Consider the following 65,028-nt stretch of genomic DNA (forward strand, 5'->3'; position numbering starts at 1 on the left):
AAGGAGTTATGTACAAAAGTCCAAAGGAAAGAGTATAGTACTTTAAGGGACCCACAGGTGGTTCAGCGCTTCAAGGGGCTAAATGAGGCAGGGAATGTAGATAAGCCATATGGTGGCAGCCTTGCTAACCCACAGAGCCCACTTTTCAGAGTACAGAACCACCAAAGGTTATTACAGAATTCACCTAGTTGGAGTTTGTGTAAGTATTGCTGGTTTGTTCAAGAGACTGATTTTTTTTTTTCCCTCTGTAACCCTGGGATCTGGCACAGTACCCAATCCAGGGAATATCAAAGCTTTCTCTTCAGTTAAGCAGTATGTGTCATCCAATTCTCAAGTCAGACCAAAGTAGGGAAGGCAGCTTATCAATGCTTCTCAATGGGACTGGGGGGACACATCCTATTTGTCAAATTTGGGAGGAGGTGCTACCAGCATCTAGTAGGCAGAGGCTAGAGAAATGCTAAAAACATCCTGAAATGCACAAGAGAGCCTCCACAACAAAAAATTAACCGGCCCCAAATGTCAAAAGTTCCAAAACCAAGTAACTCTGTGCTTAGCATAACTGCATAGAGTAAAGAAAACACTAAATTCAACCCTAAACTCTTCCAAAAACAGACCAAAGGAGGATAAAATTATGGGGAAAGTTCTGTTCAGACTCCTCCGGACACACATCCCATCAGAGGAAAATACAACTCATGCTGAAGGAACCTAGGGAAAAAAAAAAGTGACAGGGCTCAAATGAAGGGAGAAGAAAGAAGCAGATCTATATGTAAATATTCAGTGTAGGAAGAAAAAAAACAATACACAGGGAAGAATATGGAATGTTCCCACCAAATTAACAGGCCCAGTCAATGCCATTTATTATACATGTTGAACAGTCTCTGAGACCCAAGGGCTCCCATATTAAGGTTTTTTTTTTCCTTTTTCTTTTTTGCATCAAACAGGTTCTTCCAAGAGCCTGCTCACAAGGAAGAAAAAAAAAGAGTAATCCTCAACAAAATGAAACAAAGAGGAAAAGCTAACAGTCTACATATGAAAAAGAAAGGTTAAAAAACTCACCAGACAAAAACCACACCAAACACTCGTCCCATTTAATTTCCTGTTACATGCACTGAGGGAGCCACGAACATAAGACCCCAAGGCAGCAATGTTCTGAGGTTCTAGCTCTGGCTCCCTCTATGTGACAAATTCATGCACACACGCCCGCACATACCACTGACCCAGGCAGAAATACACATGCATGCACAGGTGGTGAAGAACCACAGGGGGTTGGGGGGGAAAGAGGGCTGTTCAAAAATGTGCTATCAACTGGACACTGGGACCCAGAAAACCATTCTGCTGCAGGCTAAGCAAGAGTCAAAATTAAAACAGAGAGAAAACACAGGATAAATGTAGGATGCTCAGAGAAGAAATTGGACAGATGAAGAGGGAAAGATACAGGGGGAGTTTTGGGAAAGCAGCCTCAGAAGAGGTTTTTCTTTATTGGGAACTCAGGCAGAGGTCCTGTGACTCCAGTGACATACTGAGGGAATACGCCATAGCATTACCTTTGCATCCTGTGCTCCCTCCCAAAGTAGAGGGAAACCACAGACACCCACCCTCTAGCCCTCCCCATTGTGGCTCTTAAGGACTTTCCCAAGTACCCCCCAAAAAATGACACCCCCCCCACACACACACAAAGTTAGCAAAGAGCCAAGCACGGAAAGCCTCAGTAACTCTTCTTGGTGGAACCAAAGCCAGAGAAGCCCATCACAGCTGCCATCTCATCATCCTCCTCAAATGTCAAGTCCTCCTCAGCCCTCCTTTTCTTCTCCTTCTGTTTCTCTTTCTTGTAGGCTTTGGCCTTTTCCTCCTAGGGGGGAAATCACTCAGAATCAGTTCAGACTCCTGAGTCAAACATTGCAAGAGACAAGTGAGTGTCAAGACTCCTTTCTATCTTTAGGAGAAAATAGTTAAAGGCAAGTAAAATTTCAAGAGCAGAGGAAAAGCCACAGTAAAGATTTTAAGGAACAAAAAAGAGCAGTTTTAGCCTGTGAAGAGCACTTCTCAATCCTACATCCCAGTTCATCTCTAGTTCTTAAAAAAGTTATGGAAGGAAAACCACATAATAGCAACTATCACTCTGGGGCACAAAGTATATGCCAGTAATTGATCTAAACACTTTCTGTAGATTATAAGCTAAGATCTCTGATGGGAAAACTGAGGCAGGGAGAGGTTAAATAACTCGCCCAAAAGTCATAGCCAGTAAGTGAAGGAAACAGAATTCTGACCCAGGCAGCCTGGTTCTATGAGCCTCTTGGGGATTAGGTATATTTAATCCCTGCTGTAGTTTAAAAAAAAAAAAAAAAGTAGGCCCAGACAGTCCAGGAAAAAAAAAAGGATAGGTTTATAGCCATATCCTTCAGATTTCAAGAGTCCCAAACAAAGGTAATAAATGTTTCCCCCAATATAGTGAAATTCAGGATACATCTATCCTTCTGAGGGTGGGAGTGGAACAAAGAAGAGCGCCTCCTCACGATTCATAATATAAAATTCAAAGCCGGTGGACAAAAGAGGGAAGGCTAGCAAAGCCTTACCTCTTCTCTGAGCTCTTTCATTCTTTCCTCAAAATCGTAATCTTTCTGTTTCTCTTCCATCTTCTTCTTGTTGACTTCAAAACGTTTCTTCACCTGATCCAAGGTGGAACGTTCCACACGCATAGACATGCCCAGATTTCGCTGATCTGGGTGGGAACAACAGAGAAAAAGGTAATGGCATTACAATAACCTCAGCCCCTCAGAAAGTCTCTGACATTTAAAAAAGTCTCATAAAATGCACATCAAAAATAATTATGACTGGGAAAAAACTCCCTTGGTTTTACTTATTCTCAGAAGCAACAGCTACAGACAGCAAGATCCAAGTGACTTTCAACTGCCCTTTCTGAGCAAATGCACACTAGTCAGGACAGCTAAGCCTTGGAGAAGAGCACTGTCTGGGCTTATTGAGAGCCTAGAACAGTGTCTCATTTCAGGGCCTCCAAAAACATTAGATAATGAAGTAAAGCATGCCCTGTACTGAAGCCACTGGAGAAATTCTCGGGCATTAAAGAAAGATCCAGTTGAAACCACCCTTTCTCCTACCCCACCTCCAAAATCCAGTCCCAGCTCCAGTCACAAACTACCTCCAAGCCTTACGTTTCTTTCCATTAATGTGATCCAGGAAGTTGATAGAGTCCTTCACCACACAGTCACAGACATTACAGTAATACCTAGCAAACAAAAGAAACAGCATTTGTGTCAAATCTAGCTATAAGAGCTTAACGTTTTCAACCAACAAACTCATATATTTAGGTAAATTTCCTTTTTACAAGAAGAAGACACTTCTCATTTTCATAAAGTATTACCTCTTAGAAGCGTATGGTAGCCAGCCTCTAAGACGGGCCCCACAACGATCCCTAAATTCCTGGTATTTGTACCCTGGGATGTCCCCTCCCAATTTGTACTAGGGTTCATCAGTAACCAAACGAATACATCATGGTGCCTAGCAGCTCAGTTAAGTGTCTACCTTCGGCTCAGGTCATGACCTCAGGGTCCTGGGACTGAGCCCTGTGTCTGGCTCCCTGCTCAGCAGGGAGTTTGCTTCTCCCTCTGCCTGCTCCTGCTCTCTCTCTCAAATAAATAAGTAAAATATTAAAAGTTCAAAAGTGATGCTATAGCACTTCCAAGATTAGGTTACGTTAAAAAAAAAAAAAAAAAGTGGCTTCAGTATTAGTCTATGTCTTATTCTGGGGAAGCAATTACTTTATTGTGAACAGCACTGTGGAGAGGCCTCCAAAGCACTGTCACATGAAAGAGCTTTGTATCAAATCAATCAGGCACACTTATGCCTCAAATGAATGCAGACCTAGCAGATACCTTCAATGAAGCCTTGTGAAAACCTAAGCCAGAATTAGAGTTAAGTCTTTCCCAGATTACTTCCCACAGAAATTGTGAGCTATCTGCTGTTTTATGCTGCTTAATTTTGGGTGAACTTGTTATTTTACACAGCAATAGATAACTAATACAGAGAGAAATGACATGAGTGGGTTTCCTAGGCAACCCAAAGACATGTCACTCACTGCTATTTTTGCCCTCCTGCTAGAAAACCTAAATGAACAGAAAAATAGTGGTGGGCAAAAGACTAAAGTTCTTGCAGGACACTTCTTCCTATGGGTTATAGTCTTGTTCTAGGAGGAAGGTGTACAATCAAGCAATCCATAAAAACCACAATACTTTGCACCAGTCTGGAACCTCAACTCCCTTTATTCACCATCAACAGCTCCTAGGCTCCACTCTAGCTCTACCTAATCTCTCCCCTAGAAATGTCTTCAATAGTCCTTTCCTTCATTTTTTCCTTTTAAGATATGAAATAGTAGTTACAGCGCTAATATGAAGAGGCCTACAGAGTGGTCCCTGCTTAGAGACACTAGTATGTTTGTTGAGGCTTTGGTGGGGGAGAAAGAAAAATCTAATGGTAGAATTATAGGTAACATGGTTGTTTTCCTGCGGCCAGAAAACCTCCTCAACACTTGCTAAAACCAACACAGACAGTTTATTTGACCTATTTTTGGCTCCTGAGAAAGATGAAATGTCACTCACCCTCCCATCTCAGATTGCGGCGTGGTCTTGGTAATGACAATTGTCTTGCCAAGCTTGGATTCCAGGTCCACCTTATAGTCTCTATGTCGGAGAAGCTCCCGTTTGACTGGCTGCACTGGTTTTCCTAAAATTATTATAATAGAGAAAGAAGTCCCTTTAATATTACAGTTCCTTAAGCAGAAAGGGAAAAAAAATGCATGCAACCCAAAATACAGATGTCTACTCTCATTTCTTTCTTGAGCCTGAACCAAGGGAACAGTGAGAACCTCTAGCAGCAGCTAGTGAAAATCTCAACAAAGGAAAAATGAAAATCCCTAAGCTCTCCAGACTTTTTAATCACTTTAAAACCAACAAGTCTAAGGGCACCTGGATGGCTCAGTGGGTTAAGCCTCTGCCTTAGGCTCAGGTCATCATCTCAGGGTCCTGGGATCTAGTCCCTGCCGTGCAGGGAGCCTGCTTCCACCCCCCCTTCCCACTCTGCCTGCCTCTCTGCCTACTTGTGATATCTGTTAGTCAGATAAATAAAATCTTAAAAAAAAATTAAAAAATAAAAACCAACAAGTCTAAAACCAAAGTTTATTTATTGATTAACTGAACTGAAGGGGGTTCTTAATTTTCACAAAAAGCAAATTTTTAAAAGAAAAGCAAGGAGGGGCACCTGGGTGGCTCAGCTGGTTAAGCATCTGCCTTCAGTTCATTTCAGGTCATGATCCCAGAGTTCTAGGATCAAGTCCCGCATCGGGCTCCCTGCTCAGCGGGAAGTCTTATTCTCCCTCTGCCCCTCACCCTGCTTGTGCTCTCACTCTCAAATAAATAAAATCTTAAAAGAAAAAAAAAAAGACTAAAAAAATTAAATAAAAGCAAGGATAGGCAGTAATACTTCCAGATAGATGTCCCAAGCACAACACAAAAGTAATCTTTGGAAGACTGGGGAAAATTTTTTAAAGGGGACCAACATTCAGGAAATACCTGTCACATACTTGGCACTACTGTACAAATTATATCAAAACTAAAAGGATTAGTGTGTGCAAGGTGGTGTAGAAGTGAAGTGAAAGAAGAATGCATATGTTTGAATACAGACGAAAAAAACAGTATTTCTTTTTGTATAGTGGAATCTCTACCTAGGAAAGAAGAACCAACTCCCTGACACTGTACAAAACATAGGGAACAGTACCACTAACCACCAGCTGAAATAATCACACGGTCCTTGGTGAGTACCCTTGCTCTTCTCAGGTTATAGGGAGGGGAAGGTCCTGATTATTATGTTCTTCTTCCCCTTAAGTGATTTCAAGTGAAATAGTATCTTCAGTAGCAGTAATGCACAGCTGCGAAACAGTCATTTCTCTACTAAGGATTCTACTCTCCTCTCCATACTTGAGGAAAGGAGGAAATGAGCTAAGCAAAAGGACGACAAAGAAAGCAGAGGAAACAGAGGTGGAAAACACCTCAACACTGCTTCAGTCCATTTCCTCGCTCTCATTTTCTACATTAAAGAAATCCAGAACCAGGGAGGCAACACTGTGCCAGAAGATACACAGGGTATGAGGACATCGCATTTCAACTTCCCACCCGTTCTCCAGCTATGGCTTCGCTTCTACGATACCCATGGCCCTTGATGGAGCAGGCACCCACCATCCTTCTTTTCTCTCTCTTCCGTGAGCCTCTTTTCGGCGAGTTTCTCATATTCATCTTTGTCCCACTTTCGGCGAAAGTCCAAGTTTTTTGTCTGTAAGGAGAAAAGCGCTCAAGATTCGCTGCTAATCATATCCGACCCCTAGAGAAACGGAGGGAACCGCGTCCACGCTGGCAAGGCGTCCCCGGGACCTGTAGAGAGCGAAGACTCTCCGGACCACACCAGGAGGCTGAGGCGGCCTCAAGACCCTAACCCAAAAGACCGCCGGGAGTCCACAGACCCTGCGCCAGGACCCCACGGGGAAGTTCTTGAACCCAGGACACTGGACCGCAAGAAGGTGTTGAGAAGCCAGTCGGGTCAGGATATTCCGCGCTGAGACGCCACCCTCTGCCCCCCAGCCAAAGCCTCTTCACACACAACACCTACCCCGCTACCCGACGCCATCTTCACTGCGAAGTGAATGGGAAGCCGGAAAATGACGTAAAAAGCGGCCCTGAGCCGTAAAGCAAGCTTGCCCTCCAATAAAGTTAGAGTCTCGCGTTCTAAACGAGCTAAGGACTGGAGGGCTTCTAAAACAAGCTTGTCGGCCCCGCCTCTGCACCGAGGACGTGGCGCATGCGCATGGAGAATGTGAAGCAACACGGAAGTAAGGGCGCCTACAAATGTTTTCGCCTTGGCTTTCAAAACAAGCATCATCAAAAGACTGATTCAGTTCATCTTGTCCATTTTACAATGAACGACACGGTTCATATCGGTGCCCTTTGACCTAGTCTAATCAATTTTGCGTGCGTTTTCCAAGAGTTTCGAAATTTTCTTTAGGGTCTAATGGGTTATCAGGAGCCTGCAGCTGCCCCATTTACCCGTATGCACTAAAGATATGGCCCCGACACAGTGTTTTTAAAAGTTGCAGCCTCCCCAGCGCATATACAGAAAGCATTGTTTGCACACTGTCTCTTTATTTTTGAAGCAATGTTATCACCCTTCGGTTAACTCATCTTTCCTTCTGGGAGGAACTTTATAGTCACTCAATCTATAGGGCACAATTTAGTCAACATGATTGGACTTGGAAAGGCCAGTCATCAGCCTACAGTCATCAGCCGTAGGGTGAAGAACTCTGGCAGACAGTTCACTATATGTTGATTTAGACATGACTGTGTCTCCAAGTTGGGGAGGAAGGGACAGTGGGGAGCACTGGGGAACTGTGACTGCTCCCTTCACTTAATACAGAAGCAGCACACCTGGAGGTTGCTCCTAGCTCTCAGAATTCTCCAGTGTACACTCCAGCATTTTCTACAGCCAATGCAAAACAATCTCCTGATAACAAATCATCCAAACTACTACATTTAATATTTTATTTAATGTATTATTCAATCACTTCTAGAACAGCCACCTACCTAGGAGAACACAGAATATAGTCAAGCAATAATTCTGGCACAGGAAATGATTTCCAAAATCTCAAAAGATTAGACCATTTTGTCAGTCACCTATTGAATTCAACATTCAAGATTACTATAAAGACAGCCTCACTCTATTAAGAGTGTGGACTAGACAGATTACATGTCAAAATGAACACTACTATACCCTTAGGACAGCATTTTTGTCCTCAAACAAAGGAGAAAGCAGCCATTTGCCCCTTCCTTGCTCAGGTTGTGGACAAATTTCCCCAAATTTGGTCAGAGGCCATAGTGGAAGATTAAGTACCTGACTTCTGATCTCAATGGTCTTGGCCTGAGGCAACTTTCCTAGAGCCTTGCTCAAAGCAACCATCTCAGCACCTCTTGGTAGCATTCAATGGCACTTCAAATCTGCCATCTGTCTCTGCAGTTAAAGCATGCCTCTTTCACATACCAGCCATCTGCACCCATGCAGAATAGCTGCTCACACTAGCCCAGGAATCCTCAGGGCCTCCTACAGTTCTGTACCCAGAAAGGATGGAGGAGGCAAAGGAACTTGTCACTCATCCTGGCCAGCAGTTGTGAAGTCCATCAGGAACTCAGTCCTAGAAGAAACACCTTCTAGAAAGAGCAGCAGATGGCAAGCAGGCAAGGATTAAGACTCAGACAGTCTCTTCTGAATTTCAGCCACAAGATTTTCCCGTTTAATGGCCACCTGTAATGTAAGAGAACCTTCATGTGACAAACTACAGAGTGTAATACTAGCTTCTTAGTCACTGCATTTCCAAATTCATTTTATCCTGCATCTGTTCCCACTACTTATTTAACCAGTAGGAAGAAGCATGGGCTTCAAGCTGAACTAGAGAATGTATGCACTTAAGACTAAAGAGATTCAGGGGTGCCTGGATGGCTCAGTGGGTTAAAGCTTCTGCCTTCGGCTCAGGTCGTGATCTCAGGTCCTGGGATCGAGCCCCGCATCAGGCTCTCTGCTCAGTGGGGAGCTGCTTCCCCCTCTCTCTCTCCGCCTGCCTCTGCCTACTTGTGATTTCTCTCTCCATCAAAATATAAATAAAATATAAAAAAAAAAATTTCATCTGTCCTTCTGCCCACCTACCTAACCCTACTGGCTAAAGGACTGCCTGCGTGGCTCTTCATTCTTCTCTATCACTAGAGATAGAGAAGATATTTCCTCAGCCATAAGATACATATTTCTTTTTTTTTTTTTTTTTAAAGATTTTATTTATTTATTTGACAGAGAGAAATCACAAGTAGATGGAGAGGCAGGCAGAGAGAGAGAAGCAGGCTTCCTGCTGAGCAGAGAGCCCGATGCGGGCCTCGATCCCAGGACCCTGAGATCATGACCTGAGCCGAAGGCAGCGGCTAAACCCACTGAGCCACCCAGGCGCCCAAGATACATATTTCTTAAAGAATCTAAGATTCCTTCTGTTCCCCCACTCACCTCCTCCCTGCTGGCCACTGAACGAAGTTTGATTACGCCTTCTTTAAGTTCTTGCTCACCAATAATGACCACCAATGGAATGCCCATGTGCTCACAGTAATGCAGTTGAGTTAGTAGTTTCGGGTTGTTCTTATACAGCAGCTCTGCCTGGAAAGGGTGAAGACAGAATAAGAGGCTTAAAAGTGACCACACTCCTCAAGCATTTACAAAGAAGTAAGGAGCTAGCTCTCCTACCAGAAGACACTTTAGTGAAGAGTAGGAAGGTTTTGAGTTCCGCCTTAGGCATTAGGTAGAAATGGCCACCTGAATGGCCACACATACCTAGATGACTTGGATATCAGTTCTACTATACCTTGATCCCAGCATCCCAAAGCTCTGAAATTAGCTTCAACCGTTCATGAAGAAAGTTCTTCTGTGGTGTAGCCACAAACACTTGGGTCTCTGTAGTCCGTATCTTCTGACCAGAAGTCTGATTAAAGAGAGAGAAGAAAGTAAAACTAATAAATAACTTCCTGTGCATAAGTAATTTAAAAAAAAAAAAAACATAAAGAATCACCAGAAAACAGTCCAACTGTATATCCACAAACATGAGTTTTTAGTCTCCACCTCCACCCCACCCCTACCTAGGACCTACCTTTATCCTCTGTTCCAAAATGGCGAAGATTCGCTCCACTCCAATACTGAGCCCCACACACGGCACTTTGTGGCCCTTGGGGTCAAACATGCCCACCAACCCATCATAGCGTCCACCAGCAGCCACACTGCCCACATTGAGGGACTCCTCAGCCTGAGCTGGGGTCTGTAGTAGCACTGCTTCGTAGATCACTCCAGTATAGTAGTCCAGTCCCCGAGCTAGGCTTAGGTCAAAAGAGATCTGTGGGAACAAGACTATAGTAAGACTAAGAACCCCAAAGTTCACCAGGAAGTCCTCTCCCACTTCCCCTTACCTTCTCAGCAATTCCAAATAAAGTCAGGTATTCAAATAGCAGCTTCAAGTCCCCCAAGCCCTCTAGGGCCTGCTTGTTCTGGGATAGTCTAGAATCCTGCAACATTTCCTCTATTAAGGATACCCCACCTGGGGAGACATATGGAGAGAAATAAGGTCTGTGCTTTCACCCAGATGTGTTTTACCCAAATTTATTCTTAATATGCTCCAGCTAATCCTCACTTTCTTATTTAAAAAAAAAAAAAAAAATCCTGGGGCGCATGGGTGGCTCAGTGGGTTAAAGCCTCTGCCTTTGGCTCAGGTCATGATCTCAGGGTCCTGGGATCGAGCCCCACATCGGGCTCTCTGCTCAGCGAGGAGCCTGCTTCCCCCTCTCGCTCTGCCTGCCTCCCTGCCTACTTGTGATCTCTCTGTCAAATAAATAAACAAAATTTTAAAAATAGAGTCATTAAAAAAAAAAAGTCCTATCTCTTATGACCAGACTCTTCTCCTCTGCCTTTGCCATCTGAAGACATAAAGTGTTTATTACACTAAGTAAAAGGGAAATTAAATTCAGGCCAGACTCTGGCACTTAGCTTATATTTGGAAAGGAGCTGTTTCAGGGGCACCTAGGTGGCTCAGTGGGTTAAGCCTCTGCCTTCGGGTCAGGTCATGATCTCAGGGTCCTGGGATCGAGCCCCACATTGGGCTCTGTGCTCAGCAGACAGTCTACTTCCCCCACTCTCTCTGCCTGCCTCTCTGCCTACCTCTCTGCCTACTTGTGATTTCTCTCTCCACCAAATAAATAAATAAAATCTTAAAAAAAAAAAAAAGAAAGAAAGAAAGAAAGAAAGGAGCTATTTTAGAGATAGAAGTTGTACATACCTCCCCCTCAGTTCGATCAATAGCTCTGAAAATGCTGGTTCTTACCATGACATTGAACATAGTCACCAATTCTATCAGCCACTTCAGGAGCCAGGCCTTTCCTTGCCACCATCTCATGTCTTACATCATTCCACGATATCTGCACAAATACCCAAACATTAGCCCACTTCCAAGATCCTTCTTCATCTAACTGGAAATGTCACGACTAGCTAACATATACTCAACAAAGTCGGAGACAACTTAGAAAATGCAGTCAGTCAACAAAGCTTTTGCACAACAAAGTTCAGGTCTTGCTTCAGAATATCTCCTTACCTTCCCCAGAGAAAGCTCATTTCCAGTTACTGTCTCCTTATTTTTTTCTAGGGGTACAGATTTGAGGGCAGGGCAGAGATTCTGATATGGTCTACTGAAGCATGACTTTTTAGTTACCTTGTCTAGTTTGTCTATTGAGGAGCAGATGGCATGGAACTTGCTTTCAGGAACACCACAGACAGCCAACATCCCATCCAAAATCCGCCGATCATTGACCTGTGAACTCAGTGGAAATAACCCCAGTCCCTTGTCCATGCCCTTTCCCTCAAAACAAGAGCAGTCCCTGTTAGCCTGTCTCATAAAAAGGACAGAAAATAATTTCCACAGCATCACTATATAGACGAAATACAACAGCTGTACTGAGAAAGTCCCAGGTCTACAGGCTTAAGGGCTGGAGTCACCTGTGTTTTAGGAGGGCACCCAGATCAAATCCAGACTTCTCCCCTCAGTCCTCAGCCCTAGTCTCACCTTAATGAGAAAGTCCCCCAACTGCAACCCACTTAGGATTTCACACATAATCTTTAAGCACTCTGCATCGGGGATCATAGGGTCAAACTGACCAGCAATGTCAAAATCCTGCAGCAAAGAAAAAGGGGAAAAACAAAATCTTCACTGAGCAGCCAATTCCCAGGTTGCAGATCCCCAAACTTGTATCAATGCTGGTCACTTACACACTGGCAGAACTCCCTGTAGCGACCTTGGACTATGGTTGGGCTCTCTCGCCGCCACACCTTTCCAACATGGTAGCGTTTCATCCTCTTCACTTTATTCATAGCGAGATAACGAGCAAAAGGAACCTCACATAAAGAGGTTAAGGAGAAAGCATACTGCCTCCAAAGCTTGGGCCCAGTGTACAGACATTTGGGAGAACTGGGCCATTACCAACTGGATCTCATCCACTAGGATGAAAACAAGGACCTTCTGTCTTGTTTCCCACTATCCCCAAGGTCTAGCAGTACTTGACATTCAATATATATAAATGAATGAAGGAACCCCATCAAGCAAAAGTGCAAGTTCAGTAAAAAAGCAGAGGAAATTGGCCTGCTGCCCACTCTATGAGATAAAAATGACCCAAGAACTCCAAGCATGGGCTATTCCTTCCCATTCAGATCAATTCTCAACCATTTCAAAATAGTCAAGTTTCAGAACCTGGATTTGCCTGCAACTTCTATGTCAATTTTTTTTTCTCTTCTTCTCTTTCTTTCTTTTTCTTAATGCCAACTTTTCTTAAAGTATAGGTTGAGAACCACCCACCTCTTCATGACCCCAGTGCCTGTTTAAAATGCAGATTGTTAGGGGCTCCTGGGTGGCTCAGTGGGTTAAAGCCTCTGCCTTCGGCTCAGGTCATGATCCCAGGGTCCTGGGATTGAGCCCCGCATCGGGCTCTCTGCTCAGCAGGGAGCCTGCTTTCTCCTCTCTCTGCCTGCCTCTCTGCCTACTTGTCATCTCTGTCTGTCAAATAAATAAATAAAATCTTTTTTTAAATGAATAAATAGAATGCAGATTATTAGATTGCTGAACCCCAATCCAGGTACAGAATTAATATCTGGGGATAAGGTCCAGAAATCTCTATTTCTGCAATCTTCCTCAAGGGAGTCTGATACACAATAAAAGTTAAATGAATGTTTCAGGCCAGGCTCTGCTGGAAGAATTGCCTTCTGGGAAAAACTGGAAGTAAAGGCTGATGCAAACAGACCTACGGGATCTCAGAGGCACTGCTGTCCCTTTTGTCAAAGAAAACCCTCTGGGTTTGGAAAGAGATGTCAGTCTCCTAACACTCAGAAGGATACAGTAAGGTCATAGCGCAGGGACAACAGCTCTCCACCTTGATCCTTCAGATCATAGATTAGCCCAGAGTCCTCTCCATACTTCTCAGTGAGCATTTCCTGCAGGGATCAAACAAAAACCACCAGAGTTCAAAGGAGGACTCCTGAACACAGGCTAAAAGCTCTTTGGGAAACTGAAGGCAAGAAAAGAAATGGAGTTCCAGAACTCTCTTTTCTCTTCTTACCTTAAGTTCAAATGCTGGAGTATCTAATCTCTTTGCTCCATGACGTTTAAAGCAGCCAACCACCATATCAAGAATTTTCTCCCTTATAACCATCTGCTGGGGACTAAGATCTCTGGTGCCCTAGAAACCAAAAGTAGTCATGGTGAAAACACAGACAAAAAACAAGATCATTTAAGACAAAAGGTTAAACAACACCTGTAATTGAAAGTCAGTAGTTGAAATCTCTTTGAGTTCAGCTGACTGAGCCTCATCAGTATCTCTAGAATAGTGACTTTTTAAAACCTAATCTTAAAAGACATTAAGATGGATTAGGAAGAGACAAGCAGAGCAGAGGGCAGTCCTCCAAGGCACTCTAATAGGACAGGGTGGGGCAAAGGGCATTACCTTTGGTGTCTTAATAATAAAATTTGATTTTTCTTGATGTGCTTTCAGTTGGGACGTTAGCACTGCCTCTGAAACCTGGCAGAAAATAGAATGTGAGATGTGAGCCACAAGACTGGCCAGACTTGGGACATCTCTCGCCCTATCACCAGACCTGAAAAGACCTCTGGTCTTGAGCAACAGACAACCTGAACACTGTTTTATCCATTTCAGTCTCCGCCTCCCTCCAAAACATGCATCATATTTGCACTATATATTTAATACACATAACATCTTTATCATATTTGGAGGGTTTTTTAAAAGATTTTTTAAATTTATTTATTTGACAGACAGAGATCACAAGTAGGCAGAGATGCAGGCAGAGAGAGAGAGAGGAAAGCAGGCTCCCTGCCAAGCAGAGAGCCTGATGTGGGGCTTAATCCCACGATCTTGAGGTCATGACCTGAGCCGAAGGCAGAGGCTTAACCCACTGAGCCACCCAGGTGCCCCAATATTTGGAGTTTTTAAACGTATACCCTGTATTTGGGCTTTTTAAACGTCTGGAAAAGCTTAAGCACCCAAGAACAATGAAGGCACAGAACAACCTACCACTAATGCCACCAACCATCTAGGAGTAGGGATTAGTATGATCTCCAATTCTTAATTCCAACTCAAAGAGCAAACACATGAACATGAATTTTTAATACAGAAGCAATGGTCATTAGGCTTAGAGACATGGAAAAAGTAACCTCAAGACAGAAGGGAACGCACAACATGCCTGGTTGAGGAGAGAATAGGAATGGCTATCCAAACTGATCTAAAAAAATCAGACTGGTAGGATGCTCTAACTGAAATTTAGTAACAAAAGATCTGAACACTGCTGTTCAGGATAGCACAAAGGATCTGCTAGGGTCTTTACCAAAGTAAAACTGAATTGGTAATTTTGTTTATAGGAGCAGGCTGTATGTCCTTCCAGAAATATAGAGAGTGTGGTAGTTCCTTATTTTGGCTGATTGTCTCCTCCAAAGGATGGCAGTTCAAGTCCACAGACCTTCCTCTGCAATTCCAAAATCCCCAAATTTCTAAAAACCGCAAAGTGGTTTGTTTTGGCGTTTCTTTTTCGGAGGGTGGGGGGTGAGCTTATCTTGAGGTGAACTCAGTCTACCTGTGATCTTCAGTCATCTCACTTAATGGGACTATTTATATACTTTGCTTAAGAATGTGTTTGACCCCAAGAGGTTCACCTTAGGGATTGTTGGACCTATGTTAAAAATGCTCCCTCACTATGTATCCGTAGATAAGTCATTTAACCTTGCAGACTGTTTCCTCAACTGTAAAATGGAAATAATCCCAACTTCTCAAGATTGCTATGAGGATTAAATGACAAAGCATCTAAAATGCTTAGTTCAGTACCGTTAAACTACTCAAAAAAACCCGACTGTACTACTGGACTGCCCGCTGCGAGTCCATGCTTTCAGACCTGGATATCCTGCCGCAACTGACCACTCAGTCTGGCTCACCTGACTATGAAAATGTACCTCCCTGATGCACACAAGACCGGACGGTCGCAGGAGCTGGCTAAACAGTGAAGCCCAGGCCCTCCTGTGCCGGAGTCCGAACGAGGGCATCGTGTAACAGGAGGCCGCCTTTTCGAGACAGGAGCTAAAGGACCTGGGAACGAGGCAGGTCGGACCCCACCCCAGTGAGGGTGCAGACCGCTGTAGAGGTTAGCCGTGGCACCGGCGAAAAAGCGATCACTTCCGCATCTTCCAAAGACTGAAAGGCAGCTCTAGACCTCACGGGTTCCGTTTCAGCTTCAACACTTCCGGTAGTAGCCGGAAGTGGTTGTTGCGTTCGGCGGAGGCTCTCTAGGCATACGGGCCAGTGACTCGATAGCCGGAAGCTGTCCGTGCTCAGGCTGCGGCAACAAAAGCTGATCTAGACAGCGTTCAGTGCCGGTTGGCCGCAGTATGGCAGAACGTGCAGCACAGGAGGAGCTAGTGCGACTTCAGGGAGAGCGCGTGCGGGGCCTAAAGCAGCAGAAGGCCAGCGCTGAGCAGGTGCGACCCAGGTGGCAGGGGAGAGGCCAAAATTAGGGCCAGGGAGGACTTAGAGTTGGGTGGTCTGCATAGAAGAGAGATGTGGGAAAGGAGACCGGGCGGGGAAGGGAGAAGCCGAGCCTGGTTGAGGAGGTGGGCGGGGTAGGACCCGAGAGAAGCAAAGCTGGGCTTGGGGAGAGAAATGTGCCTCAAATTCTGATGAGGGTGGGATACTGAATGAATGGCCGAGAGTGGAAGGAGTGGCAGACATGATAGCTCAGCACCTACTTTACGTCCACAGATCGAGGAGGAGGTGGCAAAACTACTGAAACTGAAGGCGCAGCTGGGCCCTGATGAAGGGAAACAGAAGTTTGTGCTCAAAACCCCCAAGGTAAATATAATTCCTTTAAGGAGAAAGCCCCTAATCCCACTCCCAAGGGTGGATGCCCCTGCTTCCTTGAACAGTTCTTCTGGGATCTGGGCTGAATTGGAATCTGAGTCATTCTGGGATAGCAGTGATGGCAGAAACTAGACCAGCTGGGTGCTTAGGGGAGTATGCCAGCTACTGCTACTCCTTCTTTCATTAAGTAAATATTTACTGAGTGTTTCCTAAGTGCCTAGCACCATAATATGTGAGTATGCCAGGATGAACAATATAACCTGCCCTCATGGAGCTTACATTCTACTGAAGGAAGCAGACTTAGGACAGATAATTCCACTCTTGAATATGTAATTATAGATTGTGATAAATGATATAAAGAAATGATAAGCATTCTCTGGGACAAATAAGAACTAGAGCGTCTGAAAAAGCCTCACAGAAGTGATATACTAACTGACTAAGATGAATGGGAGGTAGCCAGGGGGAGAGCATGAGGAAGATAGGTTCGGGTACAGTATGGAAATCCTGAAGGAGAAAAGAATGCTGGTAGTTTCCAGGAATTAGAAAAAGACTTGGATTAGTAGAACCAAATATACAGGAGTAGAGTGGAGTGGAAATCCGTTGGAGATTACTATATATATATATATATATATATATATAAAAAATTGTATTTCTTGGTGACTTTTATACACATAGTTTATTTACCCTGAGAGGCTGAGACTGGTGTCTGGAACTGAACAGATAATTCAATAAATGTGTGTGAAATTGGACTTCAAAGGAGAGGGGTCTTCCTTGTGTTAAGGTGTCACCTTTTTAGGTTCATTCTTTGGGCTCCTAAATTAATTGAGCTATTCCTTTCTACACACAACTAATTTCAAAGGTGAAAGAAACAATGTAAAATTACAAAGCAAATATTATCAATAGTTTTTCAAACTCTTCACTGAAAAATTAATGGGGAATTTGTGACAGATCAGGCTGGCCTCACTAAACCCAATGATCAATCTTAACATCACTAAAAGTAGGACATCCAGACATTATGTTTCTCCTGATGTGATGCAATAAGAAGTACACAGCACCACCTGTGAAATATTCTTGCCGGGGTGCCTGGGTGGCTCAGTGGGTTAAAGCCTCTGCTTTCGGCTCAGGTCATGATCCCAGGGTCCTGGGATCGAGCCCCACATCGGGCTCCCTGCTCAGCAGGGAGCCTGCTTCCCTTCCCCTCTCTCTGCCTACTTGTGATCTCTGTCTGTCAAATAAATAAATAAAGTCTTTAAAAAAAAAAAAAGAAAAGAAAAAGAAAGAAATATTCTTGCCAAGAAAAATTGAACCTGAATCTAATCAGGCCTTTTGACCTACCAGTTTACCAGAAATATGGGAGATGGAGGAATGTATTAAATGACACATTGTATACACTGTTAATGAAATCCAGAATATGAAAAGTTCTTTAGGACAAATTACTCAATTTCCTCAAAATAAATGACATTTTTTTAAAAAGGAAAGGAAACTGTTGTGGATTAAACAGACAAGAGACAAACAAATACAGTGCATGGGCTTCATTTAGAATCTAATTCAAACAGTCAACCCTAAAAAAGTATTCTTGAGGCAACTGGGGAAAATTAAACACGGCTTGGGTATTAGATGATATGAAAGGGCTGCTGTTTGTTTTGTTGTTTGTAATAAAAGTATTTTAGTGTTTTGGCTTTTTTTAAACCTCGTGCTTTAGCAAATGACAAATATTTAGGGACAAACTGATAGGATGTCTGGATTTACTCTAAAATACGCCCGGAAAGGGGCACCTGGGTGACTCAGTCAGTTAAGCTGCTGCCTTCCCCCGAGGTCATGATCCCAGGATCCTGGAATCGAGTCCCGCATCAGGCTCCTTGCTCAACAGGGAGCCTGCTTCTCTCTCTGCCTCTGGGCACCACTCTGCCTGCTTGTGCTCACTCTCTCTGATAAATAAATAACCAAACAAATAAATAAATAAGTTCTTAAAAAAATAAAATAATTCAGAAAAAAAAGTTGGACCTTAGATAACATAAAAATAACAGACACTGATAGTTATCGAAACTGGGTAATACATAACATGGTGGTGTATGATACTCTTCTCTATAATGTGTGTTTGAAAATTTCTATACTATTTTATTTATTAAGTTATTTATTTATTTATTTGACAGACAGAGCCCAATGCGGGGCTTGATCCCAGGACGCTGGGATCATGACCTGAGCTGAAGGCAGAGGCTTAACCCACTGAGCCACCCAGGCGCCCCTATACTATTTTAAAAGAAAGTGAGATTATACTGGAGAGTTAGTATCCACTTTAGTTTGTTGAAATGTGTCTCTTGATGTGTGATTTATATTAACAGAAAACCCAGTATCATGGGGTAGGACTCTTCCAAGAGGTTTTTATGGTCAAAATTATTTTTATGATTATGCTGACATGTATTTGCCTTTGTGGTCACATTTGTTAATGAAAATGCAAAAGCACTGGTGAGTAGAACTGCTGGTGTCTTAGCATGAAACATGACAGCAGCCCTACACTATTCGAGTAGCCATCATGTTCTTTATTTTCCTGCATTCATAATTTTTTTAAAAAATTAGTTTTGCTTATGAATGTCCTTGATAACAGTAAAATTGCTCATTTTATTGAATCTCAACCCTTGAGTACTCTCTTTTTTAGTATTCTGTGTGATGAAATGGTAAGAATATAGAAAGCACTTCTGCTACATTCCAGAGCAGGAAAAACACTTGTGCTATTGCATGAGTTGAAGCTGCCTACCTACTGTTTTCACAGAACATCTTTTTTTTTTTTTTTTTTAAGATTTTATTTATTTATTTGACAGACAGAGATCACAAGTAGGCAGAGAGGCAGGCAGAGAGAGAGGAGGAAGCAGGCTCCCTGCCAAGCAGAGAGCCCAGTGCTAGGCTCGATCCCAGGACCCTGAGATCTTGACCTGAGCCAAAGGCAGAGGCTTTAACCCACTGAGCCACCCAGGCGCCCCAGAACATGTTTTTTATTTGAAAGAAAAACTGAAAGACAAACTGCTGGTTTAAAGATTTGGATAATGAATGAAGTGAGCTTTGTCACTTCAAGGACAACATCTAACAATATTTTTTGCTATTGACAAAATTCAAGCATTCAGATGAAAGTTAGGATTTTAGGGAACTTGTATCTTTCCCATCATGGAGATAGCTTCCCAATTTAGTAGTGAAAGACTTTCCCCATGAGATCTGTGTTGATAGTAACAAAGGTGTTTTCTAATATAGTGAAGTGTGTAAATATTTAGAAGATCTGTATAATTTATCAATGACCCAATGTTTTCCACATGACTGATGTATAATGTTATAAAATAATGCATGGGTAAAAGATTCATTCAGAGTACAAGATGGAGTAGTTGATATCTTTAAAATTATGGTAAAATATATGTGACATGAAATTTGCCATTTTAACCATTTTCTAAAGATTTTATCTGTTTATTTGAGAGAGAGAGAGAGAGCACTGGGGGGAGGGGTGGGCAGAGAGGGAGAGGCAGATGCTTAACTAATTGAGCCACCCAGTCACCCCTTTTTAAACCATTTTGAAGCATACAGTGTGGTGGCATTAAGTAGGTTCGCATTGCATTGTTGTGCAACCATCACCACTTTTCATCCCCAGAACTTATTTTCATCATACCAAACTGACATTCTATACCCATTAAGCAGTAACTTCCCCCTCTACCCTCCCTCCAGCCCCAAGGTAACTACTGTTCTACTTTCTGTCTCTGTGAATTTGGGGTACCATATATAAGTAGTGTATTTTAATGTAACAGTGTGAAAATTTTACTGATGTAGTTCCTATTCCACACTGCAACCAATCTTTAAGAAACTACCAATTTTTGGATTTTGGTTTAGTTTAAGAAGGTTATCTACAGTTAGCTGAAAAGTTTATTAAAATATTCCTTCTTGGGAGCCTGGGTGGCTCAGTCAGTTAAGTGGCACTTTCAGTTCAGGTCATGATCCCAGGGTTCTGGGGTCCAGCCCCATAGCAGTCTCCCTGCTCAGCAGGGAGCCTGCTTCTCCCTCTCTCTCCACCTGCTGATCCCCCTGCTTGTGTGCATGTACTTACTCTCCTCGCTCTCTGTCAAATAAATAAAATCTTAAAAAAAAATTCTTCTTTTACAATTACACATCTTTGGATTTTCTTTATGTAACCAGAACAACCTATCCCAATAAAATTGAATGCACAAAGCATATATAAGAACCTAGTTGTTCTCTGTTAGGCCAGACATTAAAGATTTGCAAAAATGTAAATCAGTGCTACTCTTCTCACCAAATTTTTTTTGTTTTGGGAAGTAGTTGTATTTTCTTAAAATGTTATTTATGTTAACATGTAATGGATTTACTATGTGTTAAGTGAACTAATAAATATTCTTAAATGTTCACAGTTTTAATTTCTAATGCAATAAACTTTGATTGGTATAATCCACTTTGGGGTCCTTAATAAATAGTAAAAGTTTAAAGAGGTCCTGAGACCGAAGACAAGAATAGGGTGTAAACACCCAGATTAGAAGCTCTGATCTGGAAGGACAGTGTTATTATAGCCCTGACTGCCACGAACCTGCCGAGTGGCCTTAGGTAATGATTTAACTTCTCAATATCCTGTAATTCATCCATAAAAGGAATCTGCCCAGCCTATGTCATAGGGTTATTAGAAGCAGATTAGAGAATCGTATTTATTATAATTTAGTATTTATTGCTAAATAGTATTAATTAATTAGTATTATTATTGCAAATAGTATTGGAATTTTTTTTAAGTTACGCTGTGGGTAAGTGTTACTTATAAACTTTGAAATTCAACTAGCTAAGCCAGTTTGAGTTGATTATATACCTGTCTTCAGGTATGTGTTTTCTCATAGGAAGGGAAATGTTCTGGTATCATAGAAAATGAATTTTTAGGAAAACTTCTCAGAAACTAGTGTTCTAAAAAAGAAAGAAAGAAAACAGCATTCTAAGAATTCTAGAAAATATAACCACGCTAAAAAGGGGATGGAATTTAGAAGGGTGTTAGCAAATGAGTGTGATAATTACTAGGGAATTGTTTGTGCTTGCTTTACAACTCCGTAGCCCATAGGAAAAAAAGTTTGGGGCAGTGTTTATATCTGTCATCCTCAAGGCCATGCTTTTGTATTTTTGACCTTAATGTTTCCTGTTTGTTTTTAAATCCCATCCCTGGTTTTTTGGCCAATTTGGACTCCAAGGGTACAAGAGACTACAGTCCCCGGCAGATGGCCGTTCGGGAGAAGGTGTTTGATGTAATTGTCAGCTGCTTCAAGCGTCATGGTGCAGAAGTAATTGATACACCTGTGTTTGAACTAAAGGTGAGAAGTAATTGATACGCCTGTGTTTGAACTAAAGGTTTCTCCTTACCAACCTTACTAAAGGTTGGTAAGGAGAAATTGGATGGTGGGAGAGTGGATATATAAACAACAAAGAAGATGATAAGAGAGTGAGAGGTGTCTCTCCTGTTGGGGACAAAGACCAGTATTTTCTCCAATGAGAAGGGAGGCAGGCCTGTTTTAGAAGGAGAGGCCCTACTTTTTATTTGCTGTGGTCATTGCTGGTGGCTTCCAAAAGAGGGCCCTTGTTAGAGGACATTGTTATGGTCCTGTCTACAATGAATTCCCTGGTACCGGTTTTTGAGATGTTTTTGAGATACATACAAACCATATATATAAAGAATAAATATGTAACCAGTCTCCTGTTGATGGACCCTGAGATTGCTTCCAGTTCTTTACTGTTAAAAAAAAAAAAAAACAGACTGCATCACTCCCTGTTTAAAACCATTACCCATTACATTTATAACAAAATCCAAACTCTGCTCATGCTTACAAGGCCCTATGTGATCTTGCCATTGCCTTACTTTCCCACCTCATCTTGTGCTATTCTTCCCCTTGGCTCCAGTGCTACTCTGGTCTTCTTTCTATTCCTGGATCATTCTAAATATGTTTTGTTTTTTTTAAATTTTCTTGATTTTTTTTATTAACATATAATGTATTATCCCCAGGGGTACAGGTCTGTGAATCGCCAGGCTTACACATTTCACAGCACTCACCATAGCACATACCCTCCCCAATGGCCATAACGCAACCACCCTCTCCCGAGGCCCCTCCCTCTAAATATAGTTCTATCTCAGGGCCTTTGTACTTGCCCTTACCTCTTCTTGAACTCCCTCGGCCCTCTTTGTTTGATTTAATTTCAGATTAAAGTAGAGATTAAAGATTTTAATTTCCAATCTCAACTAAACTGCCATTCTTCGAATAGTCTTCTCCAACTATTTTGTCTAAAGTATCCATTGTCTATCACATTGACCAGTTTTATTTCCATTAGAGCAGCTATCAGAAATTATCTCTAAATTTGTTTTCTTGCCTTAGTGTACTGCCTCTCTCTTCTCCTTAGTAGGAAAGATCCATGAGGGTGTGGACTGTATCTTGGTCTTGTTCACTGATGTATATTCATTGCTTAGAACAATGTCTGGTACTGGTGGTCATTCATCTGCAGGGTGAATTCACAGAAATGAAATTGCTGGATCAAAAGACTGTATTCATTTATGTTTACCGATTCTCTTGGTTTGCTGGCGCTTCCAGAACAGAGTACCGCAGACTTGGGCGGCTTACACAGCAGATTTAGTGTCAGGAGGCTAGAAGTACAAGATCAGGTGTCAGCAGGGTTGGATCTTTCCGAGGGCCTTGAGGGAAGGATCTGTTTCGGGCCTCACTCCTTGGCTGTAGATGGTGTTTTCCTAGTGTCTTCACATCATCTTCCCTCTGCCTGTGTCCAATTTTCCTTTTTTCATAAGGACATCACTTACATTGGATTAGGGCCCGCCTTCACTTAGCTTAACTACCTCTTCAAAGACCCTGTCTCCAAATATAGTCATATTCTGAGGTTACTGGGGGGTAGGATTGCAATATATGAATTTTGAAGGGGCCACAGTTCAGCCCGTAACACCGACCAAATGTATGAATGTTTCTAATTCTAGACTGGGAATTTTCAGGCTTTTTAAGCTTTTCCAGTCTGGTAAGTAAAATATGTTATCACCTTATTGAAGCCATCACATGGTAAGAACTACTATTTCAGTTTTGCCTTTTAACATTGTTCAAACTTTAAGCATCATAAAAACATTTCATTGATCTAATAATGCAACCTTAGGAATTAATTCTCAAAAAATATATATTCCAGGGGCACCTGGGTGGCTCAGTGGGTTAACACCTCTGCCTTCGGCTTAGGTCATGATCCCAGGGTCCTGGGATCGAGCCCCACATTGGGCTCTCTGCTCAGCAGGGAGCTTGCTTCTCTGCCTGCCTCTCTGCCTACTTGTGATCTCTGTCTGTCAAATAAATAAATAAAATCTTTAAAAAAAAAAAAGTATATTCCAAAGGAAAAAAACTATACTGAAGTGTATTTATTGAAATGTTATGGAACTTTGTTTTTAAATAACCTAATCATCTGACGGTGTAACACTGGGAAGGAAAGAAATACAGAGCTGCTTCTCACCAAAGTATTACTCAGCTTTTAAAAAGAATATTTCAGAGGCGCCTGGGTGGCTCAGTGGGTTAAAGCCTCTGCCTTCGGCTCAGGTCATGGTCTCAGGGTCTTCGGATTGAGCCCCGCATCGGGCTCTCTGCTCAGCGAGGAGCCTGGTTCCTCCTCTCTCTCTGTCTGCCTCTCTGCCTACTTGTGATCTCTCTCTGTCAAGTAAATAAAATTTTTTTTTAATTTTTTTAATAAAAAAATAATATTTAAGCTGTGTCACAAAATGGATATGTATAAAAAAGCAGAAAATGAACTTTGTATGTCCTTTCAATTATAGTTAACATTAAATACATTAGCATTGAGATAGAGAGCAGAAGTATAGACAGGTTGCAGTCAGTCATGTTAGGATGGTGGGGTTTTGTTTTAAAACTTCCTTTTAGGGGCACCTGGGTGACTCAGTGGGTTAAACCTTTGCCTTCAGCTCGGGTCATGATCTAAGGGTCCTGGGATCGAGCCCCGCATCGGGCTCTCTGCTCAGCAGGGAGCCTGCTTCCCCCTCTCTCTCTACCTGCCTCTCTGCCTACCTGTGATCTCTGTCAAATAAATAAATAAAATCTTAAAAAAAAAAAAAACAAACTTCCCTTTAAATTGTTATATTTATCATTGTGACCACCTTTGTATTTTCTCAGGAAACACTGACTGGAAAGTATGGAGAAGATTCTAAGCTTATCTATGACCTGAAGGACCAGGGTGGAGAGCTGCTGTCCCTTCGCTATGACCTTACCGTATCTTTCTAAACTTGGTCTCTTGGTACTTTGGATCAGTTGGTTCTCATTGGGCTGGGGCTATTTCTAGCCTCGGGTTTGGGGATAGCTAGACATAGGTGGGATTAATCCCCACCTATGATGCTTATGATAATCAGGGAACTTACTTCTTTAAACCAGGAATGGGACTTTAGCTAAACAGAGCATAGCCTTAAAAGTCTTCAGAATCCTGAGTGAGAGCTCAGCTTTATGTTGGGAACCAGTTCCAACTCAGTAATCCCTTGGCTCCAGAGTCTCTCTCCCCTGCCCTGTCCAGTGGACAGAGTTCTCTTTAATTGACCAACAGTCCAATTCCTTTATCTCCAAGCTATGTCAGAGAATCATCTGCTCAGAAATCCTGGAAGTCTTTCTCTGCTCTCTGGCATATCTGCCTGGCCCCCTCCTGTGCTCAGCATAGTCCAGGGGAGACACTAACCAAAGGGAGAGGAGCCCTAATCCTTTTTGATACTTCTGCCATGTGAACAAAGTTGATTCTGATGTTCAGAAATACTCTTAATCTTACAGGTTGTGGTTTTACTCACACACAGAGAAAGGTTAGACCCCAGCTTCTGTTGGTGGTGATAATCAGCTGCTGGACTGTATGAGGAGGGGCTTTCTCCTTAACCGTTATCAGGTTCCTTTTGCTCGATACTTGGCAATGAATAAACTGACCAACATTAAACGCTACCACATAGCCAAAGTATATCGGCGAGATAACCCAGCCATGACCCGTGGCCGGTATCGGGAATTCTATCAGTGTGTGAGTATGTGGGGCATAACAGGGAACTTGGCCCTCCCTCAACTTAGTAGAATCTCCTGGGTACTCATGGTGTCCTGAACAAACTGGATGCACCAGGTAGTGCTAATCCTTAGATTACTTGAGTATTTTCATGTAGAGGATAGGGATTATTCTCCCCATTTTACATATGAGTAAACTTGCAACTCAGCAAGGTTAAGGGATGGTAGGGATAAGAAAGCCAAAGTCAGGCTTTTGAACTCTTGGTCCAGTTTTCTTTATGTTAAACCACAGCGATTGGATCACAGCAAAGGATGGGGAGATTGGATTTGAAGTATCAGGTCATCCAGAGTGGTGGCAGAGCTTCTGAATAAAGAGAAAATGGTTAAGGACTAAGGCCATGTATTTGCCCCCACAGTGCTACGAGAAAATAAGGAAACGTAGCTGAGTGAGATAATGAAGGAAAGTAGACAGAAGGGAAACCAGGACTGGTAAGAGACCCAAGAATGCTGGGAGATTCCTCTGGGTTGGTGCTCTGACAGATAATGAAGGTGGTGTTGTGTGCATGAGTGTAGATAGGCCTTTATAGGGAAAAAGCAGAGCTCCCAGTACCCTGTCTGCCTGCCCGACCCTTAAAACCCTGCCCGACAGTTAAAACCCTAAGCACTGTACCTACCTATCTCCTTGCAGGATTTTGATATTGCCGGACAATTTGACCCCATGATCCCTGATGCAGAGTGCCTGAAGATCATGTGTGAGATCCTGAGTTCCCTTCAGATAGGCGACTTCCTGGTCAAGGTCAGAGCTAAATGGGTTTGGGAGGGCAAAGCCGGGCCTAGCTTCTCATAGGAGAAGATCCTCTGCAGAGAGACCAGTAGCCCAAGTTACCAAAACTGTTGATGGTCACACAAAGGGATTCTATCCTCACTGTGCCTTGGGTCCCTGCAGGTGAATGATCGGCGCATCCTCGATGGGATGTTTGCCATATGTGGTGTTCCTGATAGCAAGTTCCGAACCATCTGCTCCTCAGTGGACAAGCTGGACAAGGTAATGACCCAAACACTTCACTCTTTTCTCAGACCCCACTTTGCTCTGAGAAATGTAAAATAAGATCAGAAAAGAGGGAGGCCTGCCTCTGTGCTCACCAAAGAAGGATTAGCCCCAGAATGAAAGTCAACTTCTGCTCCAAAACTGCCCCCTCAGGAGGACCCACACTTGCTCTGCAGTGGAGAACTACCCAGGAGTCCCTTACTGGTATCTGTCTGCCTAGGTGTCCTGGGAGGAAGTAAAGAACGAGATGGTGGGAGAGAAGGGCCTTGCACCCGAGGTGGCTGACCGTATTGGGGACTATGTCCAGCAGCATGGTAAGGAACAGACCCTGCCTCTCCAATAGCCATTGAACTGGCCTCAAACCTTAGGCCAAAACTCCGTGTGTGTGTGTGTGTGTGTACACACGCATGCAGACGTGTGTACTCTAGGCAAAAAGGTAGAAAGCACCTCTACCAGTTTGCTCTTGTCAGTCAGTCTGGCTCACAAATGGTATCTCCCCAGGTGGGGTATCCCTTGTGGAACAGCTGCTCCAGGATCCTGAACTGTCCCAAAACAAACAGGCCTTGGAGGGCTTAGGAGACCTAAAACTACTGTTTGAATACCTGACCCTGTTTGGCATTGCTGACAAGGTGAGTCAGGCTGGGGTGGACACTGTAGCTGAGCTCCGGGGTTTCAGGTCCTTGATCCTCATCTGGTACTGACTGTGCTCTTGTCTCCACAGATTTCCTTTGACCTGAGCCTTGCTCGAGGCCTAGACTACTACACTGGAGTGATCTATGAGGCGGTGCTGCTACAGACCCCAGTTCGGGCAGGGGAAGAGCCCTTGGGTGTGGGCAGTGTGGCTGCCGGAGGACGCTATGATGGGCTAGTGGGCATGTTCGACCCAAAAGGACGCAAGGTGCCATGTGTGGGGCTCAGCATTGGGGTAGAGCGGATCTTTTCCATTGTGGAGCAGAGGCTAGAGGTACGTCCTGGGGATGCGCAGCTGGTGGCATGTGAGCTGTTTTGTTTTATCTTCAAGGGGGCAGATGGTACTGTTTTGGTCAAGGAGCATCTTTAGAAAGAAATGGAGAAAATAGGGTTATTGTCTTTCGTACACCACTATAGGCCATCTTTATGGATTTTTGATCATTCTTTCTTCACAGAATCCTTTCTTCTGGATCCCTGCATTTCCCTGAGCACTGTCAGAAGTCATAGCATATCCAAAGACCCAGATCTTTAGAATACAGAATGCTTGATATTTTACTACTCTGTGCTAGGCACCGTGCTTAGTGCTTTTCAAACACTATCAGTAAAATTCTTACATACCCCTCTGAGAGAAGCTACTTTTATTTATTTCTAGACAAGGGAACTGAAGCATTACAGGTCACAGCTTGCCCAAGGTTGTGAAACTCTTTAAGTAGCAGGGTCAGAATTCAAATCCAGGCAGTCTAAATCCAGAGTCTTGCTCCTAACTACTCTGATGTTGTTTCTAAGTGGTAAGCGTGTATCTGAGGCCTTGGGATCCTTGAGGTGGATATCTTCACTCTCTAGCCCCTAGAGTAACACCAGGGAAGGTCCTCATGGCCTCAGGCACTCCTTTGCTGCTGCTCTTAACTGGCTGGTCTCATTTCATCCCTCGGGGAATTCTCCAGCAGTAATCATCCCAATGCTTCCATCCTTTCCTCTGGAGCGGAAACCATCCATGTTTCCCAGTTCAGGTCACTGTTCCAGTAGACATCTTATGTTGTTAAGAACAATGAAGATAGGGGCACCTGGCTGGCTCAGTTTGTTAAGAAGCTGCTTTCGGCTGGGTCATGATCCCAGGATCCTGGCATCAAGCCCCACATTGGGCTCCTTGCTCAGCAGGGAGCCAGCTTCTCCCCTACCTGCCACTCCCCCCTGCTTGTGCTTGCTCTCCCTTCTCTTTCTCTGTGTGAAATAAAATCTTACAAAAAAAAAATCTATGAAAATAGTTTTCCAGAAAAAGACAAGGGGCAGCAGAAGCATTGTTCCTTTCCCCCGTCCACCCACACCCTGGGTTGGGCCCTGTGGCCAAAGCATAATAGGCACGGTCTCTTACCTGGGCAGACATGTCGTAAGTGGGAACTGGGTGAACTCACAGTATTGCTTCTGTGTGAATGTTCTTTTGGACCCTTAAGGTACTAGAAGGAGACAAGTTTTAAGTTATTGTACATAAACCACCTTTGCCCTTGCCCTACATTATCTGTTCTGGCAAGTCATACGTACGAACCAGTCAGTTCATTTCTTAACATCTTCTAGGAGCTACCTTATGCCCCGTTGCGAGGGGAGAAGACTGGGCTCCTGTCCTGGTGGAGCTCGTGCAGTTGGGTCTGATCTCTCAGTATCCTGACAACAGCCTGCTTTGTTTGCTCCCTGAAGGTAGCACAGCTCTCTGACTCTTACCTGCCCCTTCCCCAGGCTTTGGAGGAGAAGGTACGGACCACAGAGACACAGGTGCTTGTGGCATCTGCACAGAAGAAGCTGCTGGAGGAGAGACTGAGGCTTGTCTCAGAGCTCTGGGATGCTGGGATCAAGGTAGAGGAGGCCAGCCCCAGGGTGGCAGCAAACTTGGGAGTGCTGGGAACAGACTAAATAAAAGCTCCTCCATGGCAACTTCGGGTAGGAGAGCTAAAAGCACTTGGGCTCCAAGGAGGTTGTCCCTGAGGACAGTAGAAACCAGCCTTCATCTTCCACCCTTGGCCCCTGCAGGCAGAGCTGCTCTACAAGAAGAACCCAAAGCTGCTGAACCAGTTGCAATACTGTGAGGAGGCAGGCATCCCACTGGTGGCCATTATTGGTGAGCAGGAGCTCAAGGATGGGGTCATCAAGCTCCGCTCAGTGGCCAGCAGGGAAGAGGTACGTAAGTGGGCAGGAAAGCTGAGGGACGGGGAATGTATGGCATTTTGGCAGTCCATCCCCATTCAAGACCTGAGTAAAAGCCTGGCACTCATGTTAGTACCCTCTCAGAAAAGGCGAAAGGGTTAACCTGTTACAGTGGTCACGGTAGGGAGTCCCATCTCCATCTATACCCAGTGTCTCTGGCTTCTCCAAGAAGCACTATCTACTTTTTGTCTGCATTCTAGCTCCCAGCTGAGCCAAGCCTGATGACTAGAGGAAGGAGTGGGCACTTAGGAGCAGTGGAGTCAAAAATACTCATACCACCTTCTCTCCCCATCCTGGCCAGGTGGATGTCCGAAGAGAAGACCTTGTGGAAGAAATCAAAAGGAGAACAAGCCAGCCCTTTTGCATCTGCTGAGTTGAGCAAACTATCAGCAAACTGGGACTGGCACTATTTGAGGCTAAGACAAGACTCTGCATATATACTTAACAGCTTTGCTCACTTGGGTTCCAGCAGGAAGACCTGAACAGTGGTCAGAACAGAGACTTTTTATTATGATTATTTTATTGGTAATCACGGACAAAAGTGGCCAGGTATTACACCATTTTTCCATAGGAGGTCCTGGGAGCTTAGTCCAGTCTGTGCTCTGGGGACCGAGCCTAAGAATGGTCGCCCCTGTACGACCCTAACCAGATGGAGAGAATGCTTCCCCCAAACAATACTTAAAGGTCCAATAAAATGATTCAGCCACTGGAGCCTGCCTGTGTCACTGTTACCTGGCCCTGCCATCGCTGTGGGAGTCTGGGCCTCCCATTCCAACGACTTGAGCGGTGGGAAAGTGGGGAGAAAGACTTAAAGTACGCAGCACTGGCACTGCCCCAGGGTGAAGGGTGCCGCTGAGGTTCCCGCCTCCAGCGCACATCCGTGCCCTAGAAGGTGGGGCTGTGGGCACACTCCTGGGTTAAGGTTCCAGCTTTCACCTGAGGGTCCGAGGTTCCCGTGGCGCACGTGCAATGGATGCCCCACCCCCCTTGGGGGGCGGGGTCGTATTCAGAGCCAATGAGAGCTTGGGGGGCGGAGGAGTAGGGAAGCTTCCAGAGGCAGATGCGGAGAAGATTATAAAGGAGGTAGCGAGGGGCTGGCGGAGAGAGCCATGCAGTCCAAGCGAGAGTGTGAGGTAAGTTGTGGCAACAGGGGCTCGACAAGCGCCACCTGCGCAAGAAGTGGCCCGTTGGGCTCCACTCCACGGGCGAGGTGGGGGCGGGCACGGTGATCCGCCATTCCAACCTACCCTTTCGCCTTCAGCTATGGTGTGAGAGGGTGAATCCAGAGAACAAGGCCGCGTTGGAGGCGTGGGTCAGGGAGACCGGCATCCGCCTGGTGCAGGTGAACGGGCAGAGAAAGTATGGCGGGCCACCCCCAGGTATGGTAGTCCTAGCCCTACGCCTGCCGCGCTCCCCCAGCCTCGACTGTACCGACCCGCACCCTCTGGGTGGGGGAGGGATATCCCGGTGCTCAGCAGGCAGAAACCTCTGTCCGTTGCACCCCCTCCAGTCAAGCAACTGAGGAAACTTAGGCTCTCCACCCACCCACCTTGCCTCCCTCGAGCCAGGGAAGCCAGCCTTGCTGTTAGCTTAGGCACCCAGTTATGCCAACGACTCGGGGGGAGCGAGTGCTGCATCCATTTCACGGACGTTTGCTCATAGGCCTCCTCGGGCTGGGTGCCGGGGCCCGAACCCGGAACCATCCCGGAGGATGACGGTGCCCCTTCCCGCCCCTTCCCCCAGGCTGGGTGGGCAGCCCGCCGCCGGCCGGGTCCGAAGTGTTTATCGGACGGCTGCCTCAGGACGTGTACGAGCACCAGCTGATCCCACTGTTCCAACGCGTGGGCCGCCTCTACGAGTTCCGCCTGATGATGACCTTCAGCGGCCTGAACCGCGGCTTCGCCTACGCGCGCTACAGTTCGCGGCGCGGCGCCCAGGCAGCCATCGCCACGCTGCACAACCACCCGCTGCGGCCGTCCTGCCCGCTGCTCGTGTGCCGCAGCACGGAGAAGTGCGAGCTGAGTGTGGACGGGCTGCCTCCGGGTCTGAGCCGCCGCGCGCTGCTGCTCGCGCTGCAGCCCCTGGGTTCCGGCCTGCAGGAGGCGCTGCTAATGCCCAGCCCCGGGCCGGCGCCCGCGCAAATTGCGCTGCTCAAGTTCAACTCGCACCGCGCGGCCGCCATGGCCAAAAAAGCCCTAGTGGAAGGTAGGGGAGGGGGGAGCAAGGCTGCGGGGGGCTGCTGAAGGGGACCAGACACATTTTGTCATGCACTTGACACATCAGTATAGAGGTATAGAGGGTGAAGCAAGATCGTAGGGTTAAGAGTGCCTGAGTTTTCGACGTCATACTATATGACCTGAGATTTTTAATTTCCGCCGGTGTACCAAATACCACCTACGTGAACTCTTTCCTTGAATTGAAGTTAGTATTCAACATTCCAATGAAACACAGAATGATCTCCCTCTTTAAATATGAAGAGAGGGTTTAAGAAAAATTGATTTGCCCTAGGCAGTCCTGCTGAGTCCTCCTTTTATCTACTATAGATCTTCCTACCTCTGGGTGTGCTGACAATTAGATGGCACTTAGCACATTCCCAGAGCCCTAGTAAGCATTCACAATAAAGGTTAGCTATTATGATGGTTAGGAGGTAGACAAAGCCTGCATCCACCAGCATACCAATAAGGAAACTCAGAAGGTAGCAGCTACTACACCCCCTTTTCAAAGAAACAATGAAGCCACCAGGAAATGGGAAGGCTAGATATTAAACAGGCCTCCCTGTGAACCCTCGGACTCCAAAGGGTTCACAGGGCCTGGGAACTTGGATCCAGGGTTTAGGCCTCCCCTTGTCTCTGCCTTTTTCCTGCAGGGCAGTCCCGCCTCTGTGGAGAGCAAGTGGCCGTGGAGTGGCTTAAGCCAGACCTGAAGCAGCGACTCCGCCAGCAACTTATGGGTCCCTCACTGCAGTGCCTACAGCCAGATGGCAGTCGACTGGCCCCAGCCAGGGACAAGCTAGAGTCCCACCGGGCTCGGGCTGCCCTGCAGCTGTTGTGCCAAAGGATGAAGCTGGGCAGCCCCGTGTTCCTCACCAAGTGTCTGGGCACAGGCCCTGCCGGCTGGCACCGCTTCTGGTACCAAGTGGTGATCCCCGGGCACCCAGTGCCCTTCAGTGGCCTCATCTGGGTGGTGCTGGCCCCAGACGGGCAGGATGGGCACGAAGTGGCTAAGGATGCAGTGTCTGCCAGGCTGCTAGAGGCACTGAGTGAGTCTGGAGCCAGCCTTCTCCGGTCTGCGGGGGCTGAGGCAGGTACCATGGTTAAGCAGTGACCCTGTCCTTTTCACAAGCAGCCTGCACAAGTTGGCAGAGCCTGTGTCAGTCTCCAGCCCAGCAGGCCTGGGCAGCCACCATCTGTCCTCAAAGAGGAGGAGTGTGGGCCCTGCCCTACCTCTGACAGCCTCCCAGCTGGGGCAGGGCCCCAGTACACCAGGAAAGCTCAGGGTTGGCCAAGTTGTGGTGAGGGACCTTGTTCTCCCCCTCCCAGCCCAGGGTCTGACCTGCCTCATGGTATTCCTTGGCCATTCAGTGTGACAGACACACAAACAACCCTTCTTATCCCACAGCTTAGTATGAATCTCATTTCTTAGTCTCTTGATTTGTCATCTTTGTTGATTTTATTTGGAGGCTGGCTAAGCCAGAGGGTCAGAAAATCTGCCTTTTGTCCCCACTACTTGACATTCTGGTTATAGTGTATGTGATTTTGGGTTTTTCTATGCTGTTGTATTTATATTAAACCCCTGGTTGGTGTACACTTGTGTCCGTGCTATCTTGCCCCAGCTCTGGACTTGCCTTATACCGGCAGAGTGAGCAGCTGCCACAGAACAAGGACTTTCTCCCACCAGTGCCCTCAGACCTGAGCCTCTGGCTACACAGCTTTGTGTACTGCACAAGAGTAGTAAAAGTTCTTATCATCTCTGGGTACCCAGCCCAGGGAGCAACACTTGCCCAGTGAGGACCTATCTGCCTCAATCACTATCATTCTCACTCTCCTCTTCCTTCTGAGCTGTGGAGTCTTCCTCTTCCCTCAGGCCTGCAAAGAAGTCATCTGTGCTCCAAGCCTTGCTGCTCAGACCCCGCAGTGGCCCTCCCTTTTTCTTACGCCGGCGGTAGTCATCAACTACCACAGTCCGCAGCTGGGCCATGTTCCAGAACTTGAGGCGCTGGTCGTGACCACTGCTGGCCAGGAAATGGCCACAGTGGGAGAGGGCCAGCTTCTCCACAGGCTCCCCAGCATGCTGCCCCACGCTGCCCACCACGCGATTTGGCAGGATATTGACAGCCCTGGGCAGAGAAAAGAGAGTGTTTGGTCTTGGCTGGTGGGCTCTGTCCCCGGTGTGATCTCAGGGCTGTCCTGGCCTCTCTCACCTGATGACTCCATCAGTGGAACCAGTGCACAGCAGGCTCTCAGTGACTGGAACCATGCAGTCAATAGACTCCGCTCTTAGGGCAAATCGATCGCTTGTGGCCCCAAAACCATTCCAGTTGAAGAGGTAGATGGTGCCTTCACTGGAGCCACAGGCCACCTTCTTCCCATACTGCAGGAAATAAAGGAAACCATATTTGTGGAGGCCCATCTGAACAGATCCCTACCATATTTCCAAACCCCCATACCCAGATGTACTTTCATGACCGTGACGGAGGTCAGGTCTCCAGACTGAGGCTCTGAGAGTAGTTCAAACCGGCGTCGCCTGATGTTGAAGACACCCAGGCAGCCATCCCCACTGTAGAGAAAGCAGAGCAGCAGGCTTAGCCAAAGCTCCCATCAAAGGAGAGAGCTTTAACAGGGAAGGGAAAGGGTGGCAGCTTTGAGGCTATACCTGGCTGTAAGCAGTAGCTTCTTGGCTGGGTCCAGAGCCATGTCCGCAATATACTCCTCATGCTGCCGCATATCCATTAAGGGGCCCTCCTTCCGCTGGTCCCAGAGCCGGATGCCACCTGTGTCATCCCCAGTGGCCAGGACATTCTCATCTACCAGCAGCAGACTGTTGATGGGAGCACTAGAGATACAGAGCTTCTTGAAGCATCTCTGTCCCAGGAGGAATCTACCACATTACCCTTGACTGCAACACACAATTTAGCTGCCCTTACCCATGAGCCTTAGAAATGCGTCTCTCCAGTCGGCCCTGCTCCACATCTAGAACGTGGATGGCTTTGTCCTTGGAGACAGTGACAAGTTCTGGGGGGGGGGGGTAGGTACTCAGGTCATGGTGCTGTGCCCTGCTCCCTTGCCAAAAGATTGCTGGCTGGCTGGCTGCTGTGCCCGGTACTCACTCTGTCCATCTTCAGAGAAGACCACAGCTCGGCAGGATTTGAGGTGGTGACCGGAAGACCAGAGCTCCTTCGTTTCTCCCTCTTGGCAAGAGTAGGAAAAGCTAGGGGGAGGAGGAGAATCAATGACTCCAAAACCTGCCAGCATGGAATATAAAGACCAACCAGTCAACCTTCAGCCTATCTAGGAATTGCTGTTTATACACCATCAAACCCAAGGGGCTTAACATCCCATTTTTCCATTTTCAAATGTTAAGTTTTTTATTCAACATGTATTAATTCAAAGTACATCTGCTCAGGACTTCTTTGTGAACTGACCCATCATCCTTAAAATCCCCAGCTTGGGGAAATACTAGATCTGGACCACAATGGGGGGACATAAAATACCTGCTAAAGGCAGAAGAACAGGGGTGCCTGGATGGCTCAGTTGCTTAAGCATCTGCCTTCAGCTCAGGTCATCCCAGAGTTCTGGGATTGAGCCTTCATCAGGCTTCCTGCTGAGCAGGCAGTCTGCTTCTCCCTCTCCCTTACCCTCTGCCCCTCCCCCGAGCTCGTACTCTCAGTCTCTCCCTCTCAAACAAAAATCTTGAGGGGAAAAAAAGGGAATGGCGGGACGCCTGGGTGGCTCAGTTGGTTAAGCAGCTGCCTTCGGCTCAGGTCATGATCCCAGTGTTCTGGGATCGAGTCCCACATGGGGCTCCTTGCTCGGCGGGGAGCCTGCTTCTCCCTCTGCCTCTGCCTGCCTCTCTGCCTGTGCTCGCTCTCTCTCCCTCTCTCTGACAAATAAATAAAATCTTAAAAAAAAAAAAAAAAAACCTTTAAAAAAAAAAACAAAGGGAATGGCGCCTGGGTGGCTCTGCCTTGGGCTCTGGTCATGGTCTCAGAGTCCTGGGATGGAGCCCCGCCATAGGGCTCTCAGCTCAGCAGGGAGCCTGCTTTCCCCTCTCTCTCTGCCTGCCTCTCTGCCTACTTGTGATCTCTCTCTCTCTCTGTCAAATAAATAAATATATCTTTTAAAAAAAAAAGGAAAAAGAAAAAAAAGGAACAGCTCCAGGAGTTTGAAATGTAAAAATTGACAGAAGACAAGGCTCTTGTACTCCAGGTCTTTATAGCTAAAGAAAGTTAAAAATAATTACAGAATATTGTGGCCACAGGCTGAAAAGGAGGTAGGATCAAAATGGAGGTGGAACAGAGAAGGGCCAGCCTGGAAGCTCAGCTTTGAGCCAAGTACTTGTCGAGAGTGTATCACCAGTAGCTACCTCAAGGCAGATCCTCAAAAACGGCCGGATAACAAAGTCCTTAATTGCCAGGGAGTTTCAGGCAAGCAGAACAGGGTCTGCTTATTGGCTCTGTCCCAGTGCCTAGCAGGAGAAAAGAGCCCCGGAAAGCTAAGGTCAAGATGTGAGTTGGGTCATGAAGAGTTAAACAGTTCACCTGGCAGATACTGGAGGCAGATATGAATGTCCCTTCTAGGGCAAGGACGAGGAATGAGGAGGGTTCCAGTGGCAGGAGAGTGAAATGGCTGAATCTAGAAAGAGGGACTGGACTGGAGATCATATAGGCCAAGCAGAAGGATGAATTTAATCCTTTGGGGAAAGGAACCTCTTTGAAATGTTCGTGGGAGAAGTCAGAAGCCTGCCAAAAGGCAGTGGCTGAAGGTAGGAAAGAGGAGACAAACTGAAGCAATGGCTATGTGAATCAAGGGGGAGGTCCAAAGTGACTCCCAAGTGTACGGCATGAAGTAGGTAAGTAGGAGTAGTAGTAGAAAGGAACCCACCTTTGTTGATCTCAGTAAACACCTGACTGCTCTGCAAGGTAGGTCCAGGCATACCTCCTCTTATGGCACTTCACAGACACTGCATTTTTTTATACTGAAGGTCTGTGGCAACCCTGTATGGAACCAGTCTATCAGTGCCAGTTTTCCAACACCATCTGCTTGCTTCGTATGTCTCTCACATTTGGGGAATTCTCACAATATTTCAAACCTTTTCGTTGCATTTGTTATAGTGATCTGTGACCAGTGATTATGACTCACTCATGACAGTTAGCATTTTTTAGCAACAAAATATCTTTTAATTAAGGCATGTATACTGTTTTTTAGACATAATGCTAATACACATTTAATAGACTTATGTATAGTGCATACTTATATGAACAGGGAAACCAAAAAATTCGGTGACTGGCTTTATTTAAACGGTCTGGAGCCAAACCTGCAATGTCTCAAAGGTATGCCTGTATTATTCCTTTTTTTTTTTTTTTTTGTATTATTCCATTTTTGAAGATGAAAATATGGAAGTTAACTCGCCCAAGGTGACTGAAGCTAATGAAGAGGTTAAGGTTTAATGTCATTAAGTACATTTGACAGCACAACTCTTCTGGTTAAAACCTTCAGTGACTCTTCACTGCTTCCAGCCTACTCATCTTGTTCAAAATCAAATACCTATTAAGCACCTACTGTGGTCTAGAAGAGGAGATAAAAAGGACAACAAAACAGACTACATATTACATAAAAATGTTTTTCAAACTCCCGTCATGATCCATTAGTGAACTGTGATCAGCATTTTTATGTCTGTGTGCCTGAAATAACAATGTAATAAACCAGAAAATATCAGGGTGCATCACATATTATATGTGGTGTGGGGTGAGGTCAAAAAAAGTTTGAAAAACATTTTTATTTTTAGTGAAGGAGCAAACATTCAAATAATTACACACACGGATTTAAGATTACAAACCATTAGGAAGTTTCTGAGGGCAAGTTATCTGGTGCTAACACAGCAGTGTCTAATGAGTAATCTAATTTAGCCTGGGGAAGGGGAGGACAAATGCAGAGATGCTGAGAACTCAGGGATAGCGGGGCAAGTTTTCCAGGCAGAAAGAAGAAGCCGCAAAAGAGCCGAGGATTTAAGATACATTGAAAAGGTAAGAATGAATGAGCACAGAAAGTAAGGGGAAAGTGAGCAAGGACCAGATGGCCAAGATCCTAAAAGCCAGATTAAGGAGTTTTGACTTAACCCTAAAAACCAAGGTAAACTACTGAGGGGTCTTAAGAAAGAGAGGTCGTTAGATTTGTGTTTGAAAGATCAATTAAAGCAGGCAAGAGGCAAAGTGGAGGGGGCCCATTCAACCCATTTTAGGCTCAGTATAATAATCCAATGAAAAATAAGTGTCCTGGGCGCCTGGGTGGCTCAGTGGGTTAAGCCGCTGCCTTCGGCTCAGGTCATGATCTCAGGGTCCTGGGATCGAGTCCCGCATCGGGCTCTCTGCTCAGCAGGGAGCCTGCTTCCTTCTCTCTCTCTCTGCCTGCCTCTCCATCTACTTGTGATTTCTCTCTGTCAAATAAATAAATAAAAATAAAATCTTTAAAAAAAAAAAAAAAGAAAAAGAAGTGTCCTGAACGCCTTCTCGTCCTGCTACTGTCTCTGGGCTTCGTCAGGGCATTCCAGCCACTGTGTCTTCTTTCAGTTGTCTCAAGAGATTTGTGTGGTAACTGGTTCAAAACCAAGTGTTACTGAACGAATCGATCAGATGGATCTTGCAAGATTTGTCTCCCGCACCTTTCTCTCCTCATCCCGCTTCATCCCTGGGAGCTTCCAGATCCCGCAGCCCCGAGCCCTGCCCAGCACTTACACGAACACGTCCCCGTCCACGTCCCCCGCCGCCAGGAGGTCGCGGGCCGGATGGAATGCTAGCCCGCTGGCCGGTGCTTCCAGCACGATGTCTTCCGGGGTGTCTCGGATGCGGACCCGGGCTTCCGTTGAGTCGGGGTCCTCCTCGTCGCTCCCATCCTCGGCGGGCCTCTCCTCACACGTGCGGTCCATGTACGAAGGACAGCGAGCCGCTCAACAGTTGAGCAGCGAACCCAAAACCCTCCCCCTGACCTAGAGGAGTGGCCCAGATTCCACTTCCGCCTTGGGGGCGGATCCGGAAGTGGCGCTGAGACGGGAAAGGGCGGGGTGGGAAGCAGCTGTGGAGTGGTTCCCAGAAACCCAACCCTCAAGGTGAGCAGCTGGTCCGCGTTACCGCGGCCCTTTTCTGGGCCAGGTAGATGGCGTGACTGTCAGTGTTATCCTTGGTCACGTCTCGCTAAGTTAGGTACTGTTGAAGTCCTTTCCCCTCATCCTGATCGATGCTGACAGTTGGGGACTTCCTCCCTCAACTAGTAAGGATGATTTACTGCCCTCAGGATGGAGAGGGGGACACCGGTCTTTCATGGCTTTGTGGCATCCAAGAGCAACCTCCACGTTAGCCCGGAAGCCGCAAAAGCCCCACACCACGAGAATTTGGCATCTGGAGGTCATGGACAGCACTCAGGCCAAGCGCACGCTTAAACTGCGGCGGGTCTATGCTCACATCTTTGGGGCCAAAGAACAGCACCTTGACAGTTCCTACAGTTTGGCTGCATACCCTCAGTAGGCCGGGCCAGCAGTGCTCAGAGCTGGAAAGGAGTTGCTTAAAAGGAAAATGGGGACATCAGTCGGCGTTCTTAACATTCTGATTATCACTGGTTCCATAGAAATGGGAACACTCTGGTGGGGCAAATAAGGAGCACAAACCCCTGGTACTGGAGAAGCTTCTACATCACTGTGCTACTAAGCCTTCTAAGACATATAATATGCTGATGTCCAACCCCTTCACGGAGAGGTGAAAGTGAGATGAGGGACCTCAGAGAAGTTCTATGTCCTATGTGAATGGAAAAGTTGCCACGTGGTGTGGGGGCCCTTGTCACCCACCATGTTGCCAACCAGAGGACTTTGGGCATGTCCACAAGGCTTGGTAATATCTGCAGAAACAGATTTTTAAGTAAGCCCAACAGCCAGCGTGAGGCTTGAACACCAAAAGCTGCATGTTCTGCTAACTGAGCTAGCCAGCCAGGCTCCCCTGCAGAAATGGTTTTTTTAAATGGACAGTCAACCCCCAGGGCTTTTTGCTTTTGTTTTTTAAGTAAGCTCTTTGCCCAGTGTGCGGCTTGAACTCAGGACCGTGACATCAAGAGACATGTTCTACAGACTGAGCCAGTGCTCGCTTCGGCAGCACATATACTACAGACTGAGCCAGCCATACACCCCAAACCCCAGGTCTTAAATTTAATGACCCTCTACCTATCTTCATCGAAGCTAGATCTCTGTGACCCTTTTCTTTTTTTTTTTTAATTTTTAATTTTTTATAAAGATATATTTTTATCCCCAGGGGTACAGGTCTGTGAATCGCCAGGTTTATACACTTCACAGCACTCACCAAAGCACATACCCTCCCCAATGTCCATAACCCCACCCCCCTTCTCCCAACTCCCCTCCCCCCAGCAACCCTCAGTTTGTTTTGTGAGATTAAGAGTCACTTATGGTTTGTCTGTGACCCTTTTCTTAACTGGGACCAATGCCTACAACCATGAAACCAGAGTGTCCTTTACTGTCTGATATTAGGCATTCTAGGTGCTATTGCAGTTAAAGCCCAATTTCAACCTCCTAGGTGCCATGCAAAAAGCTGTTTTCCTCACATGCTCTTGCCCTATCAAGCTGAGCGTGACCAAGGGCAAGGCAAAGGTTAAGCTGGCCTTCTAGCTTTCCATGTATGTGCTCATCCCACAGGTCTTAGGCTCAAGACAGGCAGTGGCAGCTAGGGATCCAGCCAGGAAAAAAGGGATGACTCTTAGTAGCACCAGACCAGAGGAGGAAAAGGTTGGGGATGAGATGATGAAATGATTCAGAGGCCAAGGGATCCACCTTAGACCTTGGCAAAATTTCAGGGTATTAAAGGGCACCAAACCCTGCTGGCTTACCATAGGACTCCCTCAAGGCTATCCATTCAGCCTAAGAAACAACAATTTTTGCTTAGAATTAATAAAGCTCTCAGGAAGGCATAAATCCGTTTTTGTTTCCCAAGTAATTCTCGTCAGCTGCCTTCACTTACAGCCTAGTCCTGCACAACCTTGGGATCAGACTGGCAGCCCAGGGACTCTCTATGCTAAAAGTAGACCCCCAGATGGGCCTGAATGAGTCTGACATTTGAGACCAATCATGCTTATGTTCCTCTATCTACCTCTTGCCCATCAGGAAGGTCATTACTTCCTTCTCTACTAGGTGTCCTTGCTAGGATCCTTACTGCCTAGGAATCAAAAATCACAGCTCAAGGAAAGCTAACTTTCTGCATGAGCATGTTACACAATCAATAGAATTAGAAGCCATCTTAGTGCTTCAGGGGCCCAGGAGGGAAGATGCTCCAACAGAGAAGACATGATAGTAGGTTAGCCAGATTTAATGAAACTAAATGATTATACAGTAACATTTTATATACATTGACAAAAAGAGATCTTGCAACTTTTTTGGGAATTAAAGAAAGCAAGCACTGGTGAGTCCATCCTTGTGGGGAATCTTTTTGGACTTGGAAATGGAGATTAGTATTTTGGTCTTTTCACTTCAACTCTGCAATGGAAGGAAAAGTGAGTCAGCCTAAGATCAGTTCTCTAAGCAATTCCCACAGCGCCCCAGAAGAAGAATGCTGGTGCTCACCCATCAGCCTCCATCTTCTTCCTCTTTTCAATAATCTACAAAAAAGAACAGTTACACCCAATAGTTACACTGTCAGTCTGATCACGTGAGGCACAAGGCGAACTTCTCTCCACTTCCATGGGTCTCTCCCCCCTGCCTATTCCTTTTATCTGTGGGCCAGTGTCTCCTCCCAGCTGAAGTCCACCCAAGAAGTGATCTCACTTACTGCACTAATCTTCTTCCACTGGCGATCAAGCTCTGCCTTATCATTGGTTTCCTTGAAGCGCCTGGTTTTCCGCCCTTCAGACATCTTGATGCCATACTGGAATGCAGCTCTGAGAAAAATAAAGGACAAATGAGGGAAAGAAGGCACCAGAGGTTGCATGACAGTACAGAGGTGTTCCCAGATGGCCCTGTGACTAAAGACCCTGTTTAGGAATGTCTCAGCCACACTACCCTCAAACCTGGTGAAGGCTAGCCCACTCCATCATCATCCCTCTCCCCACTCCCTAGCCGTATTTAGTACCGACTCACTTGGGCAAAGCCTCCTTGTTGTTCATATACTCGCTGTATTCCTCCTGGGTATCAAAGTCCCAGCGGCCTAAGGGTCCTTTCTTATTGCCCTGTTGGAAGACAGAATGGGGACAGAGAAGGAAGAGATGTCATGGAAAAAGAACTTTAGCCCTTACTAAAGCCAGGTCCTCTCACAATCCTGTTGCATTATTTGTAAATCCCACCCTGATAAATAATAATAAATGCTTACTATCTACTTACTATGTACTGGGCATTGTTCTGAACACTAAACACATATTTAATTCTCTCAAACGCTATTAAAAGAGAACCACAGTCCTCTCCATTCTCCTGATGAGTAAACTGGGGCATAAGCAGTAAAATTAATTGGCAAGGCCATAAAACTAAATAAATGGCAGAACCAGGGTTAAGTAAGTCTCCAAGATGGAAATAAACCAGGCTCAACCACTGCAGAAAAGAGAAACAATGAAAAAGTAGATGAAATTTCTTTACCATTAATGGTGTTATGTGTCAGGGGTTGAGGTTTGTTTTGTTTTGTTTTTTTAAGTAGGCTTCACATCCAGCATGGAGCCGAACACAGGGCTTGAACTCAAAACACTGAGATGGAGATCTGAGCTAAAATCAAGAGTCTTTTCGCCTAACTGACTGAGCCACCCAAGTGCCCCAAAAGTATTATTGGGTTTTTTTTGTTTGTTTTTCTGGAGTTTTTTTTAAGATTTTTTTTTTTTAACTTATTTATTTGACAGACAGAGATCACAAGCAGGCAGAGAGGCAGGCAGAGAGAGAGGAAGGGAAGCAGGCTCCCCACTGAGCAGAGAGCCGGATGTGGGCCTCGATCCCAGGACCCTGGGATCATGACCTGAGCCAAAAGCAGAGGCTTTAACCCACTGAGCCACCCAGGCACCCAGTATTTTTGTTTTTAAGACTAGCAAAGAACATTTCAATCCTGGCTAGAATAAAATCTGATTATTTTCTAACCACTGAAATTCCTTCTACCCTTTCTATTTATGCACTAAAGGCTTGCTTACGCCTACAATGGAAATCAAAATCTGACACTTGTCAGAAATAAGAAGAAAAAATCTATTTTTGGGTGCATGGGTGGCTCAGTCGGTTAGGCAACTGCCTTCGGCTCAAATCCCGCAAAAGGCTCCCAGCTTGGCAGAGAGTGCTTCTCCCAATGACCTTCTCCCGTCTCATGTTCTCTCTCACTGTCTCTCTCTCAAATAAATAAATAAAATCTTTTGAAAAAAAATCTATTTTTAGCCTATCTCATTTTGTTTTGTACAAACACTTCAAAAGTTAAGCTTCCCATGACTCCACAATGCTGCTGCTCTTACTGTTGCAGTTGAAGGAAGGTGAAGGCCCAGAAAAGGAGACACCAATCTGTTGGGAGGGGGGAAGGAGGTATGTGCCAAAGAGTAACTGCCTAAGACTCCCCACTCATCCTTCCAATGCCATACCTGGTCCATTTTGCTGTAATCCACCTCCTCATCACTATCCACAGCCATGTCATCCATCCTGAAAAGAAGCAAAAGTTAGACAGATGGTGCAGACCCAGACTCCTACGCTTTAGCCAGAAACCTTCCCAACTAAGATGCTATATGCCTAAAAATGACCAACGCCCCAACCCAAGACCTCCCACTCAGTGCCTAAAAGAAATGTTCATCCAAGTAAAAAGTACCCCTTAGTCCCAAGTAATCAGATTTCCACTTCAGCCTCCTCCCCACAACTTGTTCTCCAATCATCCCAGCCTCCCTTAATGGTCTCACATACGTGGCTGGGTAACACTCGGCATAGCTGTTGGACATTCCAAAGAAGTCTCCCAGCTGCTTTTTGTCCTCTGGCTTCTTCAGCATATGCTATGTTAAAGAAAATAATTCTAGGGACGCCTGGGTAGCTCAGTGGGTTAAGCCTCTGCCTTGGGCTCAGGTCATGATCTCAGGGTCCTAGGATCAAGCCCGGAATCGGGCTCTCTGCTCAGCAGAGAACCCTGCTTCCCCGCCCAGCCCTGCCTGCCTCTCTGCCTACTTGTGATATCTATCTCTCTCTCTCTCTCTGTCAAATAAATAAATAAATAAAATCTTTTAAAAAAAAGAAAATAATTCTACCTATAGCAGAAAAGCTTAAAGAAGGAAGGACCAAGGGCTCAACGCCCCAACATGAAAACTTTTAAGGACGTGAGTAGATCCTCTGAGAAATGGTAAAGTCGAAATAATTGCATCCCTGACAAAATTTACTATAAAAGGCAAGAGGCAGGGTGGGAGCGGGGGTTGTGGGGAAGCAGGGAGGTAGGTGGAATTAGAAAGAATACAGGACAAGTTTTCTAGATTCCAGCAACGTATTGAAATAAAGGATATGATTCAGTGCCTTCCCAACCCGCAGACCCAGCAAACTTTTCATTGATTGACTTGATCAACTCCTTAGCAGATCCGGGTCCTAAGGGAAAAGAGATCTCTGTTCAGATTGTGAAACAAGGAACTTACCTCTGCCCCCTCCCGAAACATACTTTCCAACCTGTTTTCATAAAGTCATTTTTTTAAGCAAAAGAAAAAGCTTTTAGCTAACAAAACTTTATTCAAATTCCAACTAATAACGAGCTACTCCAGGGCACCTGGGGGGCTCAGTTGGTTCATCAGCCAGCTCTTGGTTTCCACTCAGGTCATGATTTCAGGGTTATGGGATTGAGCCCTATGTCAGGCTCCTGGCTCTGAGGGACGTCTCCTTGATTTTCTCTCCCTCTCCCTCCACCCCTCCCCCAACTTATGTGGGCGCACGCACACGTGCTCTTTCTTTCTCTCTACTGGAAATAAATGAATCCTTAAATAACAAGCTACTCTGGTTGAAATGGAGTTATGTATACAGAATACTGCCAGTTCGACCTCCCTCACATCTTCAGAACCCTGCAGGTGGAGGAACTGTATCTAGCAGAGCAAATATGCCCTGTCATTGCCCAGGAAGATTCGGGTAACTCCAGACTCATCTTCTATTTCATGAAGCAAGACATGGATCTTAATGAGAACTCAGATCAGGCAGTCCCGTAATCCCAGCCTTTGCCAACTCTGAACTCTAGGACAGCAGCCTCTCAGCCCAAGAAGGCCAGAGCCAATGCAAGATGTCTCACATGTCACCCACCTTTGTCAACATCCATGGGCTGGAAAGAAAACAGAAACTGAAGTGAGTATTGCCATGAGGGATTTGTATTCATTCCTCCCCTGCTTGACTGATCGGTGAATCAATTCCCTACCCACTTTTTGCCTCATTTTCAGGATGCTTCCCACCCTGGATTAGTTGAATCCGCTGCTGCTATGGAGCCCTGAGGCACCTATATAATAAACAAATCTTGTACCTGGCAGAGCAGACACAGAGACGGGCAGCTCCCCACTTGGTAACCAGGGCCACATCTCACCTCATCATCCACTTTTGGCTTCTCAAAGTAGCTGTGCCTCTTCTTCTCTTCCTCTCTCTCTCGGTCGCGTTCCCTCTCCCGATCTCGTTCTCGCTCCCGCTCTCTGTCACGGTCTCGGTCTCTCTCCCGATCACGCTCCCGTTCCCGATATCTCTCCCGCTCCTTGTCCCGAGGAGTCTTGGTTGTGGACGGCACATAATCCCCAATGTCTTCAAATATACTAGAAAAACAGATCACTAGCTGCCAAAGTCATACACACTTCCATTTTCCCTGACCATTTCTCCACAGATTCTCATATCAAGACCTCCCCAAAATGCCAAAGACAAGAAACAGGGAACCCTTTCCTCACACTTAGCAGGTGACAGGGCTAGGATACATACTTCATGTCAGCCTCAGGGGGTTTCTTCTCTTCCATCTTCCCTAAAATATAGAAAGAATAATGAAGAAAACATTCCTGAGTTGATTCCCACTCAAGGAACCATGGGTGGGAATTCATGCTCTCCAGCTCTGAATACCCATTAAACATCTGTTTAGAAGGTGGAATAACAAAAGCTCCCCATACTCTCCCTTCTCAAGCCTCAAAGCTGTCCATTGCTTCCTGGGAAGCTCAAGCAGACAGAACCTATGTGTAACCATCTCCTTGTTAATGCTCCATTGCTCCCATTTTTTTCTGCTTCCCAGGAGCCTCCCAATGTTCTAGACACAAAAGGCTCCAGGAAACCTTGGTTCCACCCTCAAGTGCCCCTCCAGAGTTAAGGTATCTCTCCCTAACCCTCCAGATTACCTTTATCCTTCTTCTTGAGCTTCTTATTGCGGGTACCCTGCCGCAGGTAGGAAAGGATCTGCGTGAGCTTGCTGATTACAATGTCATTTGTGGTCAGTGTGGTCTGGGCCTGAAAACCCGAAGCAGCAAGGATATTATACCACAGTGCAAGAATCTCCTCATTCATTCACTCATTCATTCACTTAACCGATTCAAGGGTAAGTTACAACCAACTCAGTGAAAAAACAGGGAAAGGAGGTGTCATAGAACGTTCCAGGCACACAGAATGACATATACAAAGACCTGGGTCAAAAGTGAATCTAGGTGCACCTGGATGGCTCAGTAGGTTGGGCATCTGACTCTTGATTTCAGCTCAGGTCATGATCTAAAGATCATGAGACCGAGCCTCACACTGGGCTCCGCAATAGGCGTGGAGCCTGCTCCAGACTCTCTCTCCCTCAGCCCCTCCCGCCCCTACTTACACTCTCTCTCCCTCTCTCTCTTAAAAGAAAGAGAGAAAGAAATGAATCTAGCAAGCTGGGATTCACTGGAGAATAAACTGGAGAATCATGATGAAAAAGTGGTTCAGGACAGAAGTTGCCAGGGTTCGTATGCCACAACAAAGACTTTACTCTTTATCCTAATAATGAGAAATCATTGAAAGCTTCTCAAGTGTGGTGAGATAAAAATTCCTATGTTGAAAATATCACACTGGCCACATGTGAAAAATCACAATGTAAAAGGGGATAGGAAGACTGTGGGGGTTATGACTAAAGTGAACAGGGGGTCTTTTGGGTGGGTGGAGGTGGATCAAAATTTTTTTTTCCCAAAAAAAATTTTTTTTTTTAAGATTTTGTTTATTTATTTATTTGACAGACAGAGATCACAAGTAGGCAGAGAGGCAGGCAGAGAGAGAGGAGGAAGCAGGCTCCCTGCCGAGCAGAGAGCCCGATGTGGGGCTCGATCCCAGGACTCTGGGATCATGACCTGAGCCGAAGGCAGAGGCTTTAACCCACTGAGCCACCCAGGCGCCCCCCAAAATTTTTTTATATTGTGTGATGGCTGCATAATTCTATGAATATACTAAAAGCTGCTAAGTTATACATTTTCAAAAGGTGGATTATGTGGCACATGAATTACGACTCAATAAAAAAAAAATAAAATACTGAAAAGAAACCAGGGTGAAAGCAAGGAAACAAAACAAGGGCATCTTTTAATATTTCCAGTCAGACATGACAGCTTCAACTGGAATTTTACTGATAGAAACAGAGAAAAGTGAATGGATTCAACTAACATTTAGAAAGTTAAAAGTGGACAGGGTTAAATGTGGTGAATGAGATCCAGGGCAGAAGGAAGGCAGACTCCCAGGTTTGAGGCCCACCTGACAGGCTCTCAGGACTCAAAACACTTACCTCCATGGTGGGGCAATCAGCTTTGCTGCGGATAAGGGTGGTGGGGATGTCCGTGTCTGCATATTCATCATCCAGGTCTACCACATAGGCCATGCGGCCCGGCAGGAACAGCTCATTCCGTTCATATGCCTTACTCCTGAAGAGCGTGCGGTAAACGTTGCGGCCTACAAAAAGAGGACCAGGAGCAAGCACAGCCACTGAGAAACTTCTACACTAACAGCTGCCATTTAGTAAGTGTTTACTCTGTGCCACCACACCAAATACTATTGCCTCAGTCTTCACAAGAGCCCTGTAAGGTACACATCATTATCTCCTTTTAAGTTATCAGAATACCAAAGCTGAAAGGGAAGTGATTTACCTCAAGTCACACAGCTACGAAGTGAGAGAATAAAGATTGGGACCCAGTCTATCTAACTCCAAAGCCTGAGCTCTTATCCACTCTTCTACATTGTATTCTCAGGGGCACTATGGGCTTCGCATTGTATTAGGCCCTGTGAGGAAGAAGGATGAGGTGTAAAGGGATACTGACAATGATGGAAAAACCGGGTTGGCTACATACTCAATAAAACAGACATGTTGCATATAGTATTCTTAATGGCTCCAATAATCCCATGAGGTGAATTAACCCTATTTTTGCAGAGAGACAAACAGGCACTGAGATGTGAATGAGTTACCTAATATCACATCCCTAGTGTAGTTTCATCACCAGGATTCAAACCCAGGTCTCTGCCTGCAAATTCTGAGCTTTTAATCACCAACCATGCTACCTCTTTTAACAGATAAGCTATAAGCTGCCTTCCTCAATGCATAAGCCACAATCTGCAAGAGCTTCCAACATAAATGAGGAGATATTAATAATAAAGGAAATGACTAAGTCCACATCTAAGTTCTGGTAGAGTATTCTAAGAGAACTAGCTAATGTCGGGGCAAGAAAGAGGAAAAAAGAAAAGAGGAAAGCAGATTGAAGAGAAGGGAAAGCACATCTTGCTCAGACCATTAAATTGCCTACAACCGACCTAAAATGCACAACCACTACTGTAAAAATTCTGTACTCACCCAAACGTGTCTTAAATTCAATTTTATTCTCAGGATCCTCATCTTTCCTGAAAAGACAAAAAAAAATTTTCTTTTTTACCAAATGTGTTCCTACTTTAGGTCCCACTTTCCTAAACCCGCAACTTTCCCCGGCATTTACTTACTTGGTTTCCTTCTGGGGCTTTTCCATAAGTTCTTCCTCTTCTTTCTCTTTGCTGGCAATCTCAGCTCGTACCTAACAGGAAACCAAGTAGGATTTAGACGTTTATTCATTTTACATATGTTTATCTAACACCACTATATACCACATTGTGCCAGGAACTAAGAACTCAATACTGAGCAAGACAATATAGTCCTTGCCTTAACGGAGCTTACAGCAGAAGAGACAAACAAACAAAATGTGATAACTATGCTATGTGAAAAAAAAGAGCTATACAGAGATACAAGAAGTGGGAAGTGAGGAGTGGGGTTTAACAACCTCACTTGTTATGGTTAAACAACCATACCTGGGTGATCAGGGAAGGTTTCCCCCCCAAAAATAAAATTAAGGCTGAGACTTAAAGGATGAGTACCAATTAGTCCTAATCAAGAGCCACTATTACTCTTCCTATATGGTCTGGGCTAAGAGCAGTCTCCCTCCTTCACTTTGAAAGGCCCATACAAGAGGATTCAGCATTCTAGGATTACTCTTTACCCACCCACCATGGCTCACCTTTTGAAGCAGAGCAAAATCCAAACCCTTCACCAAATGGGTGTGTTCCATGTCACCACCCAAGAATTTGGATTCCTGGATCAACTGTCTTCTCTTCTCTGCAGCGGATTTGTCCCTGTATAATGAAAGAAGCCACGTTAGAATAGTTATTTGTGAGTACCAAGTCCCTCTTGAAATAGCTCAGCCTGGGTTCCAAAGTAAGGAAAGTATTAACAAGAATTCACACTGTGATTGTAGGCCACTGGGATGCTGAGAGAATCCTGCCCTGGCAGCCTGGGTACTCACGCTTCAGCAGTGGGGCCCACAGCCCTGTAGTTAGCTGTGGTACTAATCAGCTCAGTTTCCTCATAATCTTTGTTGACCCCATCTCGCCGTTCCTTGGCACGGTCACGGTACTTCTCTGCTAGTTCCCTCTCTCTCTCAATCTCTTGTTGACGAAGCTTGGCATAATAACTGTGACCAGAGAAAAACAAATGTGTAAGGCTCACCAGCTGCTATCCCAAGGTCAGCAGAATTATTCCTGCCTGTTTTATCCAACTGTCTGGTGAAAGCTCATATACATCCTCATAGAACTGCTGGCCAACTCTGGACAGTCCTCAAAATCAGAATTATGGCATCTTCCAGCTCACAGAGAGACTCAGTGCTACCATGGAACCTTCCATCTGTCATTTCAGAATTCTTTAATACCACACAACTGCGTATCACTCAGTCTCTAAAGATGAGACTTTTCTGTAGGGCAAAAGGAAGTTATCTAAACTTTTATCACCTTCCAAATTTCAACTGAAAATCATTCCTGGGCCCCTGGGTGGCTCAGTTGGTTCAGCTATCTGCCTTCAGCTCAGGTCATGATCCCAAGGTCCTGGGATCAAGTTCCACATTAAGCACCCCGCTTGGTGGGGAGTCTGCTTCTCCCTCTGCCTCTCCCCGCAACTCATGCTCACACTCAAAAAAAAAAAAAAAGAAAGAAAGAAAAAGAAAATTATCCCTTGCTGGTCTTCCCCCAGAAGAGATAACAGCAAAACACAAGGTCCAGAAATTTTAGTATCTTATAAATAATCATGATGATGATGGTGATAATGGCAGATAAGATTTACTGGGTGGTTGCAATATGCCAGATACTGGTGCTAAGTGCTTACATGCATTACCACAGTTGATCCTCATGACAACCTGATAAAACTTATGAAATCAGGGGCACCTGGGTGGCTCAGTGAGTTGAGCCTCTGCCTTTGGCTCGGGTCAGGATCTCAGGGTCCTTGGGATCAAGCCCCACATTGGGCTCTTTGCTCTCCCCCCCACCCCCGGCTCTGCCTGCCTCTCTGCCTACTTGTGATCTCTGTCAAATAAATAATAAAATCTTTATTAAAAAAAAAAAAAGTTATGAAATCACTCTACTCATGAGAATACCGAGGGCTAGACATGTTAGGGAATAACCCCATCATTATCCAGCTAAGAACTGGAGAGATGAGATTAAAATACTGCACACTGACCCCAAAGTCCTAAACTGCCACTCTGCCTATCTTTCTTCTCCACTAAACCAGAGAACCTCAGATAATAAAGGAAAACCTTAATCTCCAGCCTCATAGTAACTACTGACCTCCACGCCTTTAAAAAAAATACTGTCCACCTTACAGTCCAACACTCCTTCATCCTTCCTTTACCTTTTCTTTTTTCTCCTTCGTGCAGCTGGATCTTCATCCTCATTGTACTCTCTTGGCATCCTAGAAGAGAAAGAAATTCACTGAAAGCAAAATATTGCCACAGCCCCAGAAACCCCCAACAACTGGCTTTGAGGACTGAAGAAAGGCCTAGAATATGGAACAAAGCAACAGCTTCAACCACGCAGAGATCCAGACCACTATTTGTAGGTGAGTGTTTCTAAGCTTCAGAAAGCAGCAAAACCACCTGAAGCACTATTAAAATTCTGTATCTCCCAATATCTACCTCAGCATCTGAGTTCCTAGGGCTGCAATGGACCCTGAAATCTGTCCCTTTAAGCACTAGTGGCATTCTATTAGTACAAGTGGTATGTGGAACGTACTCAGATCTTAGCACACTCTAGATTTCACTGGAGCTTCAATCTCCAGAGAGGGAGAATCAGAATTATAGGCGTCAAAAAAGAACTAGCCTTCCAGTTCATACGACATCTAGTTCAGCAGATTCTGTAGGAAGGAGATGGAAGACAGGTTGGAGGACCCCAGAACTTACTCATGGTGACGTGACTTAGAGGGCGGTGCAGAGGTGGGTGCAGCCCTTGGCGTCATGAGAAGTTTCCTGAAGTCTTCATTGGTGAGTTTTGATCTAGAAGGCAAAAATTTTAAAAATTAGTATCCAGTAAGAATCAAAAAAGGAGTATGTTAAAAATCATGGTTAACTTTACTAGAAATCAAGAAAATACAATTATTTTTTTAAAAAGCCACTTTTAATGCATCAGAGTGTTGACTATTACAAAGTCTGATAAATCACGTATGTGTGAGAATTTGTAAAGTGAATATTCCACTGAGAGGCACATAAGTCAGTACAGCAAATGTGAAAGTAATTTGGCTGTATCAAAATTTAAGTGGGTATATCCTATGACCTACCAACTCCATGCACCCATATTTAGCTTTGTTAATTATTGGAATAGGGTATAAAAAGGCGTGTAAATAAAATTTCAGTTTTGGGGTTTTTTTTAAGATTTTATTTACTTATTTGACAGAGAGGGAGCACATGTGCAGAAGCAGGAAGAGCCAGCAGGCGGAGGGACGGGGAAAAGAGGCTCTCCGCTGAGCAAAGAGCCCAACGTGGGGCTCGATCCCAGGACCCTGGGATCATGACCTGAGCCAAAGGCCGATGCCTAACCAACTGAGACACCCAGGCACCCCACAATTTCAGCTTTGAAAGTAATAAAAACTTGGAAACAACCTAAATGACCATTAACTAAAGACTAGATCATGACAGTGTTTCCCACATTATGTGGCAGACAGCAATGATGGTACAAGAGATAATTTTAATCAGTACAGTGACAAAACTTCACTCCTTGACCAAAGTTTAATCGGGTCCATTTGAGCCCTCTTCTGACTCTCTTCCTTGGCCTGCTGTGCCCAGTTTTAGCGAAGAATCCTTCTAAGTGTTCCCAAGGAAGACACTGCTCAAGATTACTATAACAGGAATAAAGACTACTGCTATAGGGGAGAAGGACTGAAACTCAACTCTGAAAACGAACTGGGACAACTGGACGTTTATTTAAAAAAAAATTACTGGGGTGCCTGGGTGGCTCAGTGGGTTAAGCCTCTACCTTCAGCTCAGGTCATGATCTCAGGGTCCTGGGATCAAGCCCCTGCTTCCCCCTCTCTCTCTACCTGCTGTTCTGCCTACTTGTGATCTCTCTCTCTCTCTCTGTCAAATAAATAAACAAAATCTTTAAAAAAAAATTATTAAGAGGAAACTGGCTAGCCATTAAGGGTAGGGAAAAAGGAGCTTGACTTGATCTATTTGATTACTTAAGGGGACTCTCCATAAAATGGCTTAACAGCATTCTTTGCTTAAACTGAACCTAATAGGACTTGCCAAAAATGGATTCCAGAGAAGTTTGATGAAAGTCTAGTCAAGGCAGGAGTCCTTGGGTTGCCTGGGTGGTTCAGTCGGTTGAGTGTCTGACTCTTGGTTTTGGCTCAGGACAGGATCTCCAGGTCCAGAGATCAAGGTGTAGCACATCAAGCCTGCACCAGGTTCCACACTCACTGGGGAATCTGCTTCCCCTCTCTCTCTGCCCCTCCCCACTGCTAACACACTCTTACTCTTTCTCGCTCTCTGAGATAAATGTGTTTTAAAAAAGGAGGGGAGGGAGTCTTTGTCACTTAAGTGAAAATAATTTTTAAGACCATAAGTGGAGAAATTAAGCAAGTAGCAAAATGATATAATATATAATACAACCTCACTTAATTTTAATACGTCATCTTACAAAATAATAATATATCTTCCTCAGACCTACATGTATGCATATAAATGGAATTTAAGTAGAAAAAGACACATATGAAAAGGAAAAGGAACAGTGGTTACTTCCAAGAAAGGGACTGGAACTGGGGATGTTATCAAAAAGAATATTACTCTTACTTCTACTTTAATTTTCTACAAGGATGAATTCCTGTATCATGTATAATTAAACATTAACTTTAAAACTCGCACCCTCCCAGCCAGAACTTCCCCTCTAATATTCTTATGCAGTCGACATTATGCAGCTAAAGTTCAGAGATAAAGGCTCATGAGGTACAATTTTTTTCACCATCCTTGTTGACAAGACATTTATAATTCCTTCACCATTTCCACACCACTCTATTCATCCCCAGCTCATACACTTAGTCCTATACTGAAATACTCACTGGTGGAAGGAGTGAGGATCATCCACATCGTGGCCATCTGGAGCCAAAGGGTTGGAGAAAGGCTCACCTTAAAATAAGTAGATAAATAAATGAACAAACAAACAAACAAACAAAAACCCCTGGCGTTAATTTAATAAATCTATTTCGTGTCAGTTCCTGTGCAAAAGTTGGGACTATATTAGTGAACAATACTGATGTTTTCACGTCAAACTGCTCCCATTCTAGTGAAGAAGAAAGGCAAAAGCAGCAACAGTGACCACACAAAGTAGTAAGTACCCAAGTGAGAAAATACAAGGAATTCTTGGTGCAAAGGAGGGGGCCCCTAAACCGGCGCTGGAGGATCAACAAATACTTCCGGAAAATAACATCCAAGATGCTGCGATTAAGATAAACTGGCGCGACCCAAGATTAAGTGCGGGCGGTAGGGGCTACTTCAGAGACAATACACACCAGTCGTCACTTGGAGCTAGGACAAAGCTTAGAGACAACAGTCCGGAGCTGCCCGGCTTCATTTGATACTAAAGGGCTTCGCCAGATTTCCACCACCCGCACAGTGCTTAAACTCTGAAGCGAAAACAACACTCCAAGTCCTGTAGGTAATAAAGGACAAATGACCCGAGCCTTACTGTCTCGCTCTGGCATTTCGTCTGCGGTTTTTCAACGCCAGCAGGAACTGAAGCTCCAAAGACAACACAACCAGGACAAGATTTTTCCCACCATGCACCTCAGGAACAATCCCACAGTGCTTTGCGCTCCGCAGCCCTTCCGCCTCCGCCCACTCGCGGAGAAAATGGAAATAAGCGGCACTCGCCTTCTGCAATGCTTTTAAGACATTGGCTAAACTTTACCCCGCCCCCTGTAAGACATCTAACTATCGCGGGAACTGGCAGGGCCGCGATTGGTCAGAGTGGAAAACTTGGCCGGAAGTCCTAGGGCGGAGAGTTAGGCACTAGGGGAGATGGCGGCTGCAGCAGCGAGTCGCGGGATTGGGGCCAAACTTGGCCTCCGTGAGATTCGCCTCCACTTGTGCCAGCGCTCACCCGGAAGCCAGGGCGTCAGGTGAGGTGCAAGATGGTATGCCGGCAGGCTTCGGGGCGCCCAGGTCATGACCTCTACCTCTCGGATGTTTGGGGAGTCCCGCGCGTAGACAAGCACGTACGGCTTTCTCTTCCCCCCAACAGGGAATTCATCGAGAAACACTATGTGGAGCTGAAGAAGGCGAACCCCAGTCTGCCCATCCTAATCCGCGAGTGTTCTGATGTGCAGCCCAAATTATGGGCCCGCTACGGTGAGCGGGGAAGCGGGCAGTTTGGGACCCCGATAGGAGAACAAGGGTTGGAGAAGAGAAGGTCATCCAGGGTCACACAGAAACCCACTGTAGGGATCCTGGAACTCGGACTTCGGCCTTGCTTTTGACGTTGTTTCATATAAACCTACATTCGTGGGGTTGTAGAATGCTGGTGTCTCGAGCAATACCAATATGCAGGCGGGCCCTGTCCTGCATAGGGACCAGGAGCTGTTGGTTTCGTAATTCGAAACGGGGTTCATATTGGGAAGCGATGCTCATCAATTCCCATCGAAGTGGGTCCTTACACATGACGTGTGGTCAGTGCCGTTTCAGGTAGTGTGAGAATCTCAGTAATACAAGCATATGCTCTGTTGATGTTAAGGTTAATGTTAAGCTCTGCGTTGAGTACTTCCTTGTCTAAATCTCATTTAATTTTCATTAATTATATGAGGGGGTGGATTCTTCTTTTCTTACTGTAGAGGTTAGAACGGTGAGTCAAAAATTTTACCAAACAGGGGCAGGTGCTGGTTCAGTAAGTAGAGCATAGGACTCTTGATCTCTGGTTCAGGAGTTAAGCCCCATGTTGAGCATAGAGCTTACCAAAAAAAAATTTTTTTATGAAACATACCTAAGATTACATAGCTAGGATACAATAGCCTTTAACCTTTACACCTGTCCCCCCCTTTCTAGGATGAACTTCTACCAGATATTCATGGCTAGCTCGTTAGAATTCATGTTGTTGTTACTCAGGTCTGAAATTATTTATCACCTCCTTAATAAGGCATTCCCTAGCAAATCATATAACACTGCCCTTATCCTGTTCATCATATTCTTAAGTTTACCAATCTGGAAATTATGGTCATGTTGCTTGACACATAGTAGGCCTTCCTCTAGGAATGTCGGGGCTGGGAGAAAATAAGTCATACCTAAGGTTAACTGACTCTAACAGTGGATAACTGCAATATATGTTAAAATTTGTTTGGAGGAAAAAGCCCATAGACAAGGGGAGATGGATGCAAATTACTTTAGTGTTTTAAACTAGGACTGGCACAGAATTGACATCCAGCCAAGGCTAGGCCCAGGCAAAGCACTGTTGTGGCTAATAATAAATACCTTACCAGGCCCCTAAAAACTGCCTTGAAACATCTTCCTTCCCATGGTGGCCACCCAGAATCAGCCAAAATTCTAGTTGGATCTGGGCTTCCTAGATGTGTTTGAGACCCCCTGGATAAACTCTAGACATCCCAAATACACCTTGGTCATATCTCTGTACTATTTTCCTCACTCTAACAAGACTGTAAGTTGAAGATAAAGACTTTTTTATTAATATTTTGGTAGTCCCACAGTGTATACTAGATATTTAGCCCCTATTCTCTCTCCCCAGCATTTGGCCAAGAGAAGAATGTCTCTTTGAACAACTTCAGTGCTGATCAGGTAACAAGAGCCGTGGAGAATGTGCTAAGTGGCAAAGCCTGAAGCCTCCACTGATTAAGAGCAAAAGCCCCACAGGTTGGGCTCTGTTGGACCGAGTACAGTGTGAAAAAAGTGTTCTGTTCTGTATAAAGCTTGTGCTGAAAACACCATCTCTGCATGTTCTTACCCTCATTTTACCCTCTACCCCTTATCACGCAATCACTGAGGCAAAGCAGTTTACTATAAAAATAAAACTTTATTCTGTCCTGGACACAGGAGCAGAGAATATGAGATGTCATTATGGTTCTAAATCCTCAAAAGGGGATCCAGGGGCAAGGAAATTGAGAGGAGTGGGGGAGGTGATGAGTTGAATGAGTGGTATCGAGAAGCCAGGTCACCTGTGAAGAGCAGTCTTCTGGAGAGCATGCACACGATCCTGGAGCTGTGCCTCTTCCTGATGTTTTTCTAGGACCTGAAGCCCTGAATGCTGCAGAAATGCCTCCACAGCCTGAGGGCAGGGAAAAGGATTCATCACCCGAGTTCCTGTGCCCCAACACTAGATTCCCACAGCCTTACAGGTTAGCCCACCTCTATTTGGAAGAGTGCCTTCCCAACCAGAGGCTGCAAGTTCTGAACTGGAGTCCACATAGGCTTGCCAGGCCCAGAAAAGTGGCTATAGATAGGATGGAAAGGGAAAGGGACCATGGTGAGACTACAGGCCTCAGAACATGGGTACCAGGGCCAAAACTCACCTCTGGCCGATAGAGGAACAGCAGATGCAGGAGCTCTAAACTCTGGCCTACTACTTCAGTGTCAGAGGAAGCCAGTGTGCCCATCAAGCAGGGGAGCAAGGGCCCTGGCCATAGATGTTGGCAATAAGCACGACCCTTCTCTGCCACGTTGCACAGAACTGTGAGCACCTACAGAGAGACATGTATACACAGTCCCCACAAAGGATGAAAACTAAAGACTAATCATGGAGCTAGAATATATGGAGTGCTGATCATGTGGTCAGGCACCATGCCAAGCACACACATGTTTTGTAATCCTCAGAGCTGCCTCAGGTAGCACTGGTATTCTCAAATTACACACGAGAAAACTAAAGTTCAAGGTGGTAAGCTGATCTGCCCAAGGTTAGTAACTAGTTAAACAGGTTAGGGAGGGGCACCTGGGAGGCTCAGTGGGTTAAAGCCTCTGTCTTCGGCTCAGGTCATGATCCCAGAGCCCCACGTGTGATAGAGCCCCACGTTGGGCTCTCTGCTCAGCGGGAAGCCTGCTTCCCTTCCTCTCTGCCTGCCTCTCTGCCTACTTGTGATCTCTGTCTGTCAAGTAAATAAATAAAAATCTAAAAAAAAAAACCAAAACAGGTTAGGGATTCACACCTGACTGGTTTGGCCCTGAAGCCATCCACACCACACCACCTGCCAGTCCTCAGGTAAGGATACTTATGAGTGCAAAGGCCTGCTCCCAGTGTTTTTACTTTGGCCATAAGATCCAGGACTTAAGTGACCCCAATACCTACCAATACGCTCACCACATTAGAAACCGGCAACAACTGCAAAAGAGGCTTGATCAGATCCATGGAAAGCAAGGAGGTACAGAAACTAGGACTATTTGCTGGAAGGGAAAATGTCAAGGTAAAGTCCCTCAAACAGGGACCTGAACCTGCCACCCGCCCCCAGTCCCACCCACCTCAGCCCAGGCAATGAGGAAGCATTCCCAGAACCTAAAGGTCTAGGCCGAGGCACATTACAGTACATACCAGTAAGGTTGTTGAGGAGCCAAAGGCCCTCAGGAAGCAGGCTGGGCTGTTTCTGGACAAAGAACTGCAGAAGGATATATAAGGCCGCCACCACACGCTCATCTTCAAGCTGATCTGGCCCTCCCACAACCTCCACTGCTGCTTCTGTTAGCAAGTTGCTTAGACACCGAAGTACAGGGCATACCAGCTGCAAAGACAAGTTGGGAGTACAGTGTAAGGGGGAAGGGGTTACCTACGTAGTAAGTAGCAAAATAGGAAGCAAGGTAGCCCAGATCTTGACCTGTCCTCTTCACCTACCAACTCCAGTCCTGCATCCTCAGTTCTCTGGACAGCCCCAGCCACGTCCAATAGCAGCAGCCCCAGAGTGGAGAGACCCCCATGGGAGATAAGCAGTGCATTGTTGACCTGGCTAGGCAATAAAACGCAAGTAACTCAATCAATCCCACCTTGAGGATGGCAAATGCCCTAGAGTGATGGGTTTCCTGGGGTCCAAGCAGAGAAGACCACAGGAGGAAGAAAACTCACTGCAATTCCAGAAACCAAAGTTCAAAAACCCGAGGGTCTGGAAAGGAGCCCCAGGGCAAGTCTGTGGTACTTTTGCAAATGGTCTGTGTTACCTGCAGATGATGTAGTGCAGGCACCAGGCAAACTCCACAGCAACCCCAGGGTTTAGCTTTGGTCCAGGTTGCAACAGTTGTAGGATATGCTGGGGGAGAGTGGAGCCCAAGACGGAACTGCCAACAGGAGAGTTGTGAGTTGGAACCACAGAAGGCAAGATGCCAGTCATTCTTCCCAAACCCTAACAGCAGGTGGGAAAGTATCCAAATGCAAACCTCTTCCCAGCCAGATACAGAGCTAAAATGTGCACTGGTTTCAGAAACAAGTCTGAATCTGGTGTCCGGGGGCTACATCACCAAGTAGGTCACATACGCTTCCACATCTGGAGATAAAATTTTACTTACGGGATGATCATCTCTGGAGCTTCCTTAGCTTGCAGAAGCTGGGACAAGGCATACCCAAGGGCTTCCAGCACAGTCAGATGGGGAGACTAGAAGTAGACAGGGTAGAGATCTGACTCTGGAAGCTGGGTCATAAGATTTCCTATGACTTTCAATCCCTTAGCACAGGGCAGAGGCTGGAGCTGCCTAAACAAAGCAGGGGGCCATATAGGGACAAGACAGGGGAGGGCTGCCCAAGGAGGGAAAAAGCAGATGGATGCTCACCTGGATGCAGGCAGCCAAAGCAGGAACAATGCCCTGTGGCAGGAGCCGCCTTCTCACAGCCTCACTCTCCACAATCAGGTTACCCAGTGTATACAGACAGAGCTCCTGAGAGTGGGACAACAAAAGCACGGGGCATGGCCTGACTCAGGCTAGGGTGGGGGTGGGAGAGCAGAGGATGAAGTTTTCCCTTTAAGGCTCTGGGTAAAAGGGAATGGAAGGTGATGGGCCTATGTATGGCTATGGACATCAGGAGAAACAAATTTTCTTCTTCCCCCTATGTGCCAGCTCAAACTAAACCCAAAAGCACAATATTTAAATCCAAGTCAAGAACAAGGTAGGAAGGGAGAGGGCTTACTATAAAGTCTGAGCTGTGACCGGAGAGGTAGGTGAGAAGGTAGGAAGTGGCTGGCAGGCAGGCCTCAGCCACCGCAGACTGCTCGGAATGAGAGAGCTCATGAAGGCACCGAGCGGCCTCTAGCTGCAACAGGGCTCGGTTGCTGGTCAGAAGCCCAACCAGGGTCCGCATGCTGCCCTCCAGCCTACATGAGTGAGTACCAGAGCCCTGCTCAGCCTGTGCCCCATCCCCTCCACACTCCTGTCCATCCCTCAGAGGCCCAGGCCCCACTCACCACCCATACTGACCAGATGAAGGTTTGCTGCGTCTGAGGGTGCTGCAAGCCTCGACGAAGGCTGACCAGAGCTCTCTCTCTCTGCTTTTCATCTGTCCCCCGCTGTGCTAACTGGAGGAACTGCTGGATCTGGAGTGCAGGGTAGGAAGAGGAGTGATGGAAACAAAGTTGCCAGAAAGCAAGCATGAATCCTACTCTGTCCACCTCACCTGTGAGCACTCTAATGCTGCAGCGTCCCTAGAACTTGTCATTCAGGCTAATATGGCTAATAAGCATCAATTGTGCAATAGAGTAGACAAAAGGACTAATCCGAACTGGGTTTAATAATATCAGCCCTGTCACTTACTTTATAAGGAACCTAAACCTCAATTTTTCACCTGAAAAATGGGAATAACGTATTTCCTGCCTTCTTACAGAGTTATTTCAAGGATAACATTTAAATCTTTCAGTCTGGCACAACTCATCCCTCTAGCCATTCTCCCCATGCAACCTATACTCCAACAGCACCCAGCATAACAGGACTTGTTTTTTAATGCTTCCAAGCTTTTGCACGATCTATTCCTTCTGCCAGGGATATCATCCCCAGGTCCTCCACTCCCTCCAGATTTCTGTTCCTCTTTCTAGCTTCCTTTCACAGACTTAAGGGTTTCTATTGTGCCTCATGTTTCCTTCATGACAGGTGGTAACATGCCTGTCTTCTTCACTGGGCTGCTCCAAGTACCACGAAGAAAAGGACTCTCTCATCTTTGTGCACTTCAGTCCCCAGCACAGTGTCTTGGGATGAAGTAAGCACACAATGAACCAACAAACCAATGGTATAACCTAGACATGAATACTTTTGTAAACAACATATGTAAACATAGACAATATAAACAAAGGGGATGCCCAATGCTTGAATGAATAAATCAGCTAAAACTAACCATTTCATTCACTTAGTCAATAAATAATTACCATCTACTACATGCCAGATACTATAGGCCATCTGAGTTTTCAATGACAACAAGTAAGATAGGGTCTAGGTTCCAAAGGATTTAAAGTCTAGCTGGAGAAACAATAAACAAACAATTAGTATGATTAATATTCTGCAAACAGGCTGTCAAGACAGAATACTAAAAAGGACCCATTTTTAGATGTAGCAAATGTAAAGGCCTTGCGACAAGAAAGATCCTAGCATATTCTTTCAAAAACTGAAAAGGGAGAATTTTGGCTAAGATGAGTAAACTGGCAAGGCTGGAGCTGGGCAACCATTCATCTAGGAAGGAAGGATTTTTAATTTTTATTTTTTTAAAGATCTTTTTACGATTTTATTTATTTCAGAGAGAGCACAAGAAGGGGGAGTAGCAGAGTGATAGGGAAAAGCAGGCTCCCTGCTGAGCAGGGAACCAAATACAGGACTTGATCCTAGGATCATGACCCCAGTTAAATGCAGACCTCTAACCGACTAGGCCATCCAGATGCCCCAAAGATGTATTTCTTTGAGAGACAAAGAGAGAAAGCCTGCACAGAAGAGTGACAGAAGGAGAGGGACAGAGAACCTCAGGCAGACTCCACGCTGAGCACGGAGCCCAAGATGGGGCGGGGGGGCTCAATCTCACCACCAAAAGCTCATGACCTGAGCGGAACTCCAGTCGGAGACACTTAACCCACTAAGCCACCCAGGCGCCCCAAATTTTGGATTTGTGAGAGCCACATCTGACTGATGTATGGAGAATGAACTTCAAGGCCGCAAGCACAGATGTAAATGATCTGTGAGACCGCTACTGTGTGTATACCAGAGAAGAGGATGGTAGTAGCTGCGATGTTGACGCCCTTGAAGACACCAGAGCTCTTCAAGAGATGAAAAACGCCCAGGACTTGATGTACTGATGTGGTGATGAGGGACACAGTTCTCGAGGATGATTTCCCAGTTTCTGGCTTGGCCCACTGGATGGATGGAGGTACTGAAGGGGCCGAGCTCAAAAGGAATTTGGCGCCAGTGGGCGCAGAACTCACCAAGCACCCGGTCCCCTCACCTCAGCTTCCCCGAGGATCATGGCCACACATTCCCCTTCGGCTTCCTCCAAGACGTCGTCTCTCAGCAGCCTCTTACTGACCAGCTGCTGCTCCCTCCGCGCCTTCCGCAATGCTGAGGGCAAAGGAGCCGGCTAAACGTAGGAGGGACATCTAGGACCCCCGTCTGCCACCCGGGGGCCTCCTCATCTATCCCCGATTGCCATACCATCCGCCATACCACAGCACTCCTCCTGGAGTGCTACGGTATACCCTCGCCGGTATCTTCCCGCCTTCCTTGCCCTCCCGCACCTGCCTCCCGCTCCCGGCGCTGGCACCGTAGCTCCTCCACTATGCAGCCCACCGGCCTGAGGCGGCCCTGCCGTCCTCTCCACATGGCTGAGCTGGAGAAAATTCGCAGGGAGCCCAGAACCAGGAAACCGATCCCAGACCTAAAAGGGGGCACCGACTGCGCAGCTGCAACGCAGGGCGGAAGAGGAGGAGTAAGTGGGCGGAGCACAGTGCAAAATGGTGGCGGGCGGACCAAAGGAGGGGCGGGGCGAAGAGACAGTAGATGGGGTGGGGCGAGGGGCAGGGAGGGGCGGGGCGAGAGCTAGAGGCGGGGTAGGACTTGGCCGCGAAGAGCTTAGGGAAGACTAAGCAGCACGCGCTCCGCCTGCGGTTGGCCTTTCTCCCTCCCAGTTCTCTTTCCCAATTCCAGGAAAGAAATTCAACCTTCATCTGGACTGCAGTGCGTCACCTTCCGCTCAACAAATACAACCTCCCCAAACCTAACACACTCTAAAGATTTTTTTTTTTAAGATTTTATTTATCTATTTGACAGAGATCACGAGTAGGCAGAGGGGCAGTCAGAGAGAGAGTAGGAAGCAGGCTCCCCGCCGAGCAGAGAGCCCTACGCGGGGCTTGATCCCAGGACCCCGGGACCACGACCCAAACCGAAGGCAGAGTCCCTAAACCACTGAGCCACCCAGGCGTCCAACCTAACACACTCATTCAAAACTATCCCGAGTTTTAGGAATATTTCACCAAAACCTCAGCTCTCACTGATGAACACGGGATTGGCATCACCTTACTGAATGTTCTCCACGACAATTATCCCCATTATGCGCATATGAAGAAAATGAGACAAATATAATTATTTCACTGTTCTGCATAAAAGTGAATCACATTATTTTGGGGATAAAGTAATCTTTAAACCAGATTTAGAGCACAACTAACTACTATGTACTGGGGAAACACTGGTGAATTAAAAAAACCATGTTCCTCACCTTCGAAATCTGAATTGTGGCAAAGTAAACTTTACATGGTCTAATCACTGCATACCTCTCCAGTCTTCACTGGAGGGGCACCTCGCCTAATTCATCTCTCCTGGGATCTTTTTTCCCTAAAACAAGCCCTCTTCCTCCTCCAGGCTTTTGGCCAGGCTGTTGCCCTGCCTACAGAGCCCTATCTCTGCCTGAACACCGCACCCTCCCTCAAACCAGCACCCTTCCCTTAATTAACACTGCCCTCAAGATCTCAATTCCAATGTCCCCTACTTAGAACTACTGGACCTCTGTCCCTGTCATAAGAGCCTATAGCACCATATACTTCATAACCATTTTTACTGTCATGAAGTTACAGTGTATTGTTTGATGTTGTCCTCCCCAAATCCCATTCACAGCTCCAAGAGAGTGGAGTCCTGGTAGCAGTTAAGCATTTTTATTGGAGGGGGTGCCTGCATGGCTCAGACCGTTAAGCATTTCTCTTTGGGTCAGGTCCTGGGAGGGAGCCCCACATCAGGCTCCCTGCTATGCAAGGAGCCTGCTTCTCCCTCTTCCACTCCCCCTGCTTGTGCTCTCTCTCTTTCTCAAATAAAATAAAATAAAATCTTTTAAAAAAAGGAATTTTTATTGGAGGTCTCTAATTTTTAGAAAGTTATTATTTAGGGAAATATATGAGTAAGAACAAATCCAAGAAAGGGAACTGTTCTCAAATCAGCTTCCTCTGGTAGTCTGTGGTTAGGATTTGACACTTTCAAACCAACTTTCTTTCCTAGAATTTAACTCCACCTCTTGGAGTTAATCGCCTTTAATCTGGGACTCCTGGGTGGCTCAGTCAGTTAAACATCTGCCTTCCACTCAGGTCGTGATCCCAGGGTCCTGGAAAAGAGTGCCCACATCAGGTTCCCTGCTCAGTGGGGAGCCTGCTTCCCACCTCTGCCTGCCACTTCTCATGCTTGTGCTCGCTCTGTCAAATAAATAATTTTTTTAAATTGTCTTTAGGAGCGCCTGGGTGGCTCAGTGGGTTAAAGCCTCTGCCTTCGGCTCAGGTCGTGATCTCAGGGTCCTGAGATCAAGCCCCGCATCGAGCTCTCTGCTCAGCAAGGAGCCTGCTTGCCTTCCTCTCTCTCTCTGCCAGCCTCTCTGCCTACTTGTGATCTCTGTCAAATAATTAATAAAATCTTTTTAAAAATAAAATAAAAAATTGCCTTTTATCTCTTCCACAGATCATCTAGTTAAATATCTGCAGACCATTATCCTGCCCCCACATCTCTCCAGGCCCAGCATCCATCCAGCACTGGGACAGCCATTTACTGAGCAACTGCTCAGAGCACCATGCACTGGCTGGGTATAGAGTCTGAGTCTTTTATCTCCTTTGTCATGGGACAGGCTGCTTCTAACACCTACATATTTCCCCTGGTGGGGAAGGTAAGACAAGTCTCCAGGCAAAATATCTGCCCAGACAGTTACAGCTGCCCACCCAGTTTTTTTGTACTTGTTTTCCCAACATCTCGATCAACCCTGTAAAAAACAGCCCCACATCCTCTCTAATACAGAGCTAGCTGTTCCTTTCTCCACAGCTCCCCCAAGTCTTTAGTTTCTCCTCTGCGAGTCCTCTTCCCTATGGACTGTAGTCTGCATCTGTGTTTGCCTCCCCCCTCCTACCAGAGTACCTGAGGGATGGTGCAATAGTCATGTGTGTGTCCCTGGGCTTTGTACCAGCCCTGACATTTGGTAGACAAATGATAGGTATTTGTTGAATTAAGGTGAGTTGGGGATCCTTGCAGAACCATTATTGCCCCCTCTTTGCTTGGAACCATCATCCAAAGTACCACCCTTAGAATGATGGGATTTGCTAAGGAGCCAGGTTTCAGTGGTCTGAGTCTTCTGAATGCAGAGGCACTGATGAAGAACATAAAAATCAGGACTATTCTTAATAGATATGGCTCTGTAGTCACAGACAAGTACTACCATTATCTCCATGTTACAAATCAGGAACCCAGAAATCTGAGGCGCAGAAATTTGCCCAAGTATTAAAACCTCAGTGGTAGAGCTGGGATTCCAAGCCTGGCTGTCTGACCACAGAGTCAGTGTATTTAACACTGAACTATAAACTTACATTCTTGGTCCTCAGGGATGTTCCAGTGACCCGGCCTGGCTGGTCTTAGGGCACGGCTCGGGGTATCAAGACATGCCCAACAAGATACACAGGGAGCAGTGAGGTCTAACGAAACCTCCTTGTTTGGAATATGGACAAAGGTAAAGCCATTTATTAAAAAATGGGAGAAGTGAGAATTCAAACATTTTTAATATAGCTCTTGCCCCAGAATCTACAGGTGAAGAACTGTGAGGGTGGTTGTGAAAGCACAGCCCCTATTCACCCTCTGGGACACGTGGGTTTTGTGGGGTTTTTTGTTTGTTT

General features: G+C 45.8%; 8 protein-coding genes across 14 annotated transcripts; 3 read left to right on the forward strand and 5 right to left on the reverse strand.

Moving 5' to 3' along the window:
• Positions 1-832: 832 nt before the first annotated feature.
• Positions 833-8,256, reverse strand: ZMAT2 (zinc finger matrin-type 2). 2 transcript variants are annotated; one of them, XM_044226165.1, is made up of 6 exons: positions 8,169-8,256; positions 6,246-6,339; positions 4,614-4,737; positions 3,171-3,244; positions 2,574-2,719; positions 833-1,849 (listed from the first exon to the last, which is right to left on the reverse strand). In XM_044226165.1, exons 1-6 carry the CDS (start codon positions 8,205-8,207, stop codon positions 1,706-1,708), a joined length of 621 nt encoding a protein of 206 aa, XP_044082100.1. In that variant the 5' UTR covers positions 8,208-8,256; the 3' UTR covers positions 833-1,705. The 2 variants fall into 2 exon arrangements, with proteins under 2 accessions (XP_044082100.1, XP_044082093.1); XM_044226158.1 differs by lacking the exon at positions 8,169-8,256 and adding an exon at positions 6,673-6,779.
• HARS2 (histidyl-tRNA synthetase 2, mitochondrial) lies at positions 8,169-15,415 on the reverse strand. 3 transcript variants are annotated; one of them, XM_044226132.1, is made up of 13 exons: positions 15,113-15,415; positions 13,617-13,691; positions 13,233-13,352; positions 13,012-13,107; positions 11,893-12,018; positions 11,690-11,797; positions 11,339-11,437; positions 10,955-11,048; positions 10,047-10,174; positions 9,734-9,973; positions 9,452-9,568; positions 9,100-9,246; positions 8,169-8,355 (listed from the first exon to the last, which is right to left on the reverse strand). In XM_044226132.1, the coding sequence occupies exons 1-13, from the start codon at positions 15,218-15,220 to the stop codon at positions 8,296-8,298; spliced, it is 1,518 nt and encodes a 505-aa protein (XP_044082067.1). In that variant the 5' UTR covers positions 15,221-15,415; the 3' UTR covers positions 8,169-8,295. The 3 variants fall into 3 exon arrangements, with proteins under 3 accessions (XP_044082067.1, XP_044082074.1, XP_044082082.1); XM_044226139.1 differs by lacking the exon at positions 13,617-13,691; XM_044226147.1 differs by lacking the exons at positions 13,233-13,352; positions 13,617-13,691; positions 15,113-15,415 and having other exon boundaries at positions 11,893-12,022; positions 13,012-13,102.
• A 63-nt stretch (positions 15,416-15,478) lies between these two features.
• Positions 15,479-29,705, forward strand: HARS1 (histidyl-tRNA synthetase 1). Its single transcript, XM_044226174.1, has 13 exons — positions 15,479-15,652; positions 15,933-16,022; positions 21,245-21,364; positions 24,209-24,304; positions 24,957-25,082; positions 25,749-25,856; positions 26,007-26,105; positions 26,329-26,422; positions 26,610-26,737; positions 26,830-27,072; positions 28,530-28,646; positions 28,821-28,967; positions 29,296-29,705. The coding sequence occupies exons 1-13, from the start codon at positions 15,563-15,565 to the stop codon at positions 29,365-29,367; spliced, it is 1,530 nt and encodes a 509-aa protein (XP_044082109.1). The 5' UTR covers positions 15,479-15,562; the 3' UTR covers positions 29,368-29,705.
• Positions 29,616-32,318, forward strand: DND1 (DND microRNA-mediated repression inhibitor 1). Its single transcript, XM_044226581.1, has 4 exons — positions 29,616-29,627; positions 30,145-30,373; positions 30,738-31,199; positions 31,861-32,318. Exons 1-4 carry the CDS (start codon positions 29,616-29,618, stop codon positions 32,316-32,318), a joined length of 1,161 nt encoding a protein of 386 aa, XP_044082516.1.
• A 326-nt stretch (positions 32,319-32,644) lies between these two features.
• WDR55 (WD repeat domain 55) lies at positions 32,645-38,200 on the reverse strand. The gene is made up of 7 exons (XM_044226185.1): positions 37,945-38,200; positions 34,321-34,421; positions 34,138-34,225; positions 33,867-34,046; positions 33,671-33,770; positions 33,415-33,584; positions 32,645-33,330 (listed from the first exon to the last, which is right to left on the reverse strand). The coding sequence occupies exons 1-7, from the start codon at positions 38,133-38,135 to the stop codon at positions 33,015-33,017; spliced, it is 1,146 nt and encodes a 381-aa protein (XP_044082120.1). The 5' UTR covers positions 38,136-38,200; the 3' UTR covers positions 32,645-33,014.
• Positions 38,201-40,553: 2,353 nt separating this feature from the next.
• On the reverse strand, positions 40,554-53,787 carry IK (IK cytokine). The gene is made up of 20 exons (XM_044226195.1): positions 53,646-53,787; positions 53,020-53,086; positions 50,867-50,959; positions 50,320-50,379; positions 48,947-49,114; positions 48,662-48,776; positions 48,114-48,184; positions 47,971-48,017; positions 46,915-47,078; positions 45,524-45,632; positions 45,120-45,159; positions 44,740-44,959; positions 44,466-44,484; positions 43,691-43,769; positions 43,107-43,187; positions 42,794-42,851; positions 41,337-41,425; positions 41,029-41,137; positions 40,824-40,858; positions 40,554-40,736 (listed from the first exon to the last, which is right to left on the reverse strand). The coding sequence occupies exons 1-20, from the start codon at positions 53,659-53,661 to the stop codon at positions 40,709-40,711; spliced, it is 1,668 nt and encodes a 555-aa protein (XP_044082130.1). The 5' UTR covers positions 53,662-53,787; the 3' UTR covers positions 40,554-40,708.
• Positions 53,788-53,935: 148 nt separating this feature from the next.
• Positions 53,936-55,890, forward strand: NDUFA2 (NADH:ubiquinone oxidoreductase subunit A2). Its single transcript, XM_044226243.1, has 3 exons — positions 53,936-54,078; positions 54,201-54,307; positions 55,692-55,890. Exons 1-3 carry the CDS (start codon positions 53,978-53,980, stop codon positions 55,781-55,783), a joined length of 300 nt encoding a protein of 99 aa, XP_044082178.1. The 5' UTR covers positions 53,936-53,977; the 3' UTR covers positions 55,784-55,890.
• A 66-nt stretch (positions 55,891-55,956) lies between these two features.
• TMCO6 (transmembrane and coiled-coil domains 6) lies at positions 55,957-61,784 on the reverse strand. Of its 4 annotated transcripts, none has more exons than XM_044226222.1 (12): positions 61,636-61,784; positions 61,347-61,459; positions 59,348-59,463; positions 59,061-59,244; positions 58,706-58,810; positions 58,445-58,530; positions 58,100-58,216; positions 57,780-57,891; positions 57,483-57,669; positions 57,243-57,337; positions 56,473-56,640; positions 55,957-56,228 (listed from the first exon to the last, which is right to left on the reverse strand). In XM_044226222.1, exons 1-12 carry the CDS (start codon positions 61,718-61,720, stop codon positions 56,115-56,117), a joined length of 1,482 nt encoding a protein of 493 aa, XP_044082157.1. In that variant the 5' UTR covers positions 61,721-61,784; the 3' UTR covers positions 55,957-56,114. The 4 variants fall into 4 exon arrangements, with proteins under 4 accessions (XP_044082157.1, XP_044082142.1, XP_044082165.1 ...); XM_044226216.1 differs by having other exon boundaries at positions 56,163-56,228; positions 56,309-56,640; XM_044226207.1 differs by having other exon boundaries at positions 56,138-56,640.
• Positions 61,785-65,028: the final 3,244 nt, after the last annotated feature.

The sequence above is a fragment of the Neovison vison genome, chromosome 1 (assembly GCF_020171115.1).
Source record: "Neovison vison isolate M4711 chromosome 1, ASM_NN_V1, whole genome shotgun sequence".
Taxonomy (NCBI): Eukaryota; Metazoa; Chordata; class Mammalia; order Carnivora; family Mustelidae; genus Neogale; species Neogale vison.

Bases quoted from the DNA above. Each gene is read 5' to 3' on its own strand.
- TMCO6 (XM_044226207.1), bottom strand. From the start codon at position 61,720: ATGTGGAGAGGACGGCAGGGCCGCCTCAGGCCGGTGGGCTGCATAGTG. The intron at 58,811-59,060 runs GTAAGCCCTCTC...TCCCACTCTCAG, and splicing joins GTCACAGCTCAGACTTTATA to GAGCTCTGTCTGTATACACT. The intron at 57,670-57,779 runs GTAGGTGAAGAG...TTGTCTTTGCAG, and splicing joins AGGATGCAGGACTGGAGTTG to CTGGTATGCCCTGTACTTCG.
- ZMAT2 (XM_044226165.1), bottom strand. From the start codon at position 8,207: ATGAGTGACAAGTTCCTTTGCCTCCTCCATCCTTTCTGG. The intron at 4,738-6,245 runs GTGGGTGCCTGC...TAATAATTTTAG, and splicing joins AGAGAGAGAAAAGAAGGATG to GAAAACCAGTGCAGCCAGTC. The intron at 1,850-2,573 runs GTAAGGCTTTGC...TTTCCCCCCTAG, and splicing joins TGAAAGAGCTCAGAGAAGAG to GAGGAAAAGGCCAAAGCCTA.
- NDUFA2 (XM_044226243.1), top strand. From the start codon at position 53,978: ATGGCGGCTGCAGCAGCGAGTCGCGGGATTGGGGCCAAACTTGGCCTC. The intron at 54,079-54,200 runs GTGAGGTGCAAG...TCCCCCCAACAG, and splicing joins CCCGGAAGCCAGGGCGTCAG to GGAATTCATCGAGAAACACT. The intron at 54,308-55,691 runs GTGAGCGGGGAA...CTCTCTCCCCAG, and splicing joins CAAATTATGGGCCCGCTACG to CATTTGGCCAAGAGAAGAAT.
- HARS1 (XM_044226174.1), top strand. From the start codon at position 15,563: ATGGCAGAACGTGCAGCACAGGAGGAGCTAGTGCGACTTCAGGGAGAG. The intron at 27,073-28,529 runs GTACGTCCTGGG...CCCCTTCCCCAG, and splicing joins TTGTGGAGCAGAGGCTAGAG to GCTTTGGAGGAGAAGGTACG. The intron at 28,647-28,820 runs GTAGAGGAGGCC...TGGCCCCTGCAG, and splicing joins TCTGGGATGCTGGGATCAAG to GCAGAGCTGCTCTACAAGAA.
- HARS2 (XM_044226132.1), bottom strand. From the start codon at position 15,220: ATGCCCTCGTTCGGACTCCGGCACAGGAGGGCCTGGGCTTCACTGTTT. The intron at 12,019-13,011 runs GTATCCTTCTGA...TCTTTATGTGAG, and splicing joins CCCTGCGCTATGACCTTACT to GTTCCTTTTGCTCGTTATCT. The intron at 11,798-11,892 runs GTAAGTGACCAG...TCTTTGCTGCAG, and splicing joins ACAGGGAGTTCTGCCAGTGT to GATTTTGACATTGCTGGTCA.
- WDR55 (XM_044226185.1), bottom strand. From the start codon at position 38,135: ATGGACCGCACGTGTGAGGAGAGGCCCGCCGAGGATGGGAGCGACGAG. The intron at 34,422-37,944 runs GTAAGTGCTGGG...TCCTCCCCCTAG, and splicing joins GTGGACGGGGACGTGTTCGT to CTTTTCCTACTCTTGCCAAG. The intron at 34,226-34,320 runs GTGAGTACCGGG...CCCCCCCCCCAG, and splicing joins CTTCTCTGAAGATGGACAGA to AACTTGTCACTGTCTCCAAG.
- DND1 (XM_044226581.1), top strand. The intron at 30,374-30,737 runs GTATGGTAGTCC...CCCTTCCCCCAG, and splicing joins GTATGGCGGGCCACCCCCAG to GCTGGGTGGGCAGCCCGCCG. The intron at 31,200-31,860 runs GTAGGGGAGGGG...TTTTTCCTGCAG, and splicing joins CAAAAAAGCCCTAGTGGAAG to GGCAGTCCCGCCTCTGTGGA.
- IK (XM_044226195.1), bottom strand. The intron at 47,079-47,970 runs GTGAGTACAGAA...CTCTTTTTGTAG, and splicing joins TGAATTTAAGACACGTTTGG to GCCGCAACGTTTACCGCACG. The intron at 44,960-45,119 runs GTATGTATCCTA...CTGTTTTTCTAG, and splicing joins CCCCCTGAGGCTGACATGAA to TATATTTGAAGACATTGGGG.